The 70,603-nt window shown below is 39.6% G+C and overlaps 1 protein-coding gene and 1 long non-coding RNA gene across 4 annotated transcripts; one reads left to right on the top strand and one right to left on the bottom strand.

The window, feature by feature from the left end:
* Nucleotides 1–31,630: 31,630 nt before the first annotated feature.
* Nucleotides 31,631–48,587, bottom strand: LOC131246250 (uncharacterized). 3 transcript variants are annotated; one of them, XM_058246179.1, is made up of 3 exons: nt 42,359–42,733; nt 32,029–32,188; nt 31,631–31,918 (listed from the first exon to the last, which is right to left on the bottom strand). In XM_058246179.1, the coding sequence occupies exons 1-3, from the start codon at nt 42,491–42,493 to the stop codon at nt 31,869–31,871; spliced, it is 345 nt and encodes a 114-aa protein (XP_058102162.1). In that variant the 5' UTR covers nt 42,494–42,733; the 3' UTR covers nt 31,631–31,868. The 3 variants fall into 3 exon arrangements, 2 of the variants coding, with proteins under 2 accessions (XP_058102162.1, XP_058102161.1); XM_058246178.1 differs by having other exon boundaries at nt 31,631–32,188; nt 42,359–42,732; XR_009171260.1 differs by lacking the exons at nt 31,631–31,918; nt 42,359–42,733 and adding an exon at nt 48,010–48,587 and having other exon boundaries at nt 32,044–32,188.
* Nucleotides 48,588–56,151: 7,564 nt separating this feature from the next.
* Nucleotides 56,152–58,346, top strand: LOC131247380 (uncharacterized). The gene is made up of 4 exons (XR_009171688.1): nt 56,152–56,250; nt 56,929–56,976; nt 57,093–57,214; nt 57,922–58,346. It is a non-coding gene; the product is annotated as an uncharacterized LOC131247380 (long non-coding RNA).
* The last annotated feature ends 12,257 nt before the right edge of the window (nt 58,347–70,603 follow it).

The raw sequence follows: 70,603 nt of genomic DNA, 5'->3' as shown, positions 1-70,603 counted from the left end.
GAGGAGTTTAATGGTGGGTGTGACTCTCTCCACTGTTTTATGTAGTGGGTCCGCTAGAGTTTTGGATATGTTTCATTCTTTGGCTTATGCCCTCAGATGATCTCTCCAAATGGATGGACAATGTGGATACAAAACATACATCATGGTGAGACCTTCTAGGTGACATTACTTCAGTAGCGTGTCTCTCTGCTCAACCTGTGCGCTGAATCACCCTGATAGAAGGAAGCAGGGATCATGTAGTGAGTAACTCATTATGTTCTGTCCATCAATTTTACTAGATAATTTTAGAGCTTGAGACCAAAAATGAAGCATTTACAATGTTCAAATGGACCACACGATAGGAAATAGTTGAATTGAATCTTTACCATTGAAAATTTCTTGGGGGCTACAAAAGCTTTGCATTAAGTTTATATTTTAATTTTTCCTTCATCCATGTCTGTATGATCTTATGAACAGGTTGGATGACAAATAAACATCACGTAGGGGCCTAGAAAGGTTTCAACGGTAGAAATCATTATCCCCATTGTTTACTGTGTTATGATCCACTTCGATATTTGGATATACTTCAATTTTGGGCTCAACCCTTTAAATTAGATGGAAAAAGGAATGGACGGCATGGATAGACCACACACATACAAGGTGGGCCCAACTGAGTTTACTCAGTACGGTAAGAGCATACTGTAATACTCCGTATTCAATTCGATTTCCAAAGGAAACTGTCTAACCTTTGCGTTAGAATTTTCCTGAAATGTAATTATTTTTTTTAATATATTAAAAAAACAGGTGATGTAACACTTGCAGTGACGTGGACCAATAATATCGGTGGATTCAGCTGCTCACTGTTTCCACAAAACCGATTATCCCTACTCCAATCGATGATCCCTACTCCACACGGTGATGTATGTGTTTATTTCCGTCATCTATTCATTTTTCTAAATCACTCTATTTTATTTTGGCATCATGCTCAAAAACGGAGGAAGCGGATTGGCTGGTGTACCAGTACCACACATGAGCTATTCCAGCTCACTTTAATATTTGATTCGATTTTGCTTTCGTCAGCATGCCCTAGAATAAGGGAAGCAGACTGGCCGGTGTACCACACGCGCTTTAAGATTTGATTCTATTTTACTGGCATCATGCCATATAACGAGGGAAGCGGATTGGTTGGTGTACCACACACCACCCATATATCTCATGTGGATACGTGTGGTGCGAAGACCAGCACTGATGCTCCTCGAGCTCGAGTTATACGAACAGTACAAAGGAGATCAATGTTACATGGCCTTAAAATGATATATTTATTATATCCACCCCATCCATATGGTTTTCAAGATCATTTTAGAACATGAGCCAAAAATTGAATCATATCCAAAGCTTAAATGGATCACACCACAAATAGCAGCGGACTAATGATTTTCACCGTTAAAACATTCGTAGGGCTCACCATAATGTTTATTTTCCATCCACTCTATTCATAAGTTCAAAAATAACATGATGAAGAAGAAAAACAAATTTCATATTGATCCAAAAATTCTGTGACCCACAAAAGGGTTTCAATGGTAGAAGTTCAATCCCCACCGCTTTTTGCAGTGTGGTTCACTTGATATTTAGATCTGTCTTATTTTTAGGGTCAAGCCTTATGACGAGCTCGCAAAATGGATGGACGGTTTGGATATAACACATACCTCATGATGGGATCCCAATACTTACCAAGGTCAACACATCAGCTATATGGCTCGTGTGTGGTACACCAGCCAATCCGCATCCTAAAATAAGCTGTAAAAATGAATGGACAGTATAGATGCAATGAACGTATATCGTGGTACACCCCACGGTCAGGGATCCACCTATCTCGCACACCATGAGGTTATACTTGTTTCTTTTTTTTCATCATCCGTCCATTTTGCCAACTCATTTTTAAGCATCAGCTCAAAAATAAGTTAGATTAAAAGCTTACATGGACTATATCATATGAAGCAGTGATGATTGAATGCCCATCGTTAAAGTTTGAATCAAGCTGGTACGTGTGTTTTTTCTTCATTCATGTCTACGTTACCTTATCAACATGTTTTTTCTTCATTCACGTCTACCTAATCAACAGTTTGGATGTTAGTAGATAATGCTGAGCGTATAATCGCCACTGCTTTCCCAAAACCGTTTTTTTTTTACACACGCACACACACCCCACACACACACGCCGTGGGATTTCACCACTGATGGGTACCCGAACCCTTGACCCGGTGTTGAAACTCCTGGGAGTGTACCACCCGGGTGAGAGTAAGGGCCCTTTTTCTTTTCCCATAGCCTATTCTACTTGAATTTGCTTCATTTTTTTTTTTAGCTTATGCTCTAAAATAATGATAAAAAATGATTGAGCGATAAGATAAAACACATACATCATGGTGAGGCTAAGAACACCATCGCTATCACTGCTGGGCAGTGTAATCCCCGTCTGCTTTAATAGCCTCTTGCTATAAAAAATATCTGCTTCTTAGGGTATGACTTGAGATTTGTTGGCGCCCTAGTAAGGAATCCGGATCCTATCTTGCTGGTAGTAGGAAAGTCTTCTATTTTTTTATTTTTTTTTACACACGCGCACACACTACCCCACACACTTGCGCTGGTGGAATTTCACCACCTATGGGTATTCGAACCCTTGACTGGGAGTTGAAACTCGAACCCTTGACCGGTGGTAGGAAAGTCTGACCACCTCATCATATACGGGATTTAACGCACCAGTGTTGACAATCGTAACTAGGACCATCAGGAAAGTAAGAAGAAACAAGATGTTGATGTCGAACGGTGACGCATGCATGGAAAATCTAGAAGAGGAACGGATTGGCTACTACCCCTGCCACTAGCCGCATTGCTGGTGATCAGTGTATTGTGGGCCCCACCATGATGTATGTGTTTAATCCTTTCCGTTCATCTATTTTTAAAGATCATTTTAGGCTTGATTCCAAAGATTAGAGGAATATAATATCAGGTGGACCACACTACAAGAAAACAATAGTGATTGGATATCCACAGTTAAAATCCTCCTAATGCCCAATGTACTGTTTATTTGAAATCCAATCTGTTGATTAGGTCATACAGGTCTAGATGAATGATAAAAATAAAGATCAGATTGATCCAAATCTTTTATGTCCCCCAAAAGATTTTTAATGGTCAACGCTCATTCAACACTGTATCCTGTAATGTGTTCCACTTGAGATTCGGATATACCTCATTTTTTGTCTCATATAAAAAATGATCTGGAAAAATAGATGGACAGCATGGATGAAATACATACATCATGTTGGGGCCCACGGAGCACCAACCATCAGCCATTGGCTGGTGGCCGGGGAAGTACGGAAGCGGATTGGCTAGTGTACGACACTCCACAACCGAAACGGATTGGCAGTGGGCACTAGATCGGTACTCTGAGCCCCACCATGATGTATTTGTTTCATCCATGCCGTCCATATATTTCTAAAGATCATTTTAAGGTATGAGACCAAGGATGAGGTGTATCTCAATCTCAATTGTACCACATTACAGGAAACAGTTTTGAATGAGTATCAACCATTAAAAATATTTTGGGGGCCATAAAAGTTTTGGATCAAGCTGATTTTTATTTCTTCCCTTCATCTGGGCTTGTATAACCTAATAAACAAATTGGATGTCAAATAAACAATACAGTAGGCCTTAGGAGGATTTTAATGGCGAATATCCAATAACTATTATTTTCATGTAGTGTGGTCAACCTGATACTTATTTATTTCTATTTTTTGGAATCAAGCACTAAAATAATCTTTAAAAATGGATGAACAGAATGGATGAAACAAATACATCATGGTAGGGCATACAGAGCACTGACCATCAGCCATGGGGCTGGTGGCAGGGGGAGTAGCCAATCCATTTCCCTGCACACCTAGCAGGTGTGTTTACGTTGCCAAGTTACGTGGGTTCATCATAAGGTATGTGTTATATCCCAACTACCCGTCCATTTGGCTAGCTCGTCATAATGCTTGAGTTTAAAAATAAGATATACAAAGATCAAGTGGATCATTCTGCAAATAGTAGTGGGGAATTGAACTTCTGTAGTTGAAATCCTTTTGAGTCACATGAGTTTTAGATAAATATGATATTTGTTTTTCATTACCATATAGGACGGTGAAAATCATTGTCCCCTCTACTATTTGTGGTGTGGTCCACTTGAGCTTAGGATATCAATCAGTTTTGGGCTTATTCTCTAAAATGATCTTACTAAATGAATGAACAGTGTGGATATGATAAAATCCGGATCCTATGCTTGCTGGTGGCGCACATACTACCCCATACACTCACGCTGGTGGAATTTCACCACCTGTGGGTACTCGATCCCTGGAGTTGAAACTCGAACCCATGACCGCTAGTAGGAAAGTCTGACCTCATCATACACGGGATTTAACGCAGCGGTGTTGACAAACGTAACTAAGACCATCAGGAAAGTAAGAAGAAACAAGGTGTTGATGTCGAACGGTGACGCATGCATGGAAAATCTGAAAGGGGAACGGGAAGAAACAAGATGTTGATGTCGAACGGTGACGCATGCATGGAAAATCTGAAAGGGGAACGGGAAGAAACAAGATGTTGATGTCGACCGGTGACGCATGCATGGAAAATCTAGAAGGGGAACGGATTGGCTACTTCCCGGAAACGGATTGGCTACTGCCCCTGCGAGGCTGGTGGTCAGTGCACTGTGGGCCCCACCATGATGTATGTGTTTAATCCATTCCGTTCATCCATTTTTAAAGATCATTTTAGGCTTGATTTCAAAGATGAGAGGGATATAAATATCAGGTGGACTACACCACAGGAAAACAATGGTTGTTGAGTGCCTCACCATGAATGGATCATTTGATTCTAAGGGCCAAAAGATACCAATGCCTAATCATGGAAAATTGAAGGAACTTATAATACAGGTCCAGATGAATGGAAAAAATAAAGATCAGATTGATCCAAAACTTTTATGGCCCCCAGAAGTTTTTTAATGGTCGATGCTCATTCAACACTGTTTCCTGTAATGTGTTTCACTTGAGATGTAGATATACCTCATATTTTATCTCATACCATAAAAAGATCTGAAAAAATAGATGGACAACGGACAACATGGATGAAATACATACATCATGTTGGGGCCACGGAGCACCGACTTGGCTGGTGGCAGGGGAAGTACGGAAGCGGATTGGCCGGTGTACGACACACTACGCAAGGGAAACGGACCGTCGCTCCCCTCACACCGGCCAATGGCTGGTGGTCAGTGCTCTATGGACCCCACCATGATGTATTTTCTTCATCCATGCCGTTCATATATTTTTAAAAATCATTTTATGTTATGAGACCAAAGATGAGGTATATATATTTCTCAAGTGGACTACATTAGAGGAAACAGTTTTGAATGAGTATCATTTTGGGGGCCATAAAAGTTTTGGATCAAGCTGATTTTTGTTTTTTCCCTTAATCTGGGCCTGTATGACCTAATCAACAGATTGGATGTCAAATAAATACTACAGTAGGCCTTAGGAGGATTTTAATGGTGAATATCAAATAACTATTGTTTTCATGTGGTGTGGTCCACTTGAGATTTATATATCTCTCATTTTTTGGATCAAGCACTAAAATGATCTTTAAAAATAGATGAAACAAATACATCATGGTGGGCCCACAGAATACCAACCATCAGCCACAGGGCTGGTGGCAGGGGGAGTAGCCAATCCGTTTACCTGCACACCTAGCTGGTGTGTCGAGGTTACCAAGTTATATCCAAACTGTCCGTCCATTTGGCTATCTCGTCATTGGGCATGAGTTTAAAAATAAGATATATACAAACATTAAGTGGATCATACTGACATTGGGTGTACTAACAAGCTAACAAAAAAATGGATCATACTGACATTGGGTGTACTAACAAGCTAACAAAAAAGAAAAAAAAAAGAAAAAAGTGGATCATACTGCCAAAAGTATCGGGGAATTGAACTTCTACGGTTGAAATCCTTTTATGGTCACGTGAGTTTTGGATAAATATGATATTTATTTTTCATTATCATAGATTATGGTGAAAATCATTGTCCCCTCTACTATTTGTGGTGTGGTCCACTTCAGATTAGGATATCAATCAGTTTTGGGCTTATTCTCTAAAATAATCTTGCTAAATGGATGAACAGTGTGGATATGATAAATACATCATTGTGGCCATGTAACTTTGATCTCCTACTTAGAGCAGGAGCGTCAGCGCTCGTGTTTGCCTGACACGTGCCCACATCAGCCAGGTCGGTGGTGTGTGATACACCAGCCAATCCGCTTTCGGAAAATGTTCCTTGTCTTCCCCACGCATGAGAACGGCAACTATATCCGTTCGTGGCCTATTGCTGCAGATTGGCCGGTGGAAATAATATCTGCTCCATTCATCATGCCTCGCTTGAAAGAGAAGTAGTTTTGCATCAGTTGCCACTGAGGATCATGTGTTCGTTGGCCCACTCGCATGCGGCCTACATGCAAAATGATTGGATGATCAGGAGCGTCCTTCTGGTGGACTACTAAGAATGGATAATCACACTGAAAAGATGTTCCTGACCGTTGATTAATCGAGTTCAACGTGAACCATTGTGTGCCACGCTCAGCTAACATATCGGTGGACTTGGATTCCATAGTCACCCCTCCACTACTAAGGTCCATGCTGGTGGGTGCTGGAAAATCTCTATAACTCCGTCAAGATGCGTGTTAGGTATATCACACCACAGTAAACAGTGGTAATTAAATGCCCACCATTAAAAACTTCTCAGGACCACAAAAGTTTTGGATCAAGCTGATATTTATGTTTTCCCTGCACCAAGGTCCATCAGGTTGGACGTCAAATAAACATTGGCCCAGGAAGTCTTTAATGGTGGTTGTTTAATCACCATTGTTTCATTTGATGTGGTTCAATTGGATCTGCCTCATTTTTTAAAAAAATCATGCCCTATCAAAATGGATGGATAGTGTGAATAAAACACATTTATAGTGGCTCTCAAAGGTTCACCACTGAATCTGAGTGCCATATTGGCCTAACACCCAAAGCATGGACAGTTGTGACCACTGGAGCATCAATGCATGTGGAACCCAGTGGGGTGATGCACCTCGATGGCCCTGATTTGGATGTAGGCAGAACAAACTGGTTGAGATAATAAATTATGGGTTCGATGATCAAGCTGATCACAGCTCCATCTGAATATGAACTGTTATCCACAGAGAGACTGATAAGATTGTACCTGGACGTGGACGTGGATTAGCTACTGATAAGATTGTACCTGGACGTGGATGAACCGAAATGTGGTTGAGCCATCCCGCTATATATAGTAGGGTTGCAACTTGGACGGGTTGGGTCGGGTTGAGGCTAAACCTGAACTCAAGAGGACCCATCACGCAACCTAACCCGACCAAAATTCCAACCCAATGTACCCTACCCGAATTCCTCTACATATTGGACCTAACCTAGCTAACCCCACCCGAATTCCTCTATATATTGGATCCTTACTCTTACTCCGGTGGTAGACTCCCGGGAGTTTCAACACCTGGTCAAGGGTTGAAGTATCCATTGGTGAAATCCCACTAAGGTGTGAGTGTGTGAGGTTGTGTGTGCGTGTGTAAAAAAAAAAAAAAAAAAAACAACTCCACCTGACCAACTCAACCCAAACCTGACTCAAATAAATATCAGCTGATATGGTGGGATTACATGACCAAAAAGATTATTCAACTAGCTATCACTCATAACTATCCTTAACCACTTGAACAGTGGCTTCAAAACGAGGGTAGTAGAGAGATGATGGCTAATAACACCGACATGTGCTATACAGATATGGCAGTGCCGTTCTGGTTCTTCCAGCTCTACTTTCTCATCTATTGCCCATGGTTTTTAAACTTAAGGCCCATTTGGACAGGCGGATTGAATGGTACAGGATGGGATCCGATTGGATTGCACAAATAACAATGCAATTAATGCATCGTCGGTGGATTGTCTTCAATCCCATTGTAATTACAAATCCAGAGTCGGAGAAGCTGGCGTGTTTGGGAAGGGCGGCCTATCCAGGGATTCCTTTGACTTGTCCCGTTTGGATGGGCATGGAATTGAATGCAATCCCAAGTATTGCCTACGGATGGCATGTTTGGGAAGCATGCGTTAGGTGGGGGCGGGATTAAAGCATGGTTGACACCATCCAGGCGCGGATTGAAGACTGACATGGTCAGTAGCCAAATCGCTACTGACGTGACGTCACCAAGCTCTGTGGACCCCACCATGATGCATGTGTTGTATCCATACCGTCCAACCATTTTTAGAGATCGTTTTATGGCTTTTCAAAGAGATTAAGATATATCTAAATTTCAAGTGGACCCACTACATAAAACCGTGGGAGCAGTCACACCCACCGTTGAAACATTTATAGGGCCCACAGTCATGTATTTTTGAGATCCATCCTATTCAATTATGAACATAGAGATAGTTGAAGTGAAAACAAAAATATCAGCTTCATCGAAAACTACTGTGGCCCCTATAAGAAGTTTTGAATGGAGGATGTCACTGTCCCCACAATTTTCCATGGTGGGGTCCACTTGAAATTTAGATCTATCTTAATCTCTTTATAACGTCATAAAACGATCTATATAAATGGTTGGACAGTATGGATACAACACATGCATCATGGTAGGGTCCACATAAATTGGTGACGTCACTTCAGTAGCCTTTTGGCTACTGAGCTTGTCAGTATCCAATCCGCACCCACACCATCTGTGGTACAGGTTTTCGATGGATTGGTTACTCCCTTTGACACCATCCAATGGCTGATGGTGGGTGCTCTGTGGTGCCCATCATGATGTATATTTTTTTCATCCATTCCGTCCATCTATATTTACAAATCATTTGTCGGTATGATACCAAAAAATGAAGTATATCCCAGACACATTTTGACCAGATTATAGTATATAGTGTTGAATGAGCGTCCATCATTAAAAACATTTTGCAACAAATTGAACTCAAGGTTAAAGACCACAAAAAACTCATATATCCAACAGAAATATTGTCACGCCCCAGACTCGGTAACCGGACTCACAAGGAACCCGATGGCCGGTTCTGGCCGCAACAGCCTCCGTAGTACCCCATTCTCGGCTCCTAAGGTAGGTTCCGATCCTGGGATCCTACAAGGAGGATTTTCATAACAGTATAATCATTTTCAATATGAGCATACCCAAGATCACAGCAAGTATATCTGAGAATAACAAAGGCACACATCGTAAAATCCACTAAAAATTTGAACTTTTACAATCATCTAAAAGGTCCAAAAGGACATACATGAGAATAAAAGGAAAAGAGAGAGAAATCAGCAACACTGGAGTCCTCACTGCTCAACTCTACTCCACGCTCTGCTGCTACGGCGCCTACCTAGAGTCTCCTGCACGCATCAATCGTGCATAAGCTTATAGGTGTAAGTGTGTGACAATGGTGCACAGAAAAATAGTGGGAGGTATAAGGAGAGAAGCATGATCAATGAACATATCACTAGTCTTACCAAGGCTTCACATGAATGCGATGCAATAAGTAATGGGTGCCATACCAAGGCAATGTATGAAGGGGGGCTTGTACAGCCAATGCTAATGCGATGCAAGTAATGTCAGTGCTCATATCCAAACCATATATCAAGTACATTTTCAATCATAAGGAAATCACCGAGGTCCATTACACTGCTGAATGATTGCCGCTCTGCAGACCCCGCACAGTCAAACGAGCGTAAGAGACCTCACTACCCGCCTGTGGACAACCAATCACCAACGAAGCCTGAAGGTAGCGGACCCATTTACGAGCTGGTCAGACTCAGCCTAGCAATGCCTCCTCACACCAGGCAGGTAAGGCCACACCCCTATCCAACCGACTACACGACAGTGGGAGTCACGGCCTAACGGTATAAGGCCCTCGTGCGCTCATGTATTCCACCCGGTCACGGCGTTGGAGCAGATCCTTGGTACCATTGAAGTTTTGGAAATTTCACCCATAGGCATCCTATGCACCCGGTATGCTCAACTAATATTTTCGGTGTCCACACATACGGCCATCCACGAATACCCTTGTGGAGGCAAGGCCCTGATGAAGTAAGGGCGGATATCCACAAGCTATGCAATGCCAGATGCATGAATCACACAATCACCCATGCATCAATTCCAGGCATCCATCTCTTGGGGAGATAGCAACATGTCCTATACAATGACACAGCCATGGCCAATCATACCTCAACCAAGCATGCATATGATGCGTATGGGAGTGGCCCATGAAGATGAATAGGGGTGCCGATGAGGTGAAGATGAACTCTCTACCTAACTATGAAGGGTCTAGGTACTTAACCAATTCCTCATAAGGAATACAACCTCTAGTGGGGGCCCATACACCTGGGGTAGCCCACGAGACTAAGGACCTAGACTAAGGACCACGAGACTAATGGTATAGGCCTACATAGATGAAATGGGCCTAGCAAAGGTCTATGGTGGGCCTTTAACCACCTATAGAAGCCCATGGGCCTACCTTAGGGCCACCAATGTGGACATCCAACCACAATTGGTCCCCAAGAGTTAGCCCATCTCTAATTGATCATGGATCAAGGCCCAAGGCCCACGCAACCTCAGAAATAAGAAGCGGGCAGCCATAATCATATCACAAATACTCATGTTGGGCTTCAGAAAGGCGGCCCAAGGCCTATCTACAACATGGGTCCAAGGAAAACACACATAGCCCAACCCATATATATCGCTATGGGCCCATAAGGGAAAGGTTAGAGCCCAACATAAAGGCCACTAATCCTATATATTGTGGTGGCCTAGTGGGCAGCCCATTGCTCAAACCACATGGGCAAATGTCATGCTCTTAGTCAAGTAAGTTGGGCCTACAACCCGGCCCAAGTATTAATGTTGATTTGGTGGGCAACCAAGGGCCCATCTACTTGTGTAATCCAGCCCACTAACCCAACACAATAGTATGGTAAAAATGGCCCAAGAGTTCAATGGGCCTATCTGGAAAGTTCTAGCCCAATTGGGCTTAAAGAATTCAACAACCAGCTACATCCATGGACCCGATTAAATTCAACTGTGGTGGGTCTCAAAAGTGCATTTATCAAGCCCAACATTTAAGGAACCAAAGGTATAAATTATTCTCTCTAAGATCTTCACAATGTAGTGGGCCCCACTCCTCAAAATTTCAGCCCAAAGGCCAATCATAATTATAACAAGTTGCTGGATTTTTAAGCCAACAGGTTTATGGGCTTATTGGAGTCCAGTAGTTGTTTCATTTGATTAGGACATCAGCCCAAGTGGTCCAGCTATCAAGTCAGAGGGCCCCACCACATAGGGTTACATCATACTACACAAGGGAGTAGGTGGGCCACACTGCTAGACCAAAGTCCAGCAGGTAGCCCACATGGGGCGTCCCATATGGGCCTGGGTATTTGGCCCAAACTGACCCGAATTTGCAGGCCGCACCACAGTCAGCTCGATTGTCCGTTGGGCCTAAAATTTTGTAGAGTGACACTTATATAGGTGAGTCACATCCTCACAAAATTTCATAATTTTTGAACACTTAAAAATATTTTAATTTATTTAAATGAAACAGACTGTCCAGGAAATCGGACTGATCTGGACACCATATTGTAATGGGCCGGTCCAGCTACCACCATGGTGTGTACAGGTGTCCATTGGCCCCCAAATTTTGTAGGTGGGTCCTAACATGAGTGAAACACCCCTCTACAAAATTTTGTGATTTTTGGATACTCATAAATATTTTAATTAAATTAGGAATTTCAATCTGTCCAGGAAGAGATGTTGCTGTCCATGCATTGTTTACCCAGTAAGGTGGGCCCAACCTTCATCCAAGAGGGGGAAAATGGAGGTTTAGTATTTTCTTCATAAAATAAAGTAAGGTGGGGTCCATAAAAGTGGCCCATCCTTCAGAGAAACCAAGCTGAAGTGTATGTTTTCCCTCCATACATGTGGGTTGGACAGCCCAACAAGGTGGACCGCCCACCCCTATGGGCCTCCTTTTGGGTACTATATCATGGACCATCTGAGGTATGACCCATCACACCTCATGGTGGGGTCCACACCTTCTCATTACACCCCATACTTATAAAGAAAATAATGACAATCATGATCCAAAAATCCATGCCAAAGATTGAACATGACAATCCATGCAACAGTCCAGGTTTTTGGACAGCAATACATGGATGCACACATCAGCCTATATTTCAATAATCTCAGCCATAAAAAGGGTGTGTGGCCTTCCTCAGTGGGCCCCACATAAGTCCAGATCACATACTAGGACTAGGACACTTGCATGCATTGATTAAGGTGTCCAATGATCATGGAGTTGTGTGGTAAGGGCATCCCACCTTGCTGGATTTTTATTTTATTTATTTATTTTGGGACATCCAAGGCCCACTAAATGGGCCACACACACATTATCATCCATACATCAGAGAAAGGAGAAGAAGAAAAGAGAGTAATCCGGCCATGGGGGTAGGGCCCCGCCACTAGTGGGCCCTCCCAAGAGTGAATCATACCCATACAACTACATTGATTGTACATGCAACATAAAATCACTACATGCATGATCTATAATTGTTATGGATAGTTGAGATGCCATCCCAACATGATCCTTAGGGTCTAAATGACCTTAAGATGGAGTGGATCATTAAATACATCATGATAGGGTCCATGGAGAATGGCCCCATCATGGATCATAACATGCATGTAGGATGGGCCAAAGGGCCACATCCATGGGATCAAATGGGATCCCCACTATGGATTGGTGGGTCCCACATGATCCATCTAGGAAGAAAAATAAGATCAAAGGGTAGAAAACAAGATTAGAAATTATAATCACCCACCTTAATGGATCCCACTCCAAAGTTACATCAATCTTCTCTTTATGCTCCAAGGGACATGTTTCAATGGGTGAGATGGATTATTGAAGGTTAGATGGGAGGAGATTTGAGGGAGAAGGGGCTGGAGAAGAGGAAAAATGGGGCTGAATTTTTTTCTAAGAGAAAGAAAGAGAGAAGAGAGTAGAGAGAAAATAAGAAGGAGAGTATGGAAATTGCTAGAAAAGAGAGAGAGAAAAAGTAATCATCACTCTCTCTCCTAGATAAGAGAAAAATCATCATAGCCTATGGTGATATAAACTATGTTGCTAGGCTAGAGTAGGGATGGGTAGTGTGTGGGTGGTGGGTGGTGTAGGATTTGGGGGTTTAGGTAGTGTATGGATAGCGTGTGTTGGAATTTGCACAAAAGAGGGTGGCCACCTTGAAAAATGTGCCCTCCACACTAGGTGGGCCACATGATCATGCTCAAAGGCTACAAATTAGATGCACATAACTTATGATCCACACATCGGATGGACACACAAGACGCATCATTGGAACCGCGGCGACGATGCGGTCACAATGGCATAGGTCTCAACTCGATCCGAGTTGGGTCTTCACGACTGGGCTCACGGATGACCGCAAACACTATCCAAGGGTTACAGGTCGTCGGGATTCGACCGGTAGGATCGCGGGATCAAGATGGACGGAATGCATACTCACACACACATATGCACACCTGCGAACTCGGGTTGGGTCTCACAAATATCCTCAAAGTTACAACACCAATACTATCTAAAATTTCAAAATTATAAGCAACGCAAAAAAAAATAACCAACACGCCAACCAAAATGGTGACGACTCTCTCACCATCCGATGGGGGCAAGATCACCAATTGACATGGACTTCTCCACCACTTCCTTGTTAGTCTGGGACACCTACCGGATAGACGAGATCGTAGCATCATGGATGTCCATCGCCGCAGATGTAGCGGCAACCTCAACATATAGAGACTCTGTGAGAGGTTTGGATGGTTGACTTGCCTTACCGAAATAATTTTCCCAGCAAGTCACAGCCTCCTTCCAATTCCGAAAGGCTCGGTGTCTGCCCCCACTGAAGCCCTCCACCTCTACTCGAGTATCTTCCTATGTGACATATATTCCTGGATGACGTCCAACGAGCACAACTTATCTTTACCCATCTGCAATGACATGCGGGGATTATGAACGACATATATGAAAAACAGATTAGGATTGCGAAATGATGCATAGCGATCAGAAGGAATCCAACTATCCCTTACTAATCCTTTACAAGAATATAAAACTTGTATGTACGCACCCTTCCTCTGGTAAATCAAATGTGTGGTCCGTTCCTTCTTTCAGAGCATAATGCAAGCATGTGAGTATATATACCGAAGATGTTAACAAACATATATAGTCAGGGACCACATTAGTCAAGATGGTATACAATACGCATATATAGCAGTACATCAACATCAAAAAATTATCCAAACAAAAAAAAATAAAACAAACATCACAACAATATAAGTTATTACATGCCCAGATAAGAAAAAAATATAAGAAACCCAGTGACCACACCCTGTCAGACAGATCCAACACCTCCATCACCAAAGTGATCACGGAGTGTTTTCTTTAACCACTCCATTCCGCGCTCGGGTCGGAGATTCACAAAGAACGATGCAAGCGACTTTTCCTTACTCAGGATCCGACCAACTTCAAGAAATTCAGAGCTGGTTAGGCCTTTCACCTCTTCCAACACATCAAGTACCTTGCTTGTGTGATTGACCTCTTTGTCAAGCCCAAATTTCATCATTGAGTCAGCAACGGTCTGCAGAGAGGTCCCTAATACATCACAGAGACGAGGAGGACGCGATCGTTTCTGTGTTGTTGTCCCTCCTCGGGTACCATCGGAATCAGGAGTGTGAGTGGGAGTGCTGTGGGAGTCATGATGTCCCATCGTAGGACTGTCAGATGGTAATGGAATGGTCCCTATGGAATCTGTCACTTAATCCTCTGATAGGTCAATCGTATCATCCATATCATCAACCTCTCTCCATGCTTTATTAAGATCTTGCTGAAGACGAGAAGTTGATGCTGATGCGGTCATACTCCTACTACCTTGCACATAGCATCCCATGGCCTGGTCAGATCCACAAATAACTATAAGGTCATCCATCCTTTCATTCATTTCCCAAGGAGTCGTTCAACATGTGTGTGAGACTGCCAGATGAATAAGACAGTTGTAATTACGAGCTAAAACTACATAAAGATGTATGATGGGAATTTGAAAACCAGTAAAACTTACCCTAAGATACTCCTCCCAGACTTCATCCGGAACCGTGACAACCATCCTCTCATTGTCCCAACCAAACCCCCTCGCCGCCAGCATATCTTTCACTGCATTATACTCTCTTTTGTAATATCTCAACCGATTCAACACGTTTTGCCACTTGACGGCTATGTTAGTGTGCTTCATAACTTCTTCGGCCGCAATTTGGTACGCCTCCCGCTTGAAACTGTTATCAACTCTACGCCCTAATGCAACCTGTTTGATAAATGTGTCGAACAGAATCTGATCCATAGTGGTAGTCCATTTGATCTTCGTGGCTCAGGATAGAGGCTCCGCTAGAGATTTCACCTTCTTCCCACGCAGAGAACTTCGAGTGGGCACCGGCGGTGTTCTTATCGATGATTGGGTCGGTGTTGATGTAACATTAAAGGAGTCTGCCATTTCACCTGAATACGGAGTATGTATGATATTTTACCAATGTCAATCATAATCGTGAAAACAACAACTATTAACATATACGAACACAGTATAAATTCATTAATGATTATCATTAACCAACAAATCACCCAATGTGTAACTAGGTGATTATAATTCCAAAAATTCAAAGTTAAGTAAACCTGAAATATACTATCACCAATTAATATAATGGAAATGAAATAGGAAGTATCGACTATCAACTCCTACTATTCTGTTGAGAATCTGCCTACATTCTGACTGCAATGTCATCGCAAACTCGATTCCAAGCATCTTTTTCATGCCAAGTTACTCGAATGGACCATTGACACTTGTCATTAGTTAATACCTTTACAAGGCGTTGGGATAGCCACCCCATCGGCAGCAGATATACCAACGAAGTCGTTGTTCAGTTGAGACTCATTTTCGGTACATATATAATTGTGTAGGATACAGCAGGCTATCACAATCTAGACTTGTGTTTGAAATTCGTACTGCATAGCGCTCTTCAATATGGGAAATCTGCCTTTCAAAACACCAAAATAACGCTCGATTGCATTGTGCAATTGTGCATGTCGATAATTAAACAGCTCCTTCATGTTCGCAAGCGCTCTCCCGGTTCGATACTCCTGTTAAGTGATATTGAACACCTCGGTATGGAGTCATAAAACTAGGTGAATGAGCGTATTCAGCGTCGACAATATAATATTTTTCTACACATTTGAATCATAGTTTTATTAAGTGAATAACCGGATGCAGTCATAGTTATGAATTAGATTGACACTGTTTTAACATATAAGCAGTACCGTTTGAGACAAGCAAGGGATCATCTGATCGGGTCATTGCGTTATGTAGTACCCTCACATCTAACGCAAAACCCTCTCAACCGGCCAATACATATGTAAATTTCTTATCGAATGAACATGCTGCCAGGACATTCTGGGAGAGGACCCCTTTACGATTACGAAAACTCACTTGGTCAACCGCTAAAACATGTGCGGGAATGTGTGTTATGTGAAGAATCAATTATCATGAAAGGACCGCACGTCAGATTGAAGTGAAAATTACAGACTTAGAAAACAGACCTATTGAAAAATTACCTGAAAGTAAGCAGACCAATTTAGATTTGTTTGGATCTCCGACGGCGTCTCTGTTCCTGCTGGTTTAACTAAATCGAGGTACAGTGATACAATTGCCTTTAGAACACGATGAAAGTGATGACTAACAGTCTCTCCTGATCGAATAAATTTGTGACCTAAAACCCGCTTGTGAACATTGTGGCCCAACGTGTGTAAGAAAATAACTACTTGTTCTTCATGACTAACATTACAAGTATCACGAAGCCATGTCTTCTCGCGTATTAGAGTACATAGTTCAAAAAATGAATTTTGATTCATCCTAAGTTGATCTAGACAATCTTTGTCGCTAGCCCAAATAATAGAATTGATGAACCTCGCTCGCTCATCATCCCCATGACACGTCGGCTTTTGAACATGTAAGAGCGACAATATTCCCCAACAGCCTGTACACAGGCTGACACCGCTTGAAACACAATTACCCTCTTCATCTCATCCTCATCTGAAGAATTCATCGTCAACTGATAACCTACACTCTCTGATTACGAATTTCACATACATCAACGTTCTGTAACTAATACTGGGTACAAATGTGTGTGTGTGTGTGGACAATCCATATACACACGAGTATTTGGGGTATGAGTGGCTGGATTTATATATAGTACATGTATATATACTATATACACACACACACACACACACACACACACACACACATCTTCTGTTAGGTTAAAAGAACAACCGAACAGATTTCATAATTGAATGGCCTGATTTTGTTGGTTGTACAAGAGAGATTTGTTTTTCATCATAAGAACAGAAATATTAGCTTGACAAAGCCTTAACACAACTTAGGATAAAAACTGTTCTGTAGAAGAGAGAAGAGACCAAAACATGACCTTTTTTTTTTCAATTTTTTTTTTATTAAGGCTGCTACAAACTTCACACTTGGTATTTCAAGTGCTGCTGTTGTTCTTGCTAGTGCACAATTGCTTCTTACATCAAATAGGAAGTACCAACTGCTCTTTTATACACAATTGCATCTTACATCAACCGAATACCCACTCGGCTAGGAAATCGGATTGTCAAACTGAGAAACATTAGTTTGACCCACTGTGAATATATGTGATTTATCCACACCTTCCAACTGATTTTCCATCCTAGTTTAAGTGATGAGCCCAAAATTCAAGCTTAAAAAAAATCTCAAGTGGACAATACCACAGGTAACAGTTGAAATAATGATTTCCACCGTTGAAACCTTTCCAGTCCCCACAATGATGTTTATTTTTCATCCAAACTGTTAAAAGAATAATAAAAAAAAAACAAGAAAGGAAGGCAGGAAAAGACATAATCTTGTTGCAAAACTTCTGTGGTTGAGAACAAATTTTCAACGGTATGAATTCAATTCACACTGTTTCCTTTGGTGTGGTCGGTTTTAGCCTTATATGCTTAGGTTTTGAGTCAAGGCCCTAAAATTATCTTATAAAATGTAACGCCCTGAAATTCGGGGGTCGAGCATAACTCAGCTCCCGAGTTCCAAAACATCACTTATGCAACATATTTAATGATGGATGTATGTTGTCTGTATTAGTGCATAAAACATGGAATAGATTAAGCCAAATAGCAAATATAATTCAGGGATAAGTGAAGAAAGCAAGCGGAAGACTTATAGAAATATATGTGTACAAGTGTAAATCCCTGAATAATATATACATACCAGGTCGTTCTGACAAGTGTTACTATCAAAATTACAAGTATTAGATTACATCATTTAATTTTCCAAAAGAAATCCCAGCATCCCCCGTATCAGAACGAGGCTTACTAGAACTCGTCTAAAACCTGCATAAAAGAGAAAGCAGTCTCATCATCATCTATCTCCCTCTCTGCCTCAGAGGTCGCCTCAACATCTGCAACATCAGTAGCTAAGACAGAGTCTGGTGGGTGTTTAACACCGCCCCAGAACGTGGGAGTGAGTGATCAACTCAGTGGAACAATAAGGCACAGGTTAACATGTTATCAGTTCAATCAAGCAGTAATGATAAAGCAGAACAATTAAACATGTCCTAAGTACTCTTGTTAATGCAAGGATGTATGCAAAATGATGCGTGCCCTCACGCGTACACCCTCAGCGTCTTCATCTTACGTTACGCATGACACCACCTCAAAGTGCGCCACATCTACAAAGCACATGCAAATGCGGTGCATGAACATGATTACCAAGTAGTTATTAGTCATTTTCATACAGCAGGATTGGGAAGCTAAGATACCTTCCTCATATCACCATCCAAACAGTGATCCATTCTAGGGTCGTCAATCCTAGACATCTCATACGATCATATGGTTTGAGGTCATTGCAAAGGGCTCGTCACCAATCAATGCACGCCTATCACACCTTCGTTACTACACTAAGGCTCGTCACCTCAATGCGGTATCCAGGCATGCTCGAGGTCACTACAAAGGGCTCGTCACCAATCAATGTAGGCCGACAGCGCGAATATAGTGTCCCATACCACCATAATCGGCTCACGAGTTTGGTTGCTCACTGGTCACTACGGGGATGCTCATCACCCCAGCGTAGGCCGACAGCTCGACCACGGTGTCTCATGCCACCATGTCCGGCTCATAAGTCTTAGCGGATTAAGGTACCATGGTTAATAGGATTTCACTGGTAAGTCTGGTACCCTAGATTCAAGTAGTAGTGTCCATACATGGTGAACATATATCGGACAATCAGGTTACTTGACGAACTCGACTAGCACGAGCGCACGTTGGGTTGAACGACATAGAGTGCGCAAACACTCCGCGTGGCCAAACTACTGCCGACAACTCTAATACGACTCGGGTTCGTCTAATCACGTCCTACGTGGCGAAAGCAACCTCAGCCACGAACTTAAGGCCGATTACCGATTTCCTGGACTAATGCATAGTCCCACACACATTACACTACAACAGATATTCGTATTGAATGTAGAACAGTAATGGAGCAACAACTCAAATCATGTGGTACACAAGCATTTGAAGAATATCAACTTAACATGAATGTAAGCATAAGTAATACTTGAATTTAAACAACAAGGAATGTAACTTACATGAAGGAAATCATACACACTAGTGGGAGAGTTGAGAATCGCTTCTCAACGCCCATTCTAGGTTGATATATCTAACACTTTAGATCATTCAGACATTTCTACAAACACTTAGAATACATAGTCCAACATACATGACGTATGTTGAAATACACGCATTTGGACAATTCCTTTTACCAAGGAGTTGTCGCACATACATCTAGCATAAGTACACGACAAATAATCATGGCAATCACATGTTCATATTTTATATGCATACGGTACTTTATACATACACATAAAATACACAAATCTCAATATAACACATGCATATCAGGAACGTAAAATAAACATAACATTTGGCATGTGAAATCTCATCCATAGCAAGAATAAACCATTAACTGGCATTGAAAGCCTTGAAAACCATAGCCTATACACTTAAAGTCTGCACCTTAAGCCAGAAAAGAACACCGAACTGATTTCAGACGATATGTCTTCGTCAACGGCGACAAGATAACCTAAGACAAGAATAAAAATGAGATACAACAACACCAAGACTATTCTAAGCTCTAACACAGATTAGGGTTAGGTTAACTTACCCTAAGATGAACTCAGAATCGTCGGAATAACAATTCAAAGTGAAGGTTTAAGGATGAAGAAGAACATGAAAGAATCTAAGATGATTCACCAACTTCTCTCTCACTTTCTCTCTTTTTCCTTTCTCTTTCTTAAGTAGGGTTAGGAAATTCGTACGGAAAAGAGAGCTAGGGTTTTAAGGTCTATAAATAGGCCTAACATTGATAAAAATAACCCCAGGGCCAAGGTATACTTAGGGTATAACCAAAATCGGCCCCTCACCATCCAACGAAACACTTCCGGTGGGCTTATTACCACGAAAGGTCGGACTTAAGCTCACTGACCATGGATCTAGGTCAAGCTGAGTTTTCGTACCGACCGGATCTTCAGATCAACAGTGGCGGACCACACTCAATTCAATAGTCACTGAATCTCGATCAGGTCCACAAGCATAAGGACATGCCTGGGCCACCTTCCCTGATCAGAGGGTGAAATTGGGTCAGAATCCAATGGTCAGATTGCTTAAAATCGTCGCGCAAGCGACACAACTCAGATTTCATAAAATCTTATTAAATTTCCAACCGTTCTCACACTCTTCACTCCAGACTCAATCAAATCGACCCATAACATCACCTGGACTTGATTTTTGAGGTGATGGTCAAGTCCAACATGGTGACCGCAACAGCCTAAGATCATCGCTATCGGACTTTCGACGCGCGGTCCAGGTCCGATCCAGAACTTCCAAAATTCTCCAGAACAACTGGATTTAGCGATGGATCCCAGATTTCAGAGTAACATAGCGCTAGCTAATCTACAAGTTTTGAGTCATGCAGATCCAATTTAAAGTGATTGATGCAAATTTCACAAGCAATCGAGATTAGCACTAATTACCCCAAAAACAACTACTAGGGAAAGATTAGCACAAAATTTTCAGGGTCATTACATAAAATGTATGGACAGACTAGATAAAATACATAAATCATCTTATAAAACTTGACTGCTATACGAAACAAACTTAAAATGGTCATACTTGATGTTCACAGACTGTAATCTTTTCCGCAACAAATTCCACACCAGACCTGTTATTATGTCCCAATTATTGCATCATAAAAAAAAGTGGCCACCCTATTTAGAAAATAAAATCAGATCCAATAGAAAAAAAAACTGCAGGAAGGCTGAAATATAAAATAAGTTTCCAATAGAAAACTCCAAACTGCTAGAAGGCTGAAATATATGATCTGGATTTAGAAATTCAATTTGCCCAAATCTGAATTCTGGGAGTATAGTTAAAGAGAAAATCTTGAAGTATATAAATAAGTAGAGAAGATTTGGTACCAAACAGGTTCATAAACTCACTCATAAAAACAAATATTCATCCCTCAGTAGATCTAATCTCAAATAGGATTTATTAGAAGACGTGAATCCTTCAGTCATTTGCTGATACTGAAGACAAATTGGAAAAGATAAGAATGTTTTGTACTCATAACATGAAACTAAGAGATCACTGTCTCGACTTATAGTTGCAGACGTTGAGTAAAGAAACATGAAAAATATGATATTTCCGCAAATAATAGCATTTTAAACCAGATTCAGACAATCAAGGCAAAAATCAAACATCAACAAACCATAAGAATCAGTTAATTTAGTCAAGGAATTATCTTAGTGAAGGCATTAAAAAACAGTGGAGAGGCTAGCTAAAGAAATAAAAGCCTATTCATTGCTTCAGTAAAGATGAGCTCATGTCAAGTAAAAATGGCATGCCAGGATATCCTATAGTAGGAATGAGAAGTATTGCTTGTCTTTGTCACAATCCCACTGGAACTTGGTAGTTCAATTTAGCCCAATATGCTCCATCATTACTTAACCAAACTTTGCACCTCGTCTGAGTTTTTATATTAAAGTGTTGACATGGAATGTTCTAAAATACCAATTAAAAAATTCAATTTTCTAAAACAGTCATCTAGAGCCATAAACTATTTGGTCAAGGAATTCTCTACGAAGCCATCACACAATTAAAGAAATGCTAGCTACAATAAATCCTATTTAGTGCTTCAAAAAAGATACATGAAAGTGCTGATGCTAAAAGGGAAAATAAAGTCAGGATGTCTTATAATATGAATTACAAATGTCGCCTATGACTTTGTGAAGGTCAACAAATCATGTTACTAGTCTATATATAGCAAGTAGAGTTCATTGAGGCCTTCACAAAAAAAGTGAATCCAATGCCATGTAACACTTGTAATTGAATATTGAGATTCATATGCATTAACTGAAATTTGAATATATATATATATATATATATATACACATATAGAGAGAGAGAGAGAGGAAGAGGAAGAGAAAGAGAAAGGTGGTATATGTACTGAATATCAAAAGTACCCAGACGAATGCAAAATCCACACCACAGGATCAGAGTTCAAACTTCCACAATCAAACTTGTATGTCCAAATAACTCCAACATTGGAAAGCAAAATCCACACCACAGAATTAAACTTTAAGTTTAACACAATCAGAGCTCAAAAGAATGAACCATTTACATAATCATGAAAGCACCCAAACGAATGGAAATATTCAATATGAATCAGAGCTTAAACATCCACAATCAAACTTATATCCAAATAACCCAAAAATTCAAAAGCAAAATCTATTTAGCAGAAACAGACTTCAAAAGTAACAGAATTAGAGGTCAAAAGTACCTGAATATTCCAACTATCCCCAAAATTACATTACCAGATTCAGAGAATAAGAGATCTGATTGACAGTACCAAATTAAAGGAGGTTAATGATAGCACGATCAGAATGTACCATTTACATAATCAGTTAAGCAACCAAAAGCATGTAATTAATAAACAGTATCCGAGATCACACACCAATACAATCAAACTCATATCCAAATAACCCCGCAATTCAAAAGCAATATCTATTAGCAGATTTAGAATTAATACTAAACAGAATCAGACCCTAAAATCCTCTGGATAATCTAAAAATCCCCAAAATAACATCAAATGGAAACAGACCTCTGATTTAAAGTACCAGAATGAAGTACAACTTTCTAACCTAAGATTCACTTCACAAATGACACGAAAACAAATAAAGCAACAGTTTAACCATAATTACTGATAAACATTATAATGTTGTTAGCATACACCTATCAGTTGAATGTTCCAGTTATATAAGTTAATCATATAATAGTAATACTTGTAGAGAAAACTAACCAACAAAAGGGTTAAATATTCATCCTAAGTAGCAACATATACATAACTTTCATGATTTTTCTCAACATTCATGGTTTTTTTTATCAAACATCATGGATTTCATGAGTGCAGAGAAGAATCCTTACTCAAGAATTTTAAAACAGGCTGTACCGGTAATAAATGATCATAGCCAACATATATGCAAAGCCCAACTATTGCAAACAAGGCCAGAATGAAATTAAAGAGAAAGCTCAACACAATACCTCTACAATAATCCATTATCAGAATCAGACATGAATAGAAAATGCAATGAATCAGACAAAAATAAAGTAAGATAGTTGAAATGGACCATACCAGAGATCTTTATCAAATGCAAGGTTGGAGATCAATTACCTTCTATTCAGTAAAACCAGGCTGCGTGTTAGCAACAGATTTCCAAAAAAAACTTAAAGCATTAGGTATAATAAGTCACTATAGATTCAATATTTTGATGGAATCCAACTGTGTATATGTAGTTGGAATCCAATAGTATTGAAGAACTGAATACGCTACAGGCTTTGGATAGATTTATTCATGGACATGGAGGATAATGTGGACTCCATGGATTGATTGCTCAGTTTGAACCACTTGCTCATCTTTACCCATTTTTTCAGTTGGAATCTTACAGTTTTACATAAAAAAATAACCCAAAACTCCCAAAATCCAGAAACCCCCATTTTCATGGTAATTCATGGATTGAGAAATCACCCGGTCCAAAACCCCCAAAATCCCGAAGCCGTGAGCAGCGTCAAAATGAAAAATCCAAATGACCCGCTGACCACAGTAGGATTAATGCACAATCGGTGTAAACACAGAAAATCGATTGCAGATAACCCAAAAGCCCCATTTTTTGGGGGACTAAATGGATTGAGAAATCAACTAGTCAAAAACCCCCCAAAATCCTAAAATATTAGTAGAAAAATTTGAGAAAATCCAAACTATTCAGTGACCAAAGCAAGATTAAAATACAAACAGAGTAAATATAGCATTGTATTTAGAAGTTCCTTTGCTGAAATCAAACATTCACAGTAATTACACAATAACTGGAAGCCATGGCAGAAACCAGACAATAGCCATGCATCTCGGAGGGCCATCTTATGGGCCGTACATGGGGGTTTGACATTGTAACGTCTCGAAAAAATCCGTAAAAAGACCCGAGTACCACCTCAGGCAGAAATCATTAAGGACCAAATCCTTTAGAAATTAGACGAGAATTAATTAAGTGTTAAACTAGATTATCTATGAAATTAGCTCTAACCACTTTAAATATGAACTACAAGACCCAAAACCAGTAGAATCACTAACGCTACGATACCTAAAAATGTAGGATCAATCTCAAAACCCAGTTGCTCTCGGGAGAAGCTTGAAACTCCATTTCGGACCTGGACTGCGCGTCGAAAGTCCAATTAACGCGAAACTATATGGTTATGACTACCTTACTGGGCTTGACAATCATCTTAGAAATCAAGACCTACTAGTATCCAGAAATGCACAACTTGAGCCCGGAGTGAAGTGTGTGAGAAACATGAATATCTTTAAAAAATGAACTCGAACTTAAGTGAATTGGGCCGTTCGCTTGCGGGCCAAATTTAAGGTTTCAGACCTTCAGATTTTGACCAAACTACCCTTGGATCAGAAAAAATTTCCAACACAGGTCAGTGTACTTGTGGCCCTGATCGAGTAACGGTGACCGTTAAACTGAAACTGATCCTCCGTGGTTGATCCGTAAATCCAATCGAGCCAAAAACTTAACTTGACCTAGATCCAATGTCAAAAAATTTTCTCTGGATCGTATGTAGAGAAGGGGCCTCCAGATGAGCTCCGTTGGCCGGAAACAGCCAACTTTTGGCTATAACCTAAGTATATCATGGCCTTAGGGCCATTGGGGTCAGTTTTGGGCCTATATAAAGACCTAAACCCACCCCTCTCTCATTCCATACGAATTTCAACCCTATGAAAGAGAAGTGAGAAGAAAGAGAAGGGAAGAGAGAGAGAGTGAGAGATTGTTCCTAGGATTCGATCCCACCACTCCACGTGCTTAGCCACCGCTTCCGTATCGCCATACCGGCGATTTTGAATCTGTTCTTGGGTAAGAAATCCTAACCATAATCTATTTTAGGGATTCAAATAGAGTAGATAATGAAATAGCTAACCTATTTCATGCTATAGGGTGTCGTTGTGCCGTAAACAAAGACATAGTGTTCAAACTGAGTTCGATACGTGTCTACCGGCGAAAGGTGCGGACTATAAACGTTTAGGTTATGGTTTTCAAGGCTTTCAATGATAGCAATGATTTATGTCTAACTTGATTGCTATCACATTGCTTAGATACGATATTTTCCACGTATTACACATATATATGAACTATGTTGAAATATATGCATTCCATGTATTTGTTGAAATGTTTGTATGAGTATAAAATTATGGTTTGTGCTTGCCATGATTTATGTTTGAGGGGACATGATTGTTGTACGTGTGGCAACTTTCTTGTGAAAGGATTTTCTATAATGCCTATTATAACTACTATATTACATGTATATTAATATGTGTAGCCTAAGTATTTGATAAAATGCCTAAATGAGAAAATGCTTGTTGAAATGTAATTGGTTAGGGTGTTGAGATATGATTCTCGATCCCCTTATCTATAGTTACAATCTCCTTCATATAACCTATCTTATTACTACGTGTTTTACGGATGAATGCCTATGTATGTTAACATGTACTCTATGTGTTCGTTAAAATGCTTATATGAGATTCATATTTAAATTGGTTGCTACATGCTGCTTTTGATTAACACACGTGAATGTTATCGTATTTGAAGTGTGATTGGGACTACTGCATAGTCAAAGCAATCGGAAAAGTTTCTCGAGTAGTGGCCAAGGTCGTTTCACCACACAAGACATGTTTGAGGAATTCGAGTCGTACGCTAATTGTCAACAGTGGTTAGGCCACGCGAAGTGCTTACACGCTTCATGTCGATCAACTCAACGTACGCTCGTACCAGTCGAGCTTGTCAAGCAACCCGATTGGCCTAATGTATGTTCACCATGTATGGACGCTACTGCTTGAATCGAAGATACCAACTTACCAGTGAAAAACCCGTTTAACCTTGGTACCTCGATCCGCTAAGACTCATGAGCCAGACATGGTGGTATGGGACACCGTGGTCAAGCTGTCGGCATACGCTGGGGTGACGAGCCTCCCCGTAGTGTCCAGTGAGCAACCCAGTCTCGTGAGCCGAATACGGTGGTATGGGACACTGTATTCGAACTATCGGCCTACGATTAGGTGACGAGCCATTCATAGTGACCTCGAGCGTATACTTGGTCTACGATGAGGTGACGAGCCTTTCCATAGTAACCTCGAGTATAACCCAGGCCTATGCTGAGGTGACGAGCCTCTCCGTAGCGACCTGGAACCATCTATCGTATGTGACTAACTAGGATTGACGACCCTAGATAGATCATTATTTGGGTAAGTGATATAAAGGGAAGTGTCTTAGCTTTCCGAACACGCTGTTTGAATAAACCTAAATAAGAACTTGGTTAACACGATCATGCACTGCATTACATGTGCTTTGGCGAGGAAGTGCACGTTTAGGGAGGTTATCATGCATGATCGTGAGATGATGTCACTGAGAAAGTGCAAGTGAGGACATGCATCATTATCGCATACCATCCTTACATTAACAAGAGTACTTAGGATATGATTGATATACTGCTTTATCATTTCTGCTTGATTGAATTGATAACATGTTAACCTTTACCTTATAGCTCCACTGAGTTGATCACTCACTCCCATTCTGGGACGGTGTTTTAAAACACCAACTAGACCCTGGTTTAGTTACAGATAATGGTGATGCTTGCGAGGCGGAGGCTGATTTCTATGATGACGAGGAAGAGTTCTCCTATTTGCAACTCTCTAGCAGGTCTATGTAGACCTAGAGTTGCGTCACCGGGGCTACAGGGATATGGATAGTTGACATTTCACTTCCTCATTTTGTATATTTTGGAACCAAACATGTAATTATTTAACTTGGTAACCTGTTCATACTCTGGGGACTTACAACCATTTATATGCTTTATATATGTATCACAGTCTTCCGCTTGCATAATTTAACTGTCTCTGGAGTATGATATGCTGCTTTGGTATATTCTCATTCATATTTAATGCACTAATACGGACAACATTAATCACCGTTATCTATGTTACATAAGTGATGCGTTGGAACTCGGGAGTTGGGCTCCTGCTCGACCCCCGATTTTCAGGGCGTTACAGACATGCATGAGGGTTTCAGGAGAGAGGAAGAAGTTGTACCTCTGCCTCAGCCTAACCGTCAGATGGCGATGGCAACGATGATGGAGGTCAGTGCTCTATGGACAGGCCAATGGCTGGTGGTCAGTGCTCTATGGACCCCACCATGATGTATTTTCTTCATCCATGCCGTCCATATATTTTTAAAGATCATTTTATGCTATGAGACCAAAGATGAGGTATATATAATTCTCAAGTGGACCACATTAGAGGAAACAGTTTTGAATGAGTATCATTTTGGGGGTCATAAAAGTTTTGGATCAAGCTGATTTTTGTTTTTTCCCTTAATCTGGGCCTGTATGACTTAATCAACAGATTGGATGTCAAATAAATAGTACAGTAGGCCTTAGGAGGATTTTAATGGTGAATATCAAATAACTATTGTTTTCATGTGGTGTGGTCCACTTGAGATTTATATATCTCTCATTTTTTGGATCAAGCACTAAAATGATCTTTAAAAATAGATGAAACAAATACATCATGGTGGGCCCACAGAATACCAACCATCAGCCACAGGGCTGATGGCAGGGGGAGTAGCCAATCCGTTTACCTGCACACCTAGCTGGTGTGTCGACGTTACCAAGTTATATCCAAACTGTCCGTCCATTTGGCTATCTCGTCATTGGGCATGAGTTTAAAAATAAGATAGATACAAACATTAAGTGGATCATACTGACATTGGGTGTACTAACAAGCTAACAAAAAAATGGATCATACTGACATTGGGTGTACTAACAAGCTAACAAAAAAGAAAAAAAAAAAAGAAAAAAAGTGGATCATACTGCCAAAAGTATCGGGGAATTGAACTTCTACGGTTGAAATCCTTTTAGGGTCACATGAGTTTTGGATAAATATGATATTTATTTTTCATTATCATAGATTATGGTGAAAATCATTGTCCCCTCTACTATTTGTGGTGTGGTCACTTCAGCTTAGGATATCAATCAGTTTTGGGCTTATTCTCTAAAATAATCTTGCTAAATGGATGAACAGTGTGGATATGATAAATACATCATTGTGGCCATGTAACTTTGATCTCCTACTTAGATTGCCTGACACGTGCCCACACCAGCCAGGTCGGTGGTTTGTGATGCACCAGCCAATCCGCTTTCGAAAAATGTTCCTTGTCTTCCCCACACATGGCAATGGCAACTATATCCATTCGTGGCCCATTGCTGCAGATTGGCCGGTGGAAATAATATCTGCTCTCGCTTGAAAGAGAAGTAGTTTTGCATCAGTTGCCACTGAGGATCATGTGTTCGTTGGCCCACTCGCATGCGGCCTACATGCAAAATGATTGGATGATCAGGAGCGTCCTTCTGGTGGACTACTAAGAATGGATAATCACACTGAAAAGATGTTCCTGACCGTTGATTAATCGAGTTCAACGTGAACCATTGTGTGCCACGCTCAGCTAACATATCGGTGGACTTGGATTCCATAGTCACCCCTCCACTACTAAGGTCCATGCTGGTGGGTGCTGGAAAATCTCTATAACTCCGTCAAGGTGCGTGTTAGGTATATCACACCACAGTAAACAGTAGTAATTAAATGCCCACCATTAAAAACTTCTCAGGACCACAAAAGTTTTGGATTAAGCTGATATTTATGTTTTCCCTGCACCAAGGTCCATCAGGTTGGACGTCAAATAAACATTGGCCCAGGAAGTCTTTAATGGTGGTTGTTTAATCACCATTATTTCATTTGATGTGGTTCAATTGGATCTGCCTCTTTTTTTTAAAAAAATCATGCCCTATCAAAATGGATGGATAGTGTGAATAAAACACATTTATAGTGGCTCTCAAAGGTTCACCACTGAATCTGAGTGCCATATTGGCCTAACACCCAAAGCATGAATAGTTCTGACCACTGGAGCATCAATGCATGTGGACCCCAGTGGGGTGATGCACCTCGATGGCCCTGATTTGGATGTAGGCAGAACAAACTGGTTGAGATCATAAATTATGGGTTCGATGATAAAGCTGATCACAGCTCCATCTGAATATGAACTGTTATCCACAGGGAGACTGATAAGATTGTACGTGGACGTGGACGTGGATTAGCTACTGATAAGATTGTACCTGGACGTGGATGAACCGAAATGTGGTGGAGCCATCCCGCTATATATAGTAGGGTTGCAACTTGGACGGGTTGGTTGGGTCGGGTTGAGTGTAAACCTGAACTCAAGAGGACCCATCACACAACCTAACCCGACCAAAATAACAACCCAAGGTACCCTACCCAAATTTCTCTATGCATTGGACCTAACTCCACCCGAATTCCTCTATGTATTGGACCTAACCTAACTCCACCCGAATTCCTCGGTGGTAGACTCCCGGGAGTTTCAACACCTGGTCAAGGGTTGAAGTATCCATAGGTGGTGAAATCCCACTACGGCGTGAGTGTGTGGGGCTGTGTGTGCGTGTGTTAAAAAAAAAAAAAAAAACCTCCACCTGACCAACTCAACCCAAACCTGACTCAAATAAATATCAGCTGATGATTACATGACCAAAAAGATTATTCATCTAGTCATCACTCTTAACTATCCTTAACTACTTGAACGGTGGCTTCAAAACGAAGGTAGTAGAGAGATGATGGCTAATAACACAGACATGTGCTATACAGATATGGCAGTGCCGTTCTGGTTCTTCCAGCTCTACTTTCTCATCTATTGCCATGGTTTTTAAACTTAGGGCCTGTTTGGACGGGCGGATTGAATGGTACTGAATGGGATCCGATTGGATTGCACAGATAACATTGCAATTAATGCATCGTCAGTGGATTGTCTTCAATTCCATTGTAATTACAAATCCAGCATCGAAGAAGCTGGCCTGTTTGGGAAGGGCGGCTTATCCAGGGATTCATTTGAGTTGGACGGGCATGGAATTGAATGCAATCCCAAGTATTGCCTACGGATGACATGTCTGGGAAGCATGCGTTAGGTGGGGCCGGGATTAAAGCACGGTTGACACCATCTGGGCGCAGATTGAAGATTGACATGGTCAATAGCCAAATCGCTACTGACGTGACGTCACCAAGCTCTATGGACCCCACCATGATGCATGTGTTGTATCCATACCGTCCAACCATTTTTAGAGATCATTTTATGGCTTTTCAAAGAGTTGAGATATATCTAAATTTCAAGTGGACCCACTACATAAAATTGTGGGAGCAGTCACACCCACCGTTGAAACATTTATAGGGCCCACAGTCATGTATTTTTGAGATCCATCCTATTCAATTATGAACATAGAGATAGATGAAGTGAAAACAAAAATATCAGCTTCATCAGAAACTACTGTGGCCCCTATAAGAAGTTTTGAATGGAGGATGTCACTGTCCCCACAATTTTCCATGGTGGGGTCCACTTGAAATTTAGATCTATCTTAATCTCTTTATAACGCCATAAAACGATCTATATAAATGGTTGGACGGTATGGATACAACACATGCATCATGGTGGGGTCAGCATAAATTGGTGACGTCACTTCAGTAGCCTTTTGGCTACTGAGCTTGTCAGTATCCAATCCGCACCCACACCATCCGTGGTATAGGTTTTCGATGGATTGGTTACTCCCTTTGACACCATCCAATGGCTGATGGTGGGTGCTCTGTGGAGCCCATCATGATGTATATTTTTTTCATCTATTTCGTCCATCTATATTTACAAATCATTTGCCTGTATGATACCAAAAAATGAAGTGTATCCCAAACACATTTTGACCGGATTACAGTATATAGTGTTGAATGAGCATCCATCATTAAAAACATTTTGCAACAGATTGAACCCAAGGTCAAAGACCACAAAAAACCCAAATATCCAACAGAAATATCCTCAAAGTTACAACACCAATACTATCTAAAATTTTAAAATTATAAGCAACGCAAAAAAAAATAACCAACACGCTAACCAAAATGGCGACGACTCTCTCGCCATCTAATGGGGCAAGATCAGCAGTCGACGTGGACTTCTCCACCACTTCCTTGTTGGTCTGGGACACCTACCGGATAGACGAGGTCGTAGTGTCATAAATGTTCATCACCGCAGATGTAGCAGCAACCTCAACATATGGAGACTCTGTGAGAGGTCTGGATGGTTGACTTGCCTTACCGAAATAATTTTTCCAGCAAGCCATAGCCTCGTTCCAATTCCGAAAGGCTCGGTGTCTGCCCCCACTGAAGCCCTCCACCTCTACTCGGGCATCGTCCCATGTGACATATATTCCTGGATGACATCTAACAAGCACAACATAGTACTTATCTTTACCCATCTGCAATGACATGTGGGGATTAGGAACGACATATATGAAAAACGGATTATGATTGCGAAATGATGCATAGCGACTAGAAGGAATCCAACTATCCCTTACTAATCCTTTACAAGAATATAAAACTTGTATGTACGTACCCTTCCTTTAGTAAATCAAGTGTGTGGTCTGTTCCTTCTTCTAGAGCATAATGCAAGCATGTGAGTATATATACCGAAGATGTTAACAAACATATATAGTCAGAGACCACATCGGTCAAGATTGTATACAATATGCATATATAGCAGTACACCAACATCAAAAAAAATATCCAAATAAAAAAAAAACAAACATCATAACAATATAAGTTATTACATGCCCAGATAAGGAAAAACCATAAGAAATCCAGTGACCACACCCTGTCAGACAGATCCAACACCTTCATCACCGAAGTGATCACGGAGTATTTTCTTTAACCACTCCATTCGGCGCTCAGGTCGAAGACTCACAAAAAACGATGCAAGCGACTTGTCCTTATTGAGGATCCGACCAACTTTGAGAAATTCAGAGCTGGTCAGGCCTTTCACCTCTTCCAGCACATCAAGTATCTTGCCTGTGCGATTGACCTCTTTGCCAAGCCTAAATTTCATCATTGAGTCGGCAACGGTCTGCAGAGAGGTCCTCAATACATCACAGAGACGAGGAGGGCACGATCATTTTCGTGTTGCTGTCCTTCCCCGAGTACCATCAGAATCAGGAGTGTGAGTGGGAGTGTTGTGGGAGTCGTGATGTCCCATCGCAGGACTATCTGATGGTAATGGAATGGTCCCTGTGGAGTCTATCACATAATCCTCTGATAGGTCAATTATCACGCCTCAAATTTGAAAATCGGGCTCACAAAATTTTCAATCACCGAATTCGATGTCGACAGCCTCCATAGTATCCCATTCTCGGCTCCTAGCATTCATAAGCCAGATTCTGATCCTGAGATCTTACAAGGAGGATTTTCAACATGAATTTGTTTCATAAGAAGCATAACCACAAGTATACCTAAATCATAAGAACAACATCATCACCACATATCCACTAATATAATCATTTGAGTACAATACTGAAAAGGAAATACATACATATAATGAAATCTCCAAAAGCTTTGCCGCACGCTCCTACCTCAACTCGACTGAGTCCTGTCGCTGCCTGCACGCATCTATCATGCATAAGCTTATAGAAAGCTTAGAGGGTGATGTAAGTATGTGCACAAGATAAATGTCAAGTATTCAATACAATGCCTTAATCATACAATATCGAAATTACTAGGATGAATCATATGATATCAGAGTAAGTGGAAATACTGCAAGTCCATAAAAATATCATTAACCTCATCCAGGATATGTGATGAAAAGACATAGCAAGGCAATATCATATACTGAGAAAGTAATGTAAATCAGCTATGTAATGCGAAAACATAATGAACCAGATATCAGATATCGAGGATGCAATACAATATGTAATTCGGAAGAGCTACGAATACCATCAGCCTTATTTAGGTCATATAAATACAGAAATATAGTAACCCAAAATGTCATATGCCATGGATGTAATGCAATATGCGGTGCGAATGGAATGACCATGCTGGAGTGTGAAGCCGGGATGATAGTACGTAGTATCGCAGGCTATGGGGTCCATCACAAGGGACTTCTATCCAAACCAGTCTCAAACCTAAATTTGGATAGTCAGACTCAATGTGGTAGACTCTTGATCTTAGGTTAGTCGCGCACCCTAACCGAAATCCTGACCATTGCGAAGGTACCCGTAACAAATAGTTGCACACCACCAGCCCGAGTGGATAGTGAATGAATGAGTATGCAATTTCTACTCAATAAGTCCACATATCAGTACGATTCCTCTCTGTGATCATCGCCGGGGTTTAGTACACTCCAAATGGCACTGCCTCTCTCCCAGCCATACAGTCCAAGTGAGTGTAAGAAACCTCACTATCCGCCTGGCCAATAGTCTACCAATACCTATCCAGCACAACGATAATAGACCCATTCATGAGCTGGTCAAACTCAGCCTAACTATGCCCCCTACCCTCGGGCAGGTAAGGCCACACCCCCTCCTAACCGACCACGACATAGTGGGAGACGCGACCTCCTGGTATTCGGCACTCCGGCGCTTATGTATCTACTTAGTATCGACGTTGGGGTGTCCTCTGGTACCAAGAGGGTTTAAAAATTTTCACCCAGAGCCATCTATGGCAGCTCGATGCTAGAACAGATTTTCGGTGCCCATCTGGCCATCCACGATATGCCTGTGGAGGCTACGGCCCTAATGTCGCTAGGGCGTACAGTAATCATAATGCAAGATGCATGAGTACAATCCAGTCATGCATCAATCCTGCGCATACCGTGCGCTCATGTGAGATAACCTTCGCCTATCAAGGAGTCTTATAACAACTTGCCTAATGACATATGTAATGGTCAACTATATCTCATAACAAACATGCAGATGATGCGTATGAGCATGTATCATGATGCTATATTGTCACATACTCATAATCGGTATCCATAACTGGCATCGACAATCGACCTCGATAATGTAGACATTTAACCAACATTACCCCCAAGGAATGGGCCACACAGAGCCTAACATATAGTGGACCCATGGCCTCATACAAGGGCTAAATATACAACACCATGGGCCTTACTCAAGAGCTTAACACATCACGATGGGCCTTTCACATGGGCCTAACATTCATTATATTGGGCTACATTGCCTGGCCCTCAAATGCATCATAATGGGCCTCATCACACAGGCCTCACACACATCACATTGGGCCTTAAACACGGGCTAAATACACATCACGACGGGCCTCAAATACGGGCCACATATACATCACATTGGGCCTCGTCAATCGGCCTTGATATTTGGCATCAACAATCGGAATCAGCCTCGATAATCGGAATTGAAATCGATAATCGAAATCATCAGAATTGGCCTCGATAATTGGAGTCGGCAGATCGGTCACGTCAATCAGAATCGGCAATCATTCATAATAATTGGCCTCGATCGCTAATCAACAATTGGCCACGACAATCAGAATCGACAATCCGTCCTGATAATCGGCCTCGATTGCTAATCACCAATCGGCCATGACAATCGGAATCGTCAATCGGCCACAACAATCGGAATCAATCGATCGTCGGAATTGGCAAATTGGTCACGACAATTGGAATTAATCGATAATCAGAATCGGCAAATCGACCATAACAATCGAAATTGATTGATAATCAGAATCGGCAAATCGATCACGTCAATCGAAATTGGCAATCATTCATGATAATTGGCCTCGATCACTAATCAACAATCGGCAAATCGGTCACGTCAGTTGAAACTGGCAATCGATCATGATAATCGGCCTCGATCGCTAATCGGCAATAAAAAAATTGGTCACGTCAATTGAAATCGGCAATTGGTCATGATAATCGGCCTCGATCGCTAATCAGCAATCGGCAAATCGGTCATGTCAGTTGGAATTGGCAATCGGTCATGATAATCGGCCTTGATCGTAATCAGCAATCGGCCACAACAATTGGAATCAGTAAGAATGGGTCTAATAAGGCCTAATGGAAGATCACAATGTGGACATTCAACCATCATTGCCCATCAATGTGTACATCTAACCAACATTGCTCCCAAGGAGTAGCCCACATCAGGGATTCATACACAATGTTTCAGCCACACTTACATCACTTTGGGCCCCATTCATGGGCTTCTCATATATCGCGTTAGGCTTCATACAAGGGCCTCAAACGAATCACAATGGGCCACGACCATGGGCCTCGAATACATCACAATGGGCCTCGCCCATGAGCCTCGAATACATCACAATGGGCCTCACCCATGGACCTCGAATACATCACAATTGGCCTCACAATGGGCCGCATCTCATCGGCCACATAAACATTGCATCGGGCCTCATTATATGGCCACAATTACATCATGGTGGGCTGCATCAACGGGCCACACTAACGGGCCGTAAATACATCACAATGGCTCGCACTAATGGGCCTCATACACATCAAGTCGGCCACGTCAATGGGCCCCATGGATGGCCCACAAATACATCGAGGTGGGCCTTATGGATGGGCCACAAATACATCGAGGTGGGCCTCATAGTTTATCACATTAGGCCTTATATAAGGGCCTCGTAGTAGGTGGGCCCTGCACAACCAGCAAGTGGGCCTGCACAATCCAAATAAGCCCCCTCCATAACGTTTATTTTCCATCCAACCTGTACACAAGGTCATAAAGACCTGGATTAAGAGGAAAACAAATTTCATACTTATCCAAAACTTCTATATTCGCAGAAGGGGATTTCAATGGTAGGCGTTCAATCCCCACTGTTTATTGTTGTGTGGTCCACTTGATACTAGATCTCTCTTCTTCTTTTTTTTCCGCGCCATAAAATTATCTCTCCAAATGGTTGGTCATTGTAGATATAGCACCTGCATCATGGTGGGTCACAGCAAGGATGGTGTAGATGTAAAGCATTAGGGTGGACTGTACATGGCACCGTCCAAACGGACAGTGCAGATGAACACACGTATATCAAGATGGGGTCCTCGATTTAGACGCTATGATGAGGCACATAGGGACCACAGAACTTGGTGACGTCAATTCACCAGCCATACAGTGGGCGTGAGGCACACCATCCAATTTGTTAGCAGGTGGCTCCCACATGGGGCCCACCATATACATATATACCATTTATATATATATATATATATATATATATATATATATATATATATATATATATATATTGTAACACCCTGAAAATCGGGGATCGAGTAGAAATCCAACTCCCAAGTTCCAACGCATCACTTATGCAACATAGAAAATGATGATTAATGTTGTCCATATTAGTGCATTAAACATGAGTGGGATCATACCAAAACAACGTATCATACTCCAGAGATAGTTAAATTTCGCAAGCGGAAGGCTGTAATAAATGGATATAAAACATATAAGTCGTGGTACATCTCCAGAGTATAAACACCTCCCAGGTGAAATATTACAAATACTGTTTTAAGTTATAAAATGTCAAAAATGTGAGTCCTCTACAAGTGTAACCATGAAGTCCCGTCAACCAGAACGGTCTATATGAACCCTCCTGAATACTGCATATACGAGAAAGCATCTTCCTCGTCTTCAAAATCTAGCTCTGCCTCGCCAGTTGGGTCTCCATCTGTAACTAAGGCAGAGTCTGGTTGGTGTTTAAAACACCGTCCCATAACGTGAAAGTGAGTGATCAACTCAGTGGAACAATAAAGTAAAGGTTAACATGTTCTCAATTTAGTCAAGCAGTAATGATAAAACAATACAATCAAACATCCCTAAGTACTCTGATTAATGCAAGAATGGTATGTATAAATGATGCATGCCCTCGCCTGCACTCCCTCTGCGATCTTCATCTAACGGTCGCGCATGTCAGTCACTTCCTCAGTGCTCTGCCTAACGCTAAACGGCACATGCAATGTGGTGTATGAACGTGATTACCAAGTTCTTCTTAGTCCGTTTCATACAGCAGGATTGGGAAGCTAAGGTACCTCCTTTATATCAATTCCCAAACGATGATCCATTATAGGGTCGTCAATCCTAGTAAATCCCATACGATGTTACGGTTCTAAATCGCTACAAAGGGCCCGTCACCTTATCAGTGTAGGCCTAGTTTGTACTCGTGTTGCTACGAAAAGGCCCGTCGCCTCTACGCAGTCTTAGCGTACGCTCGAGGTCACTACAAAGGGCTCGTCACCTTATCAGTATAGGCTGACAGCTCGAATACAATGTCACATACCACCGTATTTGGCTCACGAGGCTGTGTTACTCACTGGACACTATGAGGAGGCTCGTCACCCCAGCGTAGGCCGACAGCTCAACCACGGTGTCCCATACGACCATGCCCAGCTCATGAGTCTTGGTGGATAGATGTACCAAGGTTAAAGGAGTTTTCACTGGTGAGTTTGGTACCTTAGATTCAAGTAGTAGCATCCATACATGGTGAACATACATCGGGTCAATCGGGTTACTTGACGAGCTTGACTAGTATGAGCGCACATTGAGTTGATCGACATGAAGTGCCTAAGCACTCCGTGTGACCTAACCACTGCCGACATCCCAAGTATGGCTCGGATTCATCGAACACGTCCTCTATGGCGAAACAACCTTAGTCACCTATTCAGTGCCTGTTGCCGATTGCTTGGACTATACCGTAGTCCCATGCACATTCAATTATAACAGATAATCTTATAAGATAATCAGAGCAGTAATGGATCAATAATTCCAATCATACAAGCATGTGAGCATTTGATAGATTTCAACTTAAACATGAATTCACACATATGCAGTCCCTAAGTAAAACAAACAAAGAATATAAGTTACATGGAGGAAATCATATACATCATTAAGGTAGTTGAGAGTCTCATCTTAATATCCATGTAAAGTACAATTTACTACATACCTGTTCATTCAGACATTTCTACAAACACTTAGACTACATATTCTAACATACATGACGTATGTTAGTGATAGCACGTATTAGGGCAAATCCTTTCACTAAGGAGTTGTTACGTATACCTCAACCATATGTCTATAACAGTTAATCATGGCAAACCCATATTCAGAATCCATATTCATACAAACATTTCAACAAATACATGAAATGCACTACTTCGACATAGTTCATATGTACATGTAAAGCGAAACAGACAACGCATTTGGCATGTGAAATGGCACCCAGGTCAATACTAAATCATTAGCCGACATTAAAAGCCTTGAAAACCATAACCTATACATTTATAGTCCGCACCTTACGCCGGTAAATACGTAACGGATTCGTTTTAGACACTCAGTCTTTGTCAACGGCGAATTGGCAACCTATAGCATGAATTAGGTTAGCTATTTCATAACTTACACTATCTGAAACTCTAAAACAGATTAGGTTTAGGTTTTCTTACCTATGAACGGAATTGGAATCGCCTGTATAGCAATACAGGAATGGTAGTTGAGTGCGCGGAATAGTGAAATCGAATCCCAGAAAGAATCTCTAACTCTTACTCTCACTGTCTCTCTTTTTCCTTCTCTTTTCTCTCCTCTCTCCCCTAGGGTTTCTCAAATTCGTATGAGGTGAGAGAGAGAGGGTTTAAGATCCTTATATAGGCCTAGGACTGATGGAAATGGCCCCAGGGCCAAGGTATACTTAGGTTATATCCAAAGGGCGCCTGTTTCAGCCCAATGGAGCACTTCTGGTGGCCCCTTTTTCACGTGCGGTTGGACTTAAGGTCCCTGACTATGGATCTAAGTCAGGCTGAGTTTTCGTTTCGATCGAGTTTGCAGATCAGCCGTAGCGGACCAGTTTTAGTTCAACAGTCACGGTCGCTCGATCAGGGCCACAAGTACATAGCTATGCATGGAACATTTCCCCTGATCCGAGGGTGTATTTGGGTCAGATTATGACGGTCTGAATCCTTATATTTGACACACAAGCGACACGATTCAGATTACTTAAATTCAGATTTTATTTATAAAGATATTCACGTTTCTCACACACTTTGCTCTAGGCTCAAGTTGTGCATTTCTAGACACAATTAAGACTTGATTTTCGAGGGGGTTGTCAAGTCCAGTAATACGGTCATAACCGTGTAGTTTCACCGTCATCGGACTTTCGACGTGCGGTCCAGGTCTGATACGGAGTTTCGGTGTGCTCACGAGTGCTACCGGGTTTAGGGATGGATTCTAGATTTTAAGGTAATGTAGCGTTAATGATACTGCACATTTTAGGTCTTGCGGATTATATTTAAAATGATTAGTACTAATTTCACAAGTACTCTAGTTTAGCGCTAGTCAATTCTCGCCTAATTTCTAAAGGATTTGATCCTATGTGATTTCTGCCTGAGGTGGTACTCGGATCGTTGTACGGATTTTTCTGAGACATTATATATATATATATATATCACACACATGTATATAAAATATAATAAAATATTATATTTGAAGGAGAGTCCAACGTTTGGACTGACGGTGTGGATTTAAACCACATAAGGTCCATGTGATGGACAGCAGGGATGTTAGGCACGTACATTAGGTGGGTCCCATCCCACACGTGCAGCATGTGTGGGGTGGGCCCCACACGGCTGCTTCGAACGGATGAAGGGTTTGGATATAACACAACCTCATGATGGGCCACTTGCTGATGTCAATGCAATGGTCCACCGTTCCCAAACGGACAAACGGTTGGATATACACCAGATACATCAAGGTAGGGTCCCACCTGTATGAACAGTTTGGATGCAATACACACATCATGCGGTGGGGCCCACATAGCTGGACGGTGTGGATTACACCCACACGTGCGGCAGGCCCTGCAGGCCATGCTGACGTCAATGGAATAGCTGCTGTTCATGCAGCTTGCTGCATTAAAAAGGGAGAGGTGGGTCCCACGTATGGCCTACCATGAGATTAAATATAGAATTTATATTATAATATAATATATAATATATCATATTATATATTAATATAATATAATACATTAATATTATATTTAATATATTGACAACGTCCAGGCCCTGGACGGCCTGGACAAATGCATACATCAGGTGTGGCCCCACACGTGGGGTAGGTCCCACCGTCCAGGGACTGGCATCTCATGCACCATGGTGGCCCATCTAAATGGATGGACGGCATGGATGGGTTCCACGGACCCCACTGCCATTTCACACTTCACTGTCAGCCACACTTCACTATTAGCCACGCCCCACAGTTAGTACACAATCCATGGCTGGCCACGTCCAGCGTCCAAGGACGCTGGACAGTATGGATGCAACACAGGCATCATGGTGGGTCCCATAAGGACGTGGCCCACCTGATTTAGATATGCCCCATGTCCACATGAATAGTGAGGCGCCACATATGGTTGGCCTGGAATATACATCACAATGGGTCCCACACACGTGGTCCACCAAGATTTTGGATGAAGCTAATACTTATGTTTTTCCTTCATCTTGGCCATCCAATAGACCCGCAACAAGGTGGGCCTCACGATCTGACAGTCAAGGTCGTCTTGCACCGTGGTGGCCACAAGACATCACAGAGAGAGAGAGAGAGAGAGAGAGAAGCGAGAAGGGGAGGGACCTCGCCACTATTGGGCCCTCCCTTAAACAATGGGTACATCAAGTGGGTCCCACAACAAGTGGGCCCTTAAAACCAAATCAACGGCGAATCACCCACCTATCGGCCTTCTTCTTGAGCTCCTTGGACTCCTAGGCTCCTTAGCTTACTCTTTGATGGTGGATGATGATGATTGGAGGGTAGAGATGGGAGATAGGGTGGTAAGAAGTGGGCCACACTTGGCTCACTCATGGAGAGCTTGGACGTTGGCTCTCATGGGTTGCTTGGAATGGAGTGAAGTGAGAGAGAGAGAGAGAGGAGTGATGTAAGGGAGTAATGGGAGGGGGATGGTGAGGTGATGGGAAAGTTGACTTTTTGGAGTTGCTTTTTGTACTTGGGAATGGGAAGAGTAATGGGTTGAGTGATGGGTGTACTTTTGACAAGTGAGGTGATTGATGTAATGGATTCTCTTAGGATTTGCAACGCGCGACGTTTTTCTCGAACTGAACGCGGGCCCATATCTCCTAGCTCGGGTATCGCCTCAATGCGTGAGACATGGCATTGGAACCGCGGCGAAGGTGCGGTCGAAAGAATATAAGTCTCAAGTCGAGCCGACTCTGATATACGGGATATGACTCAGGATTGTGCGCAAACACCGATAATAGATCGCGGGTCACCAAAATTCGACCGAGAGGACCGTGGAAGCCTACGGAACGGTACGGACTAGGATACGAGCCTTACATCAATCATATCATTCATATCATCAACCTCTCTCCTTGCTTCATTAAGATCTCACTGAAGATGAGAAGATGATGCTGATGTGGTCATACTCCTATTGCCTTGCACATAGCATCCTGTGGCCTAGTCGCATCCACAAATAACTGCAAGGTCATCCATCCTTTCGATCGTTTCCCACGGAGTCGTTTAGCACATGTGTGAGACTGCCAGATGAATAAGACAGTTGTAATTACGAGCTAAAACTATATAGAGATGTATGATGGGAATTTGAAAACCAGTAAAACTTACCCTAAGATACTCCTCCCAGACTTCATCCGGAGCCGTGACCACCATCCTCTCATTGTCCCAACCAAACCTCCTCGCCGCCAGCATGTCTTTCACTGCATTATAATCTCTTTTGTAATATCTCAACCGATTCGACATGTTTTGCCACTTGATGGCTACGTTAGTATGCTTCGTAACTTCTTCAGCCGCAATTTGTTATGCCTCCCGCTTGAAACCGTTATCAGCTCTACGCCCTAATGCGACCTGTTCGATAAATGTGTCGAATAGAATCTGATCCATAGTGGTAGTCGATTTGATCTTCGCGGCTCAGGATAGAGGTTCCGCTAGAGATTTCACTGTCTTCCCACGTGGAAAACTTCGAGTGGGCACCGGCGGTCTTCTTACCAGTGATTGAGTCGGTGTTGATGTAACATTAAAGAAGTCTGTCATTTCACCTGAATACGGAGTATGTACGATATTTTACCAATGTCAATCATAATCGTGAAAACAGCAACTATTAACATATACGAACACAGTATAAATTCATTAATCATTATCATTAACCAACAAATCACCCAGTGTGTAACTGGGTGATTATAATTCCAAAAATTAAAAGTTAAGTAAACCTGAAATATACTATCACCAACTAATGTAATGGAAATGAAATAGGACGTATCGACTATCGACTCCTACTATTCTGTTAAGCATCTGCCCATATTCTGGCTGCAATGTCATCGCGCACTTGATTCCAATTATCTTTTTCACGCTGAGTTACTCGAATGGACCATTGACGCTCATCATTAGTTAATACCTCTACAGGCGTTGGGATAGCCACCCCATCGGCAGCGGATATACCAACAAAATCGCTGTCCAGTCGAGACTCATTTTCGGTACGTATATAATTGTGTAGGATGCAGTAGGCTATCACAATTTAGACTTGTGTTTGAAATTCTTACTACATAGCGCTCTTCAATATGAGAAATCTGCCTTTAAAAACACCAAAATAACACTCGATTGCATTGCGCAATTGTGCATGTCGATAATTAAACAACTCCTTCATGTTCGCAAGCGCTCTCCCGGTTCGATACTCCTGTTAAGTGATATTGAACGCCCCAGTATGGAGCCATAAAACTAGGTGAATGAGTGTATCCAGCGTCGACAACGTAATATTTTCCTACACATTCGAATCATATTTTTATTAAGTGAATAACCGGATGTAGTCATGGTTATGAATTAGATTGACATTGTTTTAACATATAAGCAATACCATTTGGGACAAGCAAGGGATCATCTGATCGGGTCATTATGTTGTGTAGCACCCTCGCATCCAATGCAGAACCCTCCCAACCGGTCAATACATATGTAAATTTCATATCGAATGAACACGCTGCCAGGACATTCTGGGAGAGGACCCCTTTACGATTGCGAAAACTCACCTAGTCAACCGCTAGAACATGTGCGGGAATGTGTGTTATATGAAGAATCAATTATCGTGAAAGGACCGCACGTCGGATTGAAGTGAAAATTACAGACTTAGAAAATAGACCTATTGAAAAATTACCTGAAAGTAAGCAAACCAATTTAGATTTATTTGGATCTCCGACAGCGTCTCTGTTCCGGTTGGTTTAACTAAATCGGGGTACGGTGATATAATTGCCTTTAGAACATGGTGAAAGTGCCGACTGACAGTCTCTCCTGATCGAATAAATCTGTGACCTAAAACCCGGTTGTGAACATTGTGCCCCAATGTGTGTAGGAAAATAACTACTTGTTCTTCAAGACTAACATTAAGAGTATCACGGAGCCATGTCTTCTCGCGTATTAGCATACATAGTTTAAAAAATGAATCTTGATTCATCCTAAGTTGATCTAGACAATCTCCGTCGCTAGCCCGAATAACAGAATTGATGAACCTTGCTCGCTCATCATCCCCATAACGCGCCGGCTTTTGAACATGTAGGAGTGACAATATTCCCCAACAGCCTGTACACAAGCTGACACCGCTTGAAACACAATTACCCTCTCCATCTCATCCTCATCTGAAGAATTCATCGTCAACTGATAACGTATACTCTCTGATTGCGAATTTCACATACATCAATGTTCTATAACTACGACTGGGTACAAATGTGTGTGTGTAGACAATCCATATACACACATGTATTTGGGGTATGAGTGGCTGGATTTATATATAGTATATGTATATATACTATATATATATATATATATATATGTATGTATGTATATATATATCTTCTGTTAGGTTAAAAGAACAGCTGAACAGATTTCAGAATTGAATGGCTTGATTTTGTTGGCTGTACAAGACAGATTTGTTTTTCATCATAAGAACAGAAATATTAGCTTGACAAAGCCTTAACACAACTTAAGATAAAAACTATTCTGTAGAAGAGAGATGAGACCAAAACAGGACCTTTTTTTTTTTTTTTTTTTTTTTAAATTGTGTTAAGGCTGCTACAAACTTCACACTTGGTATTTCAAGTGTTGCTGTTGTTCTTGTCAGTGCACAATTGCTTCTTACATCAAATAGGAAGTACCAACTGCTCTTTTATACACAATTGCATCTTATATCAACTGGATACCCACTCGGCTAGGAAATCGGATTGTCAAACTGAGAAACATCAGTTTGACCCACTGTGAATATATGTGATTTATCCACACCTTCCAACTAATTTTCCATCCTAGTTTAAGCGATGAGCCCAAAATTGAAGCTTAAAAAAAATCTCCAGTGGACCATACCATAGGTAACAGTGGAAATAATGATTTCCACCGTTGAAACCTTTCCAGTCCCCACAGTGATGTTTATTTTTCATCTAAATTGTTAAAAGCATTAAAAAACAAGAAAGGAAGGCAGGAAAAGACATAATCTTGTTGCAAAACTTCTGTGGTTGACAACAAATTTTCAACGGTATGAATTCAATTCACACTGTTTCCTTTGGTGTGGTCAGTTTTAGCCTTATATGCTTAGGTTTTGAGTCAAGGCCCTAAAATTATCTTATAAAATGTATGGATAGACTAGATAAAATACATAAATCATCTTATAAAACTCGACTGTTGTACGAAACAAACTTAAAATGGTCATACTTGATGTTCACAAACTGTAACCTTTTCCGCAACAAATTCCACACCAAACCTATCATTATGTCCCACTTAGTGCATCGTAAAAAGAAGTGGCCACCCGAATTAGAAAATAAAATCAGATCCAATAGAAAAAAAAAAAACTGCAGGAAGGCTGAAATATAAAATCAATTTCTAATAGAAAAAAACAAAAAATATATAATGCAACTCCAAACTGCTGGAAGGCTGAAATATATGATCTGGATTTAGAAATTCAATTTGCCCAAATCTGAATTCTAGGAGTACAGTTAAAGAGAAAATCTTGAAGTATATAAATAAGTAGAGAATATTTGGTACCAAACAGGTTCATAAACTCACTCATAAAAACAAACATTCATCCCTCAGTAGATCTAATCTCAAATAGGATTTATTAGAAGACGTGAATCCTTCAGTCATTTGCTGATACTGAAGGCAAATTGGAAAAGATAAGAATGTTTTGTACTCACAACATGAAACTAAGAGATCACTGTCTCGACTTATAGTTGCAGACATTGAGTAAAGAAACATGAAAAATATGAAATTTCCACAAATAATAGCATTCTAAACCAGATTCAGCCAATCAAGGCAAAAACCAAACATCAACAAACCATAAGAATTAGTCAATTTAGTCAAGGAATTATCTTAGTGAAGGTATTAAAAAACAGTGGACAGGCTAGCTATAGAAACAAAAGCCTATTCATTGCTTCAGTAAAGATGAACTCATGTCAAGTAAAAATGGCATGCCAGGATATCCTATAGTAGGAATGAGAAGTATTGCTTGTCTCTGTCATAATCCCACTGGAACTTGGTAGTTCAATTTAGCCCAATATGCTCCATCATTACTTGACCAAACTTTGTGCCTCGTCTGAGTTTTTATATTAAAGTGTTGACATGGAATGTTCTAAAATACCAATTAAAAAATTCAATTTTCTAGAACAGTCATCTAGAGCCATAAACTATTTGGTCAAGGAATTCTCTATGAAGCCATCACACAATTAAAGAAATGCTAGCTACAATAAATCCTATTTAGTGCTTCAAAAAAGATACGTGAAAGTGCTGATGCTAAAAGGGAAAATAAAGTCAAGATGTCTTATAATATGAATTACAAATGTCGCCTATGACTTTGTGAAGGTCAACAAATCATGTTACTAGTCTATAAATAGCAAGTAGAGTTCATTGAGGCCTTCACAAAAAAAAGTGAATCCAATGCCATGTAACACTTGTAATTGAATATTGAGATTCATGTGCATTAACTGAAATTTGAAAATATATATATATATATATATATATATATATATATATATATATATATATATATATATATATATATATATAGAAAGAGGAAGAGGAAGAGAAAGAGAAAGGTGGTATATGTACTGAATATCAAAAGTACCCAGATGAATGCAAAATCCACACCATAGGATCAGAGTTCAAACTTCCACAATCAAACTTGTATGTCCAAATAACTCCAACATTAGAAAGCAAAATCCACACCACAAAATCAGACTTCAAGTTTAACACAATCAGCGCTCAAAAGAATGAACCATTTACATAATCATGAAAGCACCCAAACGAATGGAAATAATCAATATGAATCAGAGCTCAAACATCCACAATCAAACTTATATCCAAATAACCCAAAAATTCAAAAGCAAAATCTATTTAGCAGAAACGGACTTTAAAATTAATAGAATTAGAGGTCAAAAGTACCTGAATATTCCAACTATCCCCAAAATTACATTACCAGATTCAGAGAATAAAAGATCTGATTGACAGTACCAGATAAAGGAGGTTAATGATAGCACGAACAGAATGTACCATTTACATAATCAGTTAAGCAACGAAAAGCATGTAATTAATAAACAGAATCTGAGATCACACACCAATACAATCAAACTCATGTCCAAATAACCCCGCAATTCAAAAGCAATATCTATTAGCAGATTTAGAGTTAATACCAAACAAAATCAGACCCTAAAATCCTCTGGATAATCTAAAAATCCCCAAAATAACATCGAATGGAAACAGACCTCTGATTTAAAGTACCAGAATGAAGTACAACTTTCTAACCTAAGATTCACTTCACAAATGACATGAAAACAAATAAAGCAACAGTTTAACCATAATTACTGATAAACATTATAATGTTGTTAGCATACACCTATCCGTTGAATGTTCCAGTTATATAAGTTAATCATATAATAGTAATACTTGTAGAGAAAACTAACCAACAAAAGGGTTAAATATTCATCCTAAGTAGCAACATATACATAACTTTCATGATTTTTCTCAACATTCATGGTTTTTTTTATCAAACATCATGGATTTCATGAGTGCAGAGAAGAATCCTTACTCAAGAATTTTAAAATAGGCTGTACCGGTAATAAATGATCATAGCCAACATATATGCAAAGCCCAACTATTGCAAACAAGACCAGAATGAAATTAAAGAGAAAGCTCAACACAATACCTCTACAATAATCCATTATCAGAATCAGACATGAATAGAAAATGCAATGAATCAGACAAAAATAAAGTAAGATAGTTGAAATGGACCATACCAGAGATCTTTATCAAATGCAAGGTTGGAGATCAATTACCTTCTATTCAGTAAAACCAGGCTGCGTGTTAGCAACAGATTTCCAAAAAAAACTTAAAGCATTAGGTATAATAAGTCACTATAGATTCAATATTTTGATGGAATCCAACTGTGTATATGTAGTTGGAATCCAATAGTATTGAAGAACTGAACACGTTACAGGCTTTGGATAGATTTATTCATGGACATGGAGGATAATGTGGACTCCATGGATTGATTGCTCAGTTTGAACCACTTGCTCATCTTTACCCATTTTTTCAGTTGGAATCTTACAGTTTTACATAAAAAAATAACCCAAAACTCCCAAAATCCAGAAACCCCCATTTTCATGGTAATTCATGGATTGAGAAATCACCCGGTCCAAAACCCCCAAAATCCCGAAGCCGTGAGCAGCGTCAAAATGAAAAATCCAAATGACCCGCTGACCACAGTAGGATTAATGCACAATCGGTGTAAACACAGAAAATCGATTGCAGATAACCCAAAAGCCCCATTTTTTGGGGGACTAAATGGATTGAGAAATCAACTAGTCAAAAACCCCCCAAAATCTTGAAATATTAGTAGAAAAATTTGAGAAAATCCAAATTATTCAGTGACCAAAGCAAGATTTAAATACAAACAGAGTAAATATAGCATTGTATTTAGAAGTTCCTTTGCTGAAATCAAACATGCACAGTAATTACACAATAACTGGAAGCCATGGCAGAAACCAGACAATAGCCATGCATCTCGGAGGGCCATCTTATGGGCCGTACATGGGGGTTTGACATTGTAACGTCTCGAAAAAATCCGTAAAAAGACTCGAGTACCACCTCAGGCAGAAATCATTAAGGACCAAATCCTTTAGAAATTAGACGAGAATTAATTAAGTGTTAAACTAGATTATCTATGAAATTAGCTCTAACCACTTTAAATATGAACTACAAGACCCAAAACCAGTAGAATCACTAACGCTACGATACCTAAAAATGTAGGATCAATCTCAAAACCCAGTTGCTCTCGGGAGAAGCTTGAAACTCTGTTTCGGACCTGGACTGCGCGTCGAAAGTCCAATTAACACGAAACTATACGGTTATGACTACCTTACTGGGCTTGACAACCATCTTAGAAATCAAGACCTAAAGTATCCACAAGTGCACAACTTGAGCCCGGAGTGAAGTGTGTGAGAAACATAAATATCTTTAAAAAATGAACTCGAACTTAAGTGAATTGGGCCGTTCGCTTGCGGGCCAAATTTAAGGTTTCAGACCGTCAGATTCTGACCCAACTACCCTTGGATCAGAAAAAATTTCCAACACAGGTCAGTGTACTTGTGGCCCTGATCGAGTAACGGTGACTGTTAAACTGAAACTGATCCTCCGTGGTTGATCCGTAAATCCGATCGAGCCAAAAACTTAACTTGACCTAGATCCAATGTCAGAAAATTTTTTCTGGATCGTATGTAGAGAAGGGGCCTCCAAATGAGCTCCGTTGGCCGGAAACAGCCAACTTTTGGCTATAACCTAAGTATATCATGGCCTTGGGGCCATTGGGGTTAGTTTTGGGCCTATATAAAGACCTAAACCCACCCCTCTCTCATTCCATACGAATTTCAACCCTATGAAAGAGAAGTGGGAAGAAAGAGAAGGGAAGAGAGAGATGAGAGATTGTTCCTAGGATTCGATCCCACCACTCCACGTGCTTAGCCACCGCTTCCGTATCGCCATACCGGCGATTCTGAATCTGTTCTTGGGTAAGAAATCCTAACCATAATCTATTTTAGGGATTCAAATAGAGTAGATAATGAAATAGCTAACCTATTTCATGCTATAGGGTGTCGATGTGCCGTAAACAAAGACATAGTGTTCAAACTGAGTTCGATACGTGTCTACCGGCGAAAGGTGCGGACTATAAACGTTTAGGTTATGGTTTTCAAGGCTTTCAATGATAGCAATGATTTATGTCTAACTTGATTGCTATCACATTGCTTAGATACGATATTTTCCACGTATTACACATATATATGAACTATGTTGAAATACATGCATTCCATGTATTTGTTGAAATGTTTGTATGAGTATAAAATTATGATTTGTGCTTGCCATGATTTATGTTTGAGGGGACATGATTGTTGTACGTGTGGCAACTTCCTTGTGAAAGGATTTTCTATAATGCCTATTATAACTACTATATTACATGTATATTAATATGTGTAGCCTAAGTATTTGATAAAATGCCTAAATGAGAAAATGCTTGTTGAAACGTAGTTGGTTAGGGTGTTGAGATATGATTCTCGATCCCCTTATCTATAGTTACAATCTCCTTCATATAACCTATCTTATTACTACGTGTTTTATGGATGAATGCCTATGTATGTTAACATGTACTCTATGTGTTCGTTAAAATGCTTATATGAGATTCATATTTAAATTGGTTGCTACATGCTGCTTTTGATTAACACACGTGAATGTTATCGTATTTGAAGTGTGATTGGGACTACTGCATAGTCAAAGCAATCGAAAAAGTTTCTCGAGTAGTGGCCAAGGTCGTTTCACCACACAAGACATGTTTGAGGAATTCGAGTCGTACGCTAATTATCAATAGTGGTTAGGCCACGCGAAGTGCTTACACGCTTCATGTCGATCAACTCAACATACGCTCGTACCAGTCGAGCTTGTCAAGCAACCCGATTGGCCTAATGTATGTTCACCATGTATGGACGCTACTGCTTGAATCGAAGATACCAACTTACCAATGAAAAACCCGTTTAACCTTGGTACCTCGATCCGCTAAGACTCATGAGCCAGACATGGTGGTATGGGACACCGTGGTCAAGCTGTCGGCATACGCTGGGGTGACGAGCCTCCCCGTAGTGTCCAGTGACCAACCCAGTCTCGTAAGCCGAATACGGTGGTATGGGACACTGTATTCGAACTATTGGCCTACGATTAGGTGACGAACCATTCATAGTGACCTCGAGCGTATACTTGGTCTACGATGAGGTGACGAGCCTTTCCATAGTAACCTCGAGTATAACCCAGGCCTATGCTGAGGTGACGAGCCTCTCTATAGCGACCTGGAACCATCTATCGTATGTGACTAACTAGGATTGACGACCCTAGATGGATCATTATTTGGGTAAGTGATATAAAGGGAAGTGTCTTAGCTTCCCGAACACGCTGTTTGAATAAACTTAAATAAGAACTTGGTTAACATGATCATGCACTGCATTACATGTGCTTTGGCGAGGAAGTGCACGTTTAGGGAGGTTATCATGCATGATCGTGAGATGATGTCACTGAGGAAGTGCAAGCGAGGACATGCATCATTATCGCATACCATCCTTACATTAACAAGAGTACTTAGGATATGATTGATGTACTGCTTTATCATTTCTGCTTGATTGAATTGATAACATGTTAACCTTTACCTTATAGCTCCACTGAGTTGATCACTCACTCCCATTCTGGGACGGTGTTTTAAAACACCAACCAGACCCTGGTTTAGTTACAGATAATGGTGATGCTTGCGAGGCGGAGCCAGATTTCTATGATGACGAGGAAGAGTTCTCCTATTTGCAACTCTCTAGCAGGTCTATGTAGACCTAAAGTTGCGTCACCGGGCTACAGGGATATGGATAGTTGACATTTCACTTCCTCATTTTGTATATTTTGGAACCAAACATGTAATTATTTAACTTGGTAACCTGTTCATACTCTGGGGACTTACAACCATTTATATGTTTTATATATGTATCACAGTCTTCCGCTTGCATAATTTAACTGTCTCTGGAGTATGATATGCTGCTTTGGTATAATCCCATTCATATTTAATGCACTAATACGGACAACATTAATTACCGTTATCTATGTTACATAAGTGATGCGTTGGAACTCGGGAGTTGGGCTCCTGCTCGACCCCCGATTTTCAGGGCGTTACAGACATGCATGAGGGTTTCAGGAGAGAGGAAGAAGTTGTACTTCTGCCTCAGCCTAACCGTCAGATGGTGATGGCAACGATGATGGAGGAACCCTTGGCCATCACGAAACAGACAGGAGAGGGATTTATAACCCCATTTGGCTGTGAAAACTCACCTCCCGCCATCACTCTCGCCCTGTCTCCCGCTCCCCGATCCCATCCCGCGGTCCGTATGATGGACTGCGAATGGGTATGGGATGGGCTTGAGACGCAATCCAACACAGGAGAAGAAAATCCGAAGGGATTTAACAAATCCCACAGAGAATCCCTTCCAAATCCATGCCTTGTTATCCTCTCGCTATCCCAAACGCGACGTTGCCCATACAGGGCGAGATTTGACTTCGCAATCCATTGTAAACCGTCTGAATCCCTTCGAATCCACCCATCCAAACAGGCCTTAGAGACTTAAATTGACCCGTTCAGTCTAGAGTTTGAGTCGTGGGTCACACGAGTGGGGGGACTCGTGATATCAAACTAGAAACGAGTCAACTCATCATTTTTGCACCACATGTGGCACCACAGATGAGGTTAAAGCCAATTTGGTAATTTTAATTGTGAAATGCACGTAGTCCAATAGTTAACACTAAAAGACACAATCAGTGACAACCAAAGGTCAGGATAAAAGATATTTGGTGGTAGTCGGATGGTAAGGTTAAAAGCAATTTGGTAGTGGTCCAAAAATCAATACTAAGACAATCAACAACAACCAGTGGTTGGAGAACTCAAGAGTGCCCAGATCACCGTAGACGTGCTGCGTGTGGATCTGCTCCCACGTGCTAATAGGCTCGTTAATGGCAATAAAAAATGTTTGCATCTCACTTATTGATCTATTCTCAGTTGCAAACAAACACTGAGTTTTCGAGTTTAGTAAAGAAGCATTGGCATACACTCAAGCTAAGCTTAGCAAACACAGGTAGAGCTGGACGTTAATGGAGTTAGCTTGATTAGCTAAGCCAAGTTGATTTTTGAGAGCTCAATAAAAATCGAGCTAAGTCTAAGCCAATTTTACTCCACCTGACCAACTCAACCCAAACCTGATCCAAATAAATATGATTATTCCCAAACCAATCTAGCCCGACCTTTAAATTAGGTAGCATTTTTCAAGCCAAATTTGACCCAAGGACTTTAAAAACTTGCCCCAAACTAGGTTGGGTCAATTCAATTCAGGTTGCGCCAAACCCAAGTTGCAACCCTACACTATAGCTGATATGGCTGGATTACATGACCAAAGAGATTGTCCATCTAGCCACCGCTCTTACTATCCTTAACTACCTGAACGGTGGCTTTAAAACGAGGTTAGCAGAGAGATGATGGCTAACAATGCCGACATGTGCTATACAGATATGGCAGTGCCATTCTGGTTCTTCTAGCTTTACTTTCTCATGTATTCGCATGGTTTTTTAACTTGGAGACTTAGATTGACCCGTTACGTCCAGATTTGAGTTGTAGGTCACACTAGACGGGCTGACTCATGGTATTGAACTAGAAATGAGTCAACTCATAATTTTTGCATGGCATGTGGCACCACAGATGAGGTTAAAGCCAATTTGGTAAAATTAATTGTGAAATGCTAGTAGTCCAAAAGTCAACACTAAAATACAATCATTAACAACTGATGGTGAGGATAAAAGCAATTTGGTAGTAGAACCGTCACATGGTCGGTCACTATTTGCTGCATTGCAAAAATTAAACGATAGATGGGATCTATTGTGACCGACGGTTTCAGTCCATCGCAAATAAACGATGGATCCTATCCATCGTAAAAATAAAAAAAATCGTTGAACTACGAAAAACTCCTGGATTATCCATCATTATAAACTTTGGCAACGGATATGGTCTGTCGCTGATCTTGGGAGACGCGAAAGACTTCAAATCCGTCACTACCAGCATTTTTAGAAATTAGCGACGGATTTGGTCCATCGCTAAATTTTTTGCAAAAAAAAAAAGTAGAGAAAAAAATTGTTAGATTTGTTGTTTTTTGAATCTGTCACACCTGATAGTCATCTAAAAAAAATTCACAAGATTTTTTAATTAGAATCCCGTTCACAAAATTCAAAAGATTAGCCTAAAATAAGAAACTAGACTAAATATCATTTTGGGTGTGTTTGAATGCTCAGTTGGCCTAAATAGCAAACTGAACTATATATAGTAAATAGCCAAAATTGAAGGGTGGTAGCATTGCCATCAAATGATCCCACCCACATTTTGTTCATTTCGTATATACATAATTGAATTATTGGAAATTAGAATTCAGTTTAACTTAGCATCCAAAGACACCATAAATTAGCATATTATATCCCCAAACATAAAGGACAATGCTGAGAAAGTTCAAGCAAGTTGATGGTCTCCAAGGAGCAACAAACAATGTCTAATTAATATAATTTTCCTGCCAAAAAATAAAGTCCTTGAAAATTTGATAATAGTATTTGAGTTATTGATGACTTGAGTTTCAGTTGCTTTTTGTATTATCTTCCTGCTTCGCATGATGAACAGGGAAGCTCTTATTTTAACCTTTGGCTTTTCACAATATAATTAAATTTACATGATCTCTCTTTTAACAAAGATCTTGCTCGATTGTATTGCTATTAGCGAAGTTCTAAATTTCAAGAGTACAATGTTTCTTATTAGATTCTTTCTTGTATGACAATGCGGGAGTTGTAAGAGGAAGATATAAGAGTTTAAATTTTAATGAAGCTAAAAGAATTCATACGGTATTTAAAACAACGTGGGTGGCACATGTACCTTAGTTCTTAGCTTAAATGGAAGAAAACCAACATAAATTTCTTACATTTCATCCACTCCTTCTGCCTCCACCAGAAGTCCTGCTCCCAATGCTATCACCCAAAAAAAAAAAGGAGGAAAAGATCAATCAAAACTAAAATAATTCCAAGACCAACATGCAATTGGTGCCATATTGCAACTAAGATATGTTCAGGACTCTACATACATCACTTGCAATTTGGGATGGAAAACGTGGGAAAATGGAAGCACATTGAATGTTGGTTCCATTTCCCACTCTTGACCTAAATAGTAACCCTATAAGACATGAAAGTTATCATTTTAGTTGATAAGAGGAGGGGATCAAACTTTACACTCCTACATAGATAATGCATTAGACAGAGCAGAAGTTCACTAATGATTATGTAATAGTGCTTGAGTTTTTGGATTTCAACATTTGTTACTTATCACTACACCAAAATCGTCATTTTGGAACAACTAGTCTTTTGGTTCAGGAACGACTTTAGGTTGTTCCTGATTTGGAATGGTCTTCAATTGTTTCAAATGTTTCTTTAAAAAAAACATTGGATTCTCTCTCTCTCTCTCTCTATTTCGGCTCCCGTCCTCTTTTCCTCTCTCAAGATCTCAGCTCCTCTCCCTTGCCCTTGCCTCCCATGCTCTCTTCCTCCCTCCCTCCCTCTCTCTATCCCTCTCATTCCTATCGCCCATGCATCCCATATCTCTCTCTTTGTGGTCGTGCAACCATCTTCCTGTGGTTGTACAACCATCACCCGTCTGGTGATAATCCACTAGTGAAACAAAGGGTTTCTTCCCCAAATGACAGAGGGTTTCCTCCCCAAATCCAGATTTATGGTTCAATGATAGATCCTTGTACTACGGAGGTGAGATTTCTTTCTTGATTCTTGTGAAGGAAATAAAAAAGGGCAGGTATCAACCTTAGCAAGCGTAAAAAAAAGCACGGCCATGGTCATATGAATATGATCCCGATGTGAAGGATGACAAAGAGTAGGTGAGAAGAAAAGAGTTCTATAAAACCCATTGAATGGGTCATCAACCATGGTTGCAGCTACTCACAACGGTGAAAGAAGGACAAGGGTTTCAACAGGGGACACCATCTAGAGGGTGTTAACGCTGGTATTGAAGACCAGCAATGGTCGACTATTTTTTATTTTTTATTTAGGTTTTATGCCAACATTAATGGCAACCCATGCCACTGTCGCGATGACAACTAGTATCGAAGAAGGAGAGAAGAGGATGTTGGCACTGGTTAATGCAGTATTCCATGTCACTCATCTATAGGAAGCTCTTACTTCACATTGTCTTCTTTATCTATATATGCATTCATCATGCCTTGACTAATGCCATTAAATCTAATAATTCAAACTGTATCTTATCTTGGTGTTCTTTTAGCTATTGGACTGATCCGGATGAGATCAACAATGTAGACCATATTAGGGTGTTGGAAGAATCTCTCAAGGAATCACTCAGTCGAATCTGGACACATAAGGTATGCATTTACTATTGGGTTATATGTTTTGCACAATGTGTTATGCTTACAAGCTTGATGTGCATATTTGATTCCTATTTAAGAGTTTGCTTTGCATATTTGGAATGGCTTATGGCATATATGAATGGAATTTCATTTGGTTATTCTGATAAGATGGGTTGGCACCAACACTTCAGGTTTTTAAGATGACTTGCCACCATTAATTAGGGCAACATAGCTCTGAGGAGACCTCTGTAATTAAATGATCTTGGTGATTCCACTATACACATGGCCCAAACTCATTAATCATGGTCCACTATGGAAGGTTCTCACTATTGATTGGATGATCCCGGTAGTGTGATCTTTTTACCTGCAAGTGTAGGGTCAAAAATGAAATGAGCACTACCCCACGGTCCAGGGTAAAAATCCATTAGTCAGATTGAGTATTATCTAATCTGTGTAATTTCAGTTTCTAGCTAATCGAATAGGGCCCATTCTTTGGACGATACTAAATAGAACACTCTTTGGCCTGTTGTGTTTTTTAATGGTCTTAATTATTCTCATTTATTATTATTATTTTTTCATCATAGTAAGGAGTTGTTGTTTATCTCTCTCTCAAAGAAAGAAAAAAAAAAGGGAGTTGTTCTTCTAGATAGCAACTCTATACTGCATATTGAATCCATTTGCAATGCTTGAAAGGAAAATTTTGGGAAACAACAGCTTATGTCACTAGAATGTTCTGCTCGGGTTAGAAATTTTAGATAAAATCTAGTCCCAATTGATCATGGGCATGGATAATGCAAATGTCTTATATTTCTTTTTTTTTTTTAAAAATAGTGATTGATACTATCATGATTTTGCAGTTTCAGAATGGGATGCATGTATCGTTAGTAATGGGTGGTGAACAACAGGCGTAGCCACTATCATGGTTTAATAATGGTCAACATATGATGATGTCAGATGACCCAAATTTGCTGCCTCAAAGGTTAGTGTCCTATTTAAGAGCCTTATAATGGTACCAGTGCGCCCACCTTTTTTCCCTTTTCCGTCTTGTACTTTTGTCACTGATGCACCCCTACCCCCCTCCCCATGGCAATGATTGAATTGGAAAGTCCAAGCAATTTGAACTAAACATTTTTGGTAATTTAAATAACAACCACTTATTTGGGGTTTCCATTTTTATTATGGTCAAAACCAGTCTTTCTTTGTAATTTAAGTTCAAGGCTCAGAAACCAATCGGTCAATTTGGAATTTCATCTAGTTGACTCAATTTAACCAGCCTTCAGCATGGAAATCCGAATGTTGATTTAAATAAAACAGGACGATCAGTCGAATTAGGGGACTGAAATACCAAGTTTATATCATATTCCAAGTTTTTTAAAGTATGATTTGATCCATAAAATGTATGAGATTTCTTAAAACTATCAATCAATATGTATCTTTTTGCAGCTTTTTATGCTATTTCAGGAATCTTGATGCAAGCCTTTGTTCATTGAAGAAAATGCAGCATTGCAGCTCATCTAAATAATTTTGTAGGAATTTTCTACCTGCCTTTGCTTAGATCTCATGATTCTTTCCAGCGTCAAGTCCTAAGATTGCTTCTTTTGTCCTACTCTTTTGCTACTTCAGGTGACTAAGTTGTCTGAGATATATCATTAATCTGATGGGCATCATAACTATGTCATATTTTAGGGATATAGACTGCTCCACAGGCACCTCTGATCCCAATTATTTGCGTTGCTTTAGAACGGGAAAGCAAGCAGCAATTGATAGTTCAGGGCAAGAAGGTGCTTTGAATGAGTTAAGTAGAAATGAGTGCCTGAGGCTACAACTAGATATGTGTTGACCATCTCCATGGTTGTTTACTTCTCAGTTGTAAGAAAGCCTTTAGTGGCAGCAATTGATGGTTTTGCATTTGGTTTAATTTGAAATGAGGGATATTTTTGATAAGGAACCCAAATTGAAACCATCGTTGCATGTCTTGGCTCATTTTGTCATTATGGTTTTGGATCTTTGTTTTTACTGTATTGGTATGATCCTATGTAATTAATGTTTTATATATTGTTAGGATGGAACCCAAATTCAACTAATGTCAGTCACACAAAGGAAATATTTTCTTTGGCCCAGAACTTGTGCTGCTGGGATTGCCAATGGGTTGGGTTTTTTTCTCTTCTTTTTTTTTTTCAACATGGAACGTGAATTGCCAGGGATTAATTTTCCATTTGCGGACCATAGCTGCAGCAATAAATCCTTGTCATGAGGAACTGACGTGTTGTGTGGTAAGCAACTCCTTTTATCAGCTTACATTAATATAGAATTGGTGGGAATTGAATGAGTGTTACCTGCAAACACATGCTACCACTACATGAAAACGGGCCTTTAGCCATGGTTATTTACCTGCAGAGACATGCTGCAGACACATTTTGTTAATTTTTGGTTGTTTCTAGTCCTAGATCAATAGTTAAAAGAACTATGATTAACTTAGATCTGTGTTGGGTTGAGTTTAGCCATTTTAGGTTACTGAGACCAAACTTATCTCATCTATAACAAGATTGTTAAGTCCACACCCACCTAGATGTAGGGTTCTTATGTCTTTTATTTACTTTGTGAAAGGGGCGAGCTCTCGGTCCTTGGGGGGGGGGGGGGAGGGGGAGTAGGACTATGCCAATTTAAAAATTAAAGAACTAAAAGATTAAATAAATCAGAACTAATTAGAGATCTCGATTGTAATAGTATTGAGAAATTGATTCAAACCTTGTTCAAAGGACAACCTTACACCAAAAATAAATGTCTTAGGTAGGACAACCTGATTTCTTGAACGTAGTAAGGATCAAGATCATAAAATAAAATAAGAGGAAAAGGAAAGAAAGCTATCTATTATAAGCATTCTCCACATGTATATAAAAGGATTACAATCATTCACCACATATACATCACATACATCATTCACCACAAAGCACCAGGAGTTATAGTGGTTTGGTGTGTATACCAATTGTTCTCAAATAGCCACACCTAGTCCACTCCCAATAATCACAACCCACGTGATATTGGCATTCACTAATAATTAAGGTTTTCTCAGGTTCACCTTAAAACCTATATAGTTGTAATTTTAGAAGGGCTATCACAATCAAAACCCCACATTGAGATTTCTTGGCTATCTCAATCAAAACCAATACAGAGATTTTCTAGATATCTCAAGAAACCAAAAATGAATAAAGAATAATATTTATCTTCTTTTGAAGACGCTCTTTGATGTAGCCCATAGAACCACTTCGCTTGATGTAGAAATGTTCAATGTCTAATAACACAATCAAGGGTTCTAGGTTCTAATTTGATTTTAAATTAATTTGAACCTTGGGCTACTTGTTTGAATTCCTTAGATCTCACAAAGAAGAGTATAAACTCCCTTTATAACATAAGATTCATAAAAGAAATCTAGAAATTACAAAACAAAAAGCTATTAAGAAGATCTAAAATTACTGTGCTATAGTTTGAAGAAGATGGGGACTTTTCTCTCTCAAAGTGAAGGCTTTTCGTGGCTTGAATGAATTAATTCAGAGTGAGAAAAGACCTCTATTTATAGGCTGAAAAGTTGTTACTTCGACTGGCCTAAGGTCTCCTTCGACTGGTCTAAGAATCAACCAAATTTTGAATTTTGGGCACAATCAGATAAAATCGTTCTTCGATTGGTCGAAGGCCCTACTCGACCGGTCGAGCATAGCCTTCGACTGGTCGAGGGTGCCAAAAAATGGTTCCTGGACTTTGAGTCAAGCACCCTTCGACTGGTTGAGGAGGTGCCTTCAACTGGTCGAGCACCCTGCTCGACTGGTTGAGGAACCAACAGAAAAAGTCCGTTTTTAAGTTCAAATCTTGGACTGGTCAAAACTTTCCCTAGATTGGTCGAACCAAAGCCTAGACTAGTCGAACTAAAGCCTAACCCAATTATAAAAACCCATATATGTTTAACATTTGAAAGAACCTAAGTCTAAGGTCTCTCTAGGGTCAATTATACCTGAAATTATTAGACATTGAAGTATATACCATGAAATTTCTACTTGAATCTTCAATAACATTCAATGGATCTTCTACTTGAAGTAAACTTGTAGTTGTGGCTTGGTCTTGAACTTGAAGTGAAGTATAGCTTGAATACTTTGAACTTGAAGTAACCATCTTCATGTCTTGTTCTTTTACTTGCACTTTCCAACTTCATACGTTGATCTTGAAAGTGAACTTTCCATCTTGATTCACTTAAAGGTGAGCTCTTCAACACATGTGTGAACCACATTATAAGTTGTTTTGTCCCATCGAAATTTAACAAATAAGGGTGCTTTATATATCACAACACTTACAATCTCCCTCTATATCAAATTCATGACAAAACATACTTAGAACAAAATACAAATACAAAACTTCACACACTCTCTCAATATGAGCGCAAAATTTACTCCCCCTCAATCTAAGCTTGGACTTGTGTAAAATACTTGTATTAACAAATATATTTCCAAACATACAATCCACACAATCCATTCCAACAGCATTTGATTCAATCATAACCATAAATCTCTCTCCCTTTTTGTCACAACTTGACAAAGGAAGACAGAATGACAATCATAAATAGATAATTAAATGATAATAGAAGGAATATGCTTAAAAGTAAATCAGGAAAGTAAGGATAAGATTAAGAGAGCATAAAGAAATTAACATACAAGAGTATGAATTAAGTCATACAACCTAAGCATAAGTTAAAGTTACACAATCCAAAACAAAATCAAATCAAGCTAGTCTGAACCAAAGGAAGAAGGAGGTGGGATGGACGAGTCAATCTGATGAAGTCCTTTAGTAATGCGATGAAAATATTTTCATATATACTTCCTTGAAGACTTATGACTTTCAGTCAGATTGTCCTGTGAAACTTTCAATTCAACCACCTTCTCCTCTAAAGTTCGAAGGCGATCATCAAATTGAGACGGTGAAAAGTCAAGATCCACCTCATCATCTGTTTCTAGCTCATCAAATATGTCATCCATAGTTGTATCCATAGGCATTAGCACTTCCTCTTCTTCAACATCATCCTCATCTCGCTGACCGGAGAGATATTCCAGACTCATCTTATGAATGTTAGCGTTGTTAAACGGAAGGGCTGTCTTAGGAGCCTCAGTGGAAGGAATGACAACATTGCAATGAATGACAAGTATCGTCATAAGATAGGTAAATGGAATGGAACCATGACTCGGATGAATACGAAATTAAATGATTAAGTAGAAAATTAAAGAAGGGAGGCAAATAGGGATGCCGGATACAACGACATGAAGAATACGAGCCATGAACGAAGTCAGCTCAGACTTGTTCCTAAATCGCGGATATACATTTGACGTAAATATGCGATGAAGTACACAGAGACAAGGAATCATCTGAGTGGCATGTAGAGCATTACTGTTACTCCATTCAGCATCAAGTCGAGATAATTTTCTAGTAATCTGCCGACACTCAAACTCAAACATCCTATCATTAAGTGGATGAATCGGTATGCCATCATCATTAACATTTACATCAAGTAAACTTGAAATCAAGTGCCTGTATATAGGAACTGTCCCTTCTCTAAAGTTGATAGAAAATGTGAAACTTTTAAGGGACAAGTCTCCAATTGCCGCCCAAACCCAGAATATTTTCCCAACCAACGGCAGATAGGATGGGCAACAGTTTAAATGGAGCAATGTGATCGAGATTAACCATCTTTTTTATTATAATCTCGTGCAGAAATCCCTTCAATGCTTCAAATCTTCTTTGGGAGCTCTCAGGGTTCTCACCCTAATTGGAGTCGACCTAGAGGATGAGTCATGAGTTACTTTCCTCTTAGTTCGATGTTTCATTTAGAAAATGCCCAAGAGAAAATTAAAAATAGAAGATGGGTTTGACAAGAATCAGATTTTTGCCCAAAAACCCTCTATGAAAAGAGTGGAAAGCTTAAATCAATAACAAAATGAAGCTTAAGATGCAAATAAGAACCCAAATCTAAAAGGAAATTGAAAATGAGGCACTTACAATGACTCTATGGAGATGGGTTCGACGAGTCGAGCAAGGACTTATTGAGGAAGATTAAGAAAAATAAGGAAAAAGTGGTTTTTCCCTCTTTTAGAGAGGCCCACCCACGCTCCTCGACTGGTCGAGTACGTGCTCGACCGATAGTGCCGCACTGAAAGTTTTAAATAATTTTAAAATTTTTCATTTTTTTTGCATAAAAATTATTTTTTTTAAAAATGCAAAAATAAAATGATTTAATTAATTTGAAATATACATACCAATATCATGTTTTTATTTAGAATATATATTCCTGTCAAGCAGCTTAGTTATAATGTCGGCAAGCTGATTTTCGGTCTAGATATATTATAAAGAAATGCTTTTATCTTCAACCAATTCTCAAATATAATGATAACAAATGTCTATATGCTTCGTACGAGAATGTTGGATGGAATTTTTTGAAATATTAATTGTGCTAAAGTTATCGCAATACAAGATCATTATATCTTATGCAATTCTGTAATCGGTTAGCATTCTTTTCATCCAAACCAGCTGAGTACATACATTACGAGCTGCAATGTATTCAACCTCAGTTGTAGATAAAGAAACTGAACTCTGTTTCTTACTGTGCCATGAAACTAAACAATTTCTAACATAGAAACATCTACCACTGGTAGACTTTCTATCATCGATGTTCCCTCCCTAGTCAGCATCTGTATATCCAACTATTGTACATTTGTATTATTCAAATACCAAAGACTGAAGTTAGCAGTACTTGCGACATATCTAATTATGCGCTTAACAGCAATAAGATGTGATTCTTTTAGATCATATTGATATCTAGCACAGATTCCTACACTGAAAGCAATATCTGGTCTACTAGCAGTTAAGTATAAGAGACTACCAATCATGCTGCGATATAAGCGAGAGTCTATATATTTTTACCTGTTTCATCCTTTGAAAGTTTGAGAGTCGTACTCATAAGAGTATCAAATTTCTTACCGTTTTCGAATCCAAACTTCTTAACCAAATTTAAGGTATATTTGGTTTGAGAAATGAAGATACCATCTTCTTGCTATTTAACTTGTAAGCCTAGAAAGTAATTCAATTCTCTAACTATACTCATCTCGAACTTGGATTTCATACGCTCTACAAACTCAACGGACAGGTTAGTGCTTGTACAACCATAGATAATATCATCAACATAGATTTGTACAATTAATATGTGTTCATTGTATTTTTTAACAAATAAAGTTTTATCAACACTTCCCATGATAAAATTGTGACTAGGTAAAAACTTAGTCGGCTTCTCATACCATGCCCTGGGAGCTTGTTTAAGACCGTAAAGTGCCTTTTTAAGGCGATATACATGATTTGAGTGTTTAGGGTCCTCAAAACCGTTATGTTGTTCAACATAGACCTCTTCATGTAGATCGCCGTTTAAGAATGCACTTTTAACATCCATTTGATATATCTTGAATTTTTTAAAGCAAGTAATAGATATAAACAATCTGATGGATTCAAGGCGAGCTACTGGCGCAAAGGTTTCATCATAATTGATTCCTTCTATTTGAGTATACCCTTGTACAACCAGTCTAGCCTTGTTTCTAATTATATTTCCCATTTCATCATATTTATTTTTAAAAATCCATTTGGTTACAATTATATGTTTATAGTTGGTCTTAGAACCAAATACCAGACATCATTCCTAACAAACTAATTTAACTTTTCTTACATGGCTACAATCCAATTTTCACGGGTAAGTGCTTCTTTTATGTTGGTTGGTTCAATTTGAGAAGTAAAGCAAACATAATTGCAAATATTCTCTAATTATTTTCTTGTCCGCACACCAGTGAGAGGATTACCTAATATCAGATCGGTAGGATGGTCTTTGACTAATCTTAGTTCAGTATTAACTGGACTAGATGAAGAGTCAGGTTTCTCAATTAAATTGACTTCATCATCTTCTATACTAGGTAAGGGTGTGATCAGGTGATCATTAATTATAACGTTAATGGATTCTTAGATCACTCCTGTTCTTTTATTAAGAATATGATATGCTCGACTATTTAGAGTATAACCCAAGAATATCCCTTCATCACTTTTAGCTTCAAACTTCCCTAAGTTTTCACAGTCACGTACTATGAATCACTTACTTCCAAAAATTCGTAAGTACTTAACAGTTGGTTTCTTATTGAACCATAAGTCATACGCTGTTTTATCTTTTGATTTTCTTATATACACATGGTTTATAATATAGCATGCAATATTTATAGCTTCGTCCCACAAGTTTTTAGGTAAATTCATGCTATTTAGCATAACATTGGCCATCTCTTGTAGCACTCTATTCTTCCTTTCAACAACCTCATTTTGTTGAGGTATTTTAGGAGCAGAAAACTCATGCGATATGCCATGATCAGTACAGTATTTCTCAAAATTGCTATTTTCAAATTTAGTATTATGATCGCATCTGATTTTGATAACATTCATTTCTTATTCAGTCTGAATTCGTTTTAGTATTCTTTTGACTTCATCGAGAGTCTCAGATTTTTCTCTCATGAATGCTACCCAAGTAAATCTGGTAAAGTCATCAACAATAACCAGAAAGTACTTCTTTCTACCTCTACTCTCCGTTCTGGTTGGTCCAACTAGATCGATATGGAGAAGTTCAAGAGGTTTGGTTGTGGCAAAGGAGTTCACTTTCTTGTGACTACTCCAAGTTTGTTTGCTGATTTGGCATGTGCCACATATTTTATCAACCCTTTTTAGTTTAGGTAAACCTCGATCGAATAAGATCAATTTTGCTCATCTATAGAGGTTTCGATAGTTAACATGTCCAAGACGTTTATGCCATAATTTTGTTTTGTCTATTTAGACCATGTAACATGAAAATATAGAAGAGCAAGACTCATTGATAATATAGCAATTTTCAAAAGTCCTACGACCATTTAATATCATACAACCTTTCTCATTTGAAATCTCTCATCCTTGATTAGTGAATTTCACAATATATTTGTTATCGCAGAATTGAGATATACTTAAAAGATTGTGTTTAAGACCTTCAACATATAAGACGTTTTCAAAATGAGGAAGGTTAGAGAGTTGAACAATACCTTAGCCGATTATCCTGCAATTGCTTCCATCACCAAAAGTAACTGAACCATCATTCATTTCTTTGTAGTTGGTGAATATATCCTTGTCACTTGTCATATGTCTTGAACATCCACTGTCTAGGTACCATTTTGAATGGCTAGAAGCTTTGAAGGCAGTATGGGTAACAAGACAAGTAACTTTTGGAACCCGCTTCATTATTGTTCTAGGTTTAGGAGTACCATTAGTTTTTCTTGGCTTGTGAAAGTTGGAATTTCTTTGTCTATCAACTCTGATAACATTAGAGTTAGATTTAAGAAGCACTTTGAGTAAGTCCACTATTTTTTCAGCTAAGGGGTTACATCTTTGATTTCTAAAGGTAATGTTAATAGAAATAATTTTAGAGGCTTGAAAATGTTTTGAATTTTTGAAATTATTTTGGTTATTATTTCCTAAATTCTTTCCTTTTGAGTACGAGGATTCTCCTTTTACAAATATAGGAGATGCATTCTTATTTTTCAGGGGGAGTATCTTTGATATAGCCCAGACCCGATTTATCGCCACATTTTCTCGATGCGATTAATAACTTTTCTAGCTTAGGGTCTCTTTGAGCGTATCTCCAAGTATCCTTAGAACTCAATAGAGAAGAAACTTCGAGTTTTAAATTCTCATTTTCTATTCTGAGTTTTTCAAATTTAGAAGTTTTGAGACCTAAATCAAGTTTTGCTTTTTCATTACAATCAGAAGGATGAGATTTTTCCAAAACAATATTTTCAAGTTCTTCTTTTAGTTTAGAAAATTTTCTTTTTGAATCTTTAACTTGACAGCTATTTTGCAACTTTCCCTCTATAGGGCATTATAGGCATCCTGAAAATCATCTTTATTTTCATTTTCAGGGTCACTCCTGAGATTCTCATAATCAGATAAGTTACAACTATCTGAGGAGGTGACTCTAGCTATAATCATTAAGGCCTTCACTTCATTTGAAGTTTCTTGTTCTGATTCATCTGACTCAAAAGAACTTTCAGAGTCGGATGATTCATCCCAAGTGACTAACATGCCCTTTTTTTTAACTTATCCCTTTTGGGATATTTATTTGTCAAATACCCATATTTATCGCAGTTAAAACATTGACTGTCTTTTACAGATTTTCAAGTTTTAGATTTTCCCTTTCTCTTATCAGAAGGTTTTTTAAAATCAACTTTTTTCTTACTTTTGAAAATCCTGTAAAACTTTTTAGCAAGTAAAGCCATATCATCCTCTGTATCTTCAATATTAGAATTAACATGTTATCTTTTGAAATAGATTTGGATGACTTCAGAATATTGGACTTACCTTTGGGAGCTTTAAAATTTAACTCGTATGTTTGAAGAGAACTAACTAACTCATCAACCTTCATTTGATCAGTGTCTCTTAGTTCCTGAATGGCAGTTACTTTGGAATTAAACTTCTTAGGAAGAGATCGCAGTATTTTAGCACAGACTTTGCTTTCTAAGATTCCATCTCCTATACCCTACATAGAATTAACTATGTCATTTAATTTCGTATAGAAGTCCATGTAAGTTTCATTTTCTTCCATACAAATCTCCTCAAACCTTGTAGGGAGGATTTGAACTTTAGATTTCTTGACAATAGTAGTTCATTCGTGTGTCATTTCAAGAATATCTCAGGCTTGTTTAGCTGTATCACATGAAATGATTCTTTTGAATTCATCAGGTGATAGAGCACATATAATTGCATTTAAAGCCTTAGCATTTACATTGCTTTCATTTTTCTCGGGTGTAGTCCATAAGTAAAAAGGAGTTTCTTTAATGAACTTGTTTTCATCACTGCCTAAAACCTCAGACACAGGTGGTTTCCATTTGGTTATCGTAGCTTGCTACACGCTTTCATCTATGGATTTTAAGAAAATCCTCATTTTGGCTTTCCAATAAGCATAATTTGAGCTATCAAAGGGTGGTGGCCTGGTAATTAACAAGCTATCAAAATTTGACATATTGAAAGCTCCAATAGATCTTTAAACTCAATGAACTTAATCCAAATAAATGAGCAACTTAGCTTTGATACCACTTGAAAAGGGCAAGCTCTCAATCTTAGAGGGAGGGTGAATAAGACTGCCAATTTAAAAATTGAAGAACTGAAAGATTAAATAAATCAGAACTAATCAAAGATCTCAATTGTAATAGTATTGAGAAATTGATTCAAACCTTATTCAAAGGACAACCTTATACCAAAAACAAATGTTTTAGGTAGGACAACCTGATTTCTTGAACGTAGTAAGGATCAAGATCACAAACTAAAACAAGAAGAAAATGAAAGAATGCTATCTATTACAAGCATTCACCACATGTATATAAAAGGATTACAATCATTCACCACATGTACATCACATACATCATTCACCACAAAACACCAGGAGTTATAGTGGTTCGATGTGACACCAATTGTTCTCAAACAGCCACACCTACTCCACTCTCAATAATCACAACCCACGTGATACTGGCGTTCACTAATAATCAAGGTTTTCTCAGGTTCACCTTAAAACCTATACAGTTGTGATTTTAGAAGGGCTATCACAATCAAAACCCCACGCTAAGATTTTCTGGATATCTCAAGAAACCAAAAATGAATAAAAAAAATAATACTTATCTTCTTCTAAAGACGCTCTTTGATGTAGCCCGTAGAGCCGCTTCGCTTGATGTAGAAATGTTCAATTTCCGATAACACAATTAAGGGTTCTAGGTTCTAATTTGATTTTACATTAATTCAAACCTTGAGCTACTTGTTTGAATTCCTTAGATCTCACAAAGAAGAGTATAAACTCCCTTTATAATATAAGATTCATAAAAGAGATCTAGAAATTACAAAACAAAAAGCTATTAAGAAGATTTAAAATTATCGTGCTATAGCTTGAAGAAGATAGGAACTTTTCTCTCTCAAAGTGAAGGCTTTTCCTGGCTTAAATGAATTAATTCGGAGTGAGAAAAGACCTCTATTTATAGGCTAAAAAGTTGTTGCTTCGACTAGTCTAAGGCCTCCTTCGACTGGTCTAAGAATCAACCAAATTTCAAATTTTGGACGCGATCAGATAAAACCGTTCTTCGACTGGTCGAGCACAGCCTTCGACTAGTCGAGGGTGCTAAAAATTGGTTCCTGGACTTCGAGTCGAGCACCCTTTGACTAGTTGAGGAGGTGCCTTCGACTGGTCGAGCACCCTACTCGACTAGTTGAGGAACCAACAAAAAAAGTCCATTTTTAAGTTCAAATCTTGGACTAGTCTAAACTTTCCCAAGAATGGTCGAACCAAAGCCTAACCCAAGTATGAAAACCCATATATATTTAGCATTTGAAAGAACCTAAGTATAAGGTCTCTCAAGGGTCAATTATACCTGAAATTATTGGATATTGAAGTATATACCATGAAACTTCTACTTGAATCTTCAGTAACGTTCAGTGAATCTTCTACTTGAAGTAAACTTATAGTTGTAGTTTGATCTTGAACTTGAAATGAAGTAGAGCTTGAATACTTTGAACTTGAAGTAACCATCTTCATGTCTTGTTCTTATACTTTCACTTTCCAACTTCATACATTGATCTTGAAGGTGAACTTTCCATCTTGATTCACTTGAAGGTGAACTTTTCAACACATGTGTAAACCACATTATAAGCTGTTTTGTCCCATCGAAATTTGACAAATAAGGGTGCTTTATACATCATAGCACTTACACTTTGTGAAGGGGGAAGCTGGCAGTAAATCCAAAGCTGCAGATATTTTCAATAGTGAGATCTTTGAATGGACAGAAAGAGCTTGCTCTCCTGAACTTTGTTCTACACCCACAGAAATACATGTATTGTTATATATTTTCAGAGGAATATAATGGTCTTTGATCTGAGACCATAAAATGTATAATATGCTTTGTCTCTCAGTTTCTACATGTGAGGCTCATTTTTCAGTTGTCCAGACCATGGATCTGATTGGTCTCACTTGGATGACTGAGACACAAAAATCTTCCAGATCAGGCTCTGAATTGAATGCAACAGTTCAACAGTCTGTTAATCAAAACCGTGCATTGGATCTATCGCAGTTTAATTTGACTGTTGTAAATCTTCAATCAGACCTATCTGGGCCCTTGATGTGGTCTAGATATTCAATCTGAACAGTTGGCGAGCCTAATCTTCAATCTGCATGGTTAATGCACTACAAATCTTCATTTACCCCTGAATGGCCTAATTTCAATACGTATGACTTGAATTAGTACTATCTAGGCAAAAATTAGACATTATTCCAGATTGATGAAACATCCAGTTTTTCCATGGCTTCCTGTGCACTACCACAAGATCGACTAGTCTGCTGCTAGGTAATACAAACTATTTTGCATTTTCAATTTGCAAGACTCAGCCAAGTTTGCACGTTTTGAGTTTCCTTTTCTTCCCTTCACTTTCTGTAATGAAGTGTCCTCTTTACATAGGTATCATTCAGCGCTTTGGATGGCTATCTATCCTTCTGACTTCTGTTGTGGCTTGATCAATGTTTGGAAGCTTGTGAATAGAATTTGAGTCGTTAACCGATCAGCTCCTAGGCTTGGTTGTCATTCTCTTTGTATGGCCTTGACTTAGTCAACTTGCCCTTAATCAACTCAATGACTAGGTTGAGTCATCCACATTAGGTTGGGTTGGGCTTCAAACTGTCAAGATTGGGACTCACACAGAAATGGATCCATCAGGTCAGCAGCCAACTTATAAGGATCAATAAGTTAAACTGCTTTATTCTGCTATGAAAAACTCAGGTAGGATTCTGAAGTAAAGCATGTAATGTAAAAAGTAAATTTTTTTTATGAAACTAGATGTAAAAGCCACAAGAATTCCGAACCATGAGTTGTACTTTTATTGGAGTTTGATGAGCATCTCTGCCGTGCATGTGAAACATGGTTACAATGGTTTGTACCTCTGATTCAATTATCAAGCAGATGGATGATCAGTTATAGCCTAAATGCTATGGTGGTAGAGTTATCTTAGTTATTATATTAGTGTGTCGCAAATGGATGACCAAGTAATGATTGATTTGTCGGAAGAAAAAAAATACCCCCATTGGATGCTTAGGATCATTTGATCTTCTTTTGTATAGGGGCACATTGGCAATGGTGTTCGTGGAATCTATGATTTTCTTATGATAGAAATGGATTAGGTGCATCACATGGTGATTATCAACAAAAGTCATTGATGGAGTAGAGGGTCGGGAATCCCAGTTTATTTGCCAATTTGATGA

The sequence above is a fragment of the Magnolia sinica genome, chromosome 5 (assembly GCF_029962835.1).
Source record: "Magnolia sinica isolate HGM2019 chromosome 5, MsV1, whole genome shotgun sequence".
NCBI classification, from domain to species: domain Eukaryota; kingdom Viridiplantae; phylum Streptophyta; class Magnoliopsida; order Magnoliales; family Magnoliaceae; genus Magnolia; species Magnolia sinica.
Note: the sequence above shows the minus strand (reverse complement) of the source record. Positions and strands in the feature narration are given on the sequence as shown.

What these genes read in the sequence shown, in the direction of transcription:
- LOC131246250 (XM_058246178.1), bottom strand. Translation starts at nt 42,493, where the DNA reads ATGTCGAATCGGTTGAGATATTACAAAAGAGATTATAATGCAGTGAAA. An exon ending in TCTGGGAGGAGTATCTTAGG is followed by an intron (nt 32,189 to 42,358) that starts GTAAGTTTTACT and finishes ATGTCATTGCAG; the next exon opens with ATGGGTAAAGATAAGTACTA.